This window comes from Lagopus leucura, unplaced genomic scaffold, assembly GCF_019238085.1.
Source record: "Lagopus leucura isolate 7727_CA_CO unplaced genomic scaffold, USGS_WTPT01 Super-Scaffold_100018, whole genome shotgun sequence".
Taxonomy (NCBI): Eukaryota; Metazoa; Chordata; class Aves; order Galliformes; family Phasianidae; genus Lagopus; species Lagopus leucura.
Genome location: NW_024962272.1, coordinates 9,689,935 through 9,760,461, shown reverse-complemented (window position 1 = coordinate 9,760,461; position 70,527 = coordinate 9,689,935). Strand labels below are relative to the sequence as shown.

Sequence of the window (70,527 nt, the reverse complement as noted above, 5' to 3'; positions counted from 1 at the left end):
AAGAAAGAAAGAAAGAAAGAAAGAAAGAAAGAAAGAAAGAAAGAAAGAAAGAAAGAAAGAAAAAGAGGGAACTAGAAGAAACACAGGGCTTCAGTGGTTGCTGGAAATTAATAAAAAATCAAAACAGAAAAGCTTAGAATATAACGAAAGCACCAGATCTGAATCTTCCACAAATGATTCTTTTGAATTTATTATCACCTGATCATTTTCAAAGTAGTTTTTAATGGAAAAGTAGTTTTTAATGGAGAGAGGTTTGTGTCCAAATCTGAATGTTTGGATGGACTTAAATCAGTAATATCTTGCTAATTTATTTGCCTTTCTATGTAAATAATTGTTACTGCTGTTTCACTCTAAGTAACTGTGCTTTACTCATATAGTTAGACTGTGAAATACTTACATAAATTAGCAAAGTAAATGTGATGAAATAAATAAAAAAAATCAGTAACTTGGCATTTAACATTGCCTTTTAATCTCAGAACAATTTAAAAAAGATTTAAGGTCCATTTGCATGGAAGGACTCCATCTGTATTACTTCACTGCTGTGTAATAAACACTCAAATAGAAAGAAAGAATTTTCTAGCAGATTTTTTTTTTAAATACAGACAACCTAATCATATTACTTCAGATAACAGTCCATTTTAGAAGAAGTTAATGCTGAGAGATAATATTATATCCGAAAGTTTCTTAAGTTTCTTCTCTTGGCAGCAAGTTTTTTAGTCTCATCTGAAAGATTTTTGTTGTTTTCACAGTCAACTCTAGATTAAAAAACAGTGGTGTTAAGTGCAAGTAACACAAAGTGATTTGTTTAGATTGCCATACTGGAGGAAAAGCTGCAGGTTTCCTTCTACTTCCTGTCAACAAATGAGCTTTTTTATTTCCCCTAGCAGAGTAGACTTACGGAGGAAGGAATATGGCAGAGGTATAGTGAACTAGAATTCTGTGGGGCACCCTGAGAATGTCATGTTGAGGCACTGGCTGGCTGCTCTGTCTGGATTGCAGTTGGAAGTCTCACAGCCCTTTTCTCCCCTTTAGCAAGAAGGTGTTGGGTTCCACTGTATCAAAACAAGCACCTAATGTGTTCAGGACCAGCTATGATACATTATTTCTAAATATGCTCTTGGCTGGAGAGCAGATGATTTATTAACTTGAGTGAAAGTAATTTTCAGTGATTAGAAGGAAGTTACTTTCAGTTACGGCCACAAACAGTATGTAGAGCAGATAAAATATAAATTATATATGTATAATTTTTCAGGCTGTGATAGCATCCATTTAAATATTACTTCCTTCTTGCAACTGGAAAATTTTTGCATTATGTCTTGTTCTCCTGTCTCCAAGCAAAAAAGATGAAAGGACTTTCTCTTTCACCCCTCTGTAGTAGCCAGAACAAAGGGATACAGTGCTTTTTGTCAGACAAAACTGTACGTTTATGGGAAAATGGCAATAAAATACTGTTATCGTTATGATGAAACAAGTCTCCATATAAAACTGAAGCTGTAAGTATTAAAAGCACCCATTAGAACAGTTCAGGATTTTTAAACTATCTCGCCTTGGCATTTTTTTTCCCCTCTTGATTATATCTTTAGGAAGAATTAACATTTTGATACAACCATATACATGGTTATTACACACAATACAATCATGGATTTGCAGTGGTTAAATCAATAGTTAATGAGGTTCATCGTATAATTTGAGCTTCCAGTTTGTTTATGCTAGACCAACTTTATCCATACTCCAAACAAATTATCTCTTATAATCACCAGCCTGAAGATAAATCTCTAAATGTTTTTCTGATGATAGTGCTGTGGTTGGCAGGTGTTAGAAGTGCCTCCCAGGGACAAAGATTGAAGATGGGCTTGTTCTCACAAATCCTTCAGGCGAGGTTGTTTAGCTTTCTATCCTGTCATCTGCAGAGGAGCCTTGTATGGTGCCCTGCTAATGAAATCTAATAGGCAAAGGTCATATATCTTTATGAAGAAAAATTCAAAGCTGGTGAGTGATAAATGTGCTCCACGGGGTTCAATGGACGATGTTCAGCAATAAAATCCATGTTTAAACAGTGTTTCAAACTGCTTGTCATATCTCTTTTTTGTGCCTTAACTACTTTTATAACAGTTCTCATTACCAGTGGTGGAATTAGATAAATACAGAAATAGTTCAATATGAATGCAAAGTTGTCTATGTAATTAAATAAATAAATAGGTAGATACTTTTAACTGGGTAATTATAATTGAGTACACTAAGCATAATAAATAAGATCATTTACATAAACGTACATGGCAGTATTGTCTCCGAAAATTGAATTATTGTATGAAATATCAATCTTGTGATAGAACCATACTAGGTAGCATGAAAAATGTGAAGATGTTGGTGGTTCTAGAGTCAGACCATTGTAAATAAAAAATATCTCTGTCAAACGTCAAAATAGAATAAATAAATAAAAAGGAATGGAAACACAGGTATAAAATTGGAGATAGAAGTTTTAAAGAATTCAAGTCAGGCCCTTTAAGAAATTACTCCAGATCTGAAGTTAGAAGGAATTAAATAAACCAGATATTGTTTAATCACTGCTGTTTTTGGAGAAGTTACCAGTTCATTTGCTATAGTTATACTGCTGAGCTATGAGACAGTTCAATAAATCAACTCAGGCTTGATGGATTCTAAAAACCATTGCAATGAGTGAGTGGAAGAGGAAAGAAATCTCTTAGTATTCCCTCTTTGACAAAAGGGTATGCAAAGAGCCTGAATGGATGAATGGTTGATTAATTCTGCCAGAAATTTTCTTGACAGCCAGAAATGTGTTTTTGTTACCATGTTTGCATGGGAGCTTTTTGTAAGGTATGAATTATGGCATACAAATTTACACCTGAGGCTTGTCTGGGTAAAATGGACTGCTCATGGTCAGTATATAAATGCTTGTGATGTTTTTTCTTATGTTTTAATTCATCATGCTAGCAAGTCAGCCTTTTCCTTGTTACCACTTACTAATCAGTCAAAATTGAAATCAAATAAATATTGTATGTGATTAAATGAGCCTTGTCACTGAAGTAGTAGGTTGTGGGTTTTTTTCAGTATTTTTAATTGTTTTACAAGCTGTGGAAAAATCAGATGAGATTCCTAAGCTAGGATGACAAAGAACTATAAAACTAAGGAGAATGAGAAATATATGCTACAACCACATGGTCTGTTGATTAGTGAGACATAAAAATGCCATTTCGTTTTTTTATTTTTTATCATCTTATAAGTTTCTGAGGGGAGTAATGTATTACATTGCATATACAGTACTTTAGCATAGAGTTTTTTTCTTCATTTTGTGTGAATTTTTAAATATTTTGTATAGGTGATGTTTTATTATGCAGATCTCAGAATTCCTTTATCTTTACCCTGTGGGTACCTATACCTGTGCTTTCCAAATAGGAAGGTTCACTCTACATGCAGTTAGCATACGAAAAATATGTTCATACTTAGTTTATCCTTCAAAGTGGCCTGGAGAGAGTACATTTTAGCATAGTAAATTGCATTTACCAGTAGTTCCCTCCTTGCAGCAAAAGTTGTATTGCTATGATTGCAAGATCATCCCTTTTTTTTGTATTATACAGTCTGACTTTAGATGACATACTTGAAAAAAGTGGTAGCATTTAGGTATCTAAATTTGAAAATTAAATCTATGTGCTTTGCTGTGTTTTGCACTCCAAAATATTTAGTGCCCTTCAATTGAGGAAACAAAAAACAAACAACAAACAAACAAAAAAGCTTAAAAATGATAGTTTTATTTTTGTCAGTCACAATTTTCTGATTACAGAATATATTCATTAACAGTGAGAGAAATTATAAACTTTGAATTTGGGAATAAGCAAGGGTCTTCACTGTTAGCTCTCTAGACCAGATGATGAACATTCATTCTTTAATTCCTGTGCTATTTGTTTATTTTTTTTGCTTCTTGATTTAGCAGTTGCACGCACAACAATATGCGCTCTGTTACCTATGCTTGATTATATTAAGTACGTGATGTTTATATCAAGCAATAGAAGCAGCACTTTCTCTAAATATCTCGAGCACTTCTAATCTGTTTTGTTCTTTTAGTATATGTGCACATGCACAAGAAGGCACAACAAAACTAGTTTAGACTGCTGAGGTTGTGGGAGGTTGTTTTTCTTATGGTTAAGAACTGGCATTCCTTTTGCTGAGGGTAGAGTTCCAGTTCTTGCTTTTGTTAGTGATCCTTGCTGATCACTTCTGAGCACCATTTGCAGGTGCTCCAGTGGGAGGGTGAGTGTTCTAAACTGAACAGGACACTGTGATGTCCTTCTGATATATGCTATTGTAATTTCTCATGAGACCTACGGTGGTACCCTAATTCAAAACTGTTTCAGCTAGCTGAAAATGTATAATAAAGATTACACAATAATAAAGAATATAAAAGAAGGTTAGCTGATTACCTGAGCAGCTTTTTTAAAATTTAAAATATTTTTTTAAATTTTGTTTATTAGAGTGGTCGAGCCTGAATTTGAAAACACAGAATTTTAACTTGTTTAAAGCACGAGGAAAAGTTGTTTAGTTGCAATCTTCTTTCACAAAGATCGTTGCTAAGTAATACTAACTGAAAGTAGACCAAAGGCGTAGAAAAGGCAGTTGGGCATGGAAGTGGCTAAACGCAATTAAATGATCATGTTTTGTTCAGTGAATCTTATTACAGATGAATTCTTTCTTCTTTGCTTTATTTTTTGAGTTTTGACTAAGGTGATTGAAACTCTAGAAACAGAGCTCTTACCTACGGTATGGGGACTGAGATCAATGCTGAACGTCTTAATCACGTATTCTGTGGAGTGTTTCATAGTGCAGCACTTCCTGCTTACATTTCCTACGAAGTTCAGGGAGCTTAAAGGTTAACATCAGTTGTAATAGGGGACTCTGTAGGACATGGTTGCACAAGTTTGCAGGTAACTGTTCTCCCCTTCTTCAGTTTGGGACTGATATATTTTTCTCTCTGGAAACTTCAGGCAGCAGCCCTAAGAGGAAAGTGTTAGAAACTGACAGCAGAGTTGGTTGCTACTTTTGTTCTTTTCAGAAGATAGATAAATCCTGGTATGGCAGAACTGTCATTTCGTACATGTAGATGTATAGCAGATAAGTGGATTCTTTTCTTACAGGAAAGAGAAATTCTGTGTAGTTTTAACTGCGTTTAACCAGTTAACTGCATTTTAACCAGTGATGTTGATACAAAGAAGAAGTTAAACAGTAAATAATCTGGTGTAGTCTTATAGGTACTATTCTGTTTATACTGTTTTCTGCTTTTAGCAATCTTACCTGGAAACCTCTATGCAAAATTGAATTTATTTTGCTTTTTTTATTTTTTTTTCTTTAATTTTTATTTTATGTGGGGGCTTCTAGTAATTAGCTAGATTTACAACAAATGGCACACAGACTGTTAGCTCTGCATGTGTGCCATAACATTGGTGTTTACCCTATTATATTGCAATTTCAGTAAGTCATAAAGTTTTATCAGTGATCACACAGAAACAAACTGGGATACAACAGTACTGACCATGAAACTGTAAGAAAATACAGTGTTAAGCAGTGTATACTGACTTCTGGATAGTGATAATTGTTTTGGATGTGAAAACTGTAATGAGTTGCAGTGATATTTCTCATTTATATTTTGTGATGGCTGGGTATTTTTAGCAAATGAGTTGTCAGCAGAAAGGCTTCATTAGACCCATCAGGGTATCTGCCCATGAATAACGAATCCCAAACTGTACTGACAGTTTCCTTGAGCCAAAATGATGGAGCATCTCTGACAAAAGCCATATTGTGCTCTCCATGTGAGGAGTGTGAAGAACAAAAGAGACAGTTTGTTCTTAATTTGATCAGGTTAATATTGACACAGTTAGCTCAAAAGAATCAGAAGCGTGTGTAATGTACATTTACAGTGATGAATTGGGTAATTGACTGTTGGCTTCATATATCAGAAAGTGTAGAAAGGGGGAAATTATCAATTCTCTTTGAGTATTTTTTCAGAGACTTTGCTTCTTTTTGAGGTCTGCACACATTTTAGCTATTCAGTTAAGTTCCTATAAGAAAACTGAGTTTCAGAGAAATAAGTTCCAGCATACAGCCTGCATAAAATTTGTAATGCATTTCACAACAGGAGTGCATAATAACTGAATTGGTTGTGTTGCAAAATGCATCAAATTTCATTGATTTGTTGAGCTTTCATATTCTGTTTGCCTGAATGATTAAAAACCAAACCAAAACAAGTTGTTTTACAACAGTCCCCATGTTCTTAGCACAATGTAAACTTTTAAAGTGGATTAGACAAAGCAAATGCATGGTTTCATTATAATTGCTAAGATACTCAATTTCTCCAATATCCACAATGCTGTTCACTGATATATTTAATATCAGTTATTATCTATTTCATGTAAAGTACATTTTAAGTATACTTACATTCCTTTTTTTTTTTTTTTTTTTTTTTTTTGTAGTAGGGTATTTGGAGGGCATTACAACTAATAATGCTTATATATGCTGTTTACCTACTGCACACTGCAAATACGAATTAATATTTAAACCAAAACATACAAATAAAGAAAGGAAAAGTACTATAAAATGAATAATTTGACCTCTGTCATGCTTTGACCTATCTTGCAGTGCATTTCCTATGATACAAATTCATCAACACTGTATTTTACAGTGCTTGTAAATGATTTTGGGGTAAAAAGCAGCTTTTTCATTCATTTTTGAAGGAGATGTTTTATCTTCTGTTAGTGTTTATAATACATACAACATTCTGGTTGTTTACTTAGCAAATTTGTGGAAGATTCCATATGACTATTATGTCTTTCAATTTATAGTCTTTAGTAATTTTATGTAAGAATTTCTTGTTCATGAAAGTCTGTTTGAAGATTTGAGTGCTTGTGTTGGTAGCAATAGTTCAGAAGAGTAAAATTTATGGAAATGTTGAGGTGGAACTAAGATAAGTGCTAAAAATTGATCAGTAATATTTAATACTGCTAATAAAGTTACCTTTGCTTTGAAACAATGTTATTTAGATATTTTGATTCATAGTCAATCAGATAAATTGAGTCACGATGCTGTGAAATGTGTAATTCAATCTTGATTTTATTAATAGCTCAGGCAATGATATCTTCCAACAAATATACTTTTTCACCCATTATTTCAATGAGTTCTGTTCACCATTCTTTTCATTTGTGGACACACGTTAAATTAACAAATTCTGAGAAATATTTATTGTTGGTTACTAAAATGACTACGTTTGGGAAATCTTAGTAACTTATTTTCTCAGGTATTATCTGAATGTTAGTAAATGTTTATACAGTAGGGTGATAAGCTTACGTATTTGTCATGGTGCTGCAGAATGACAGCAGTCTTGGGTTTCATACCTCTGCTGAATAATGAAAATTTTGTCAGACAGTTGTCCGTGGTGTAAGATTCATCGTATAAAGTAACAAATTGGCTGTGATCACTTAATTCTGCTCAACTTGGCCTATGCTTTGATACACTTTAATTGCATCCTCCGTATTAATGCTGATTTTATGTCACTGTAAAACTTCTCTTTCCATCTTAGATTTAAAAATCTAATCCATATGTAATCTGCTTGTTTTGTTTAAAGACATGATGTTTAATGTTAGCTCAGCTAAACTCTTTCCTGTGCTGCTCTGAGTGTTTTACAGTAGGCAGTGCTGGTCCATTATTTAAAAGAGAAACAGACTTGGTAAGGTATCTTTGAAATACTGCTTTCTAGAGCTTATGTTTTAGCTCTAGTCTTAGCATATAGTCTTATGTCCCTTTATATTATGGGAACCCAGAAAGATGAAGCACTGAACTGGCAGTGGTCTTCATGCAGCACATTGGGCATATCCTGGCTGCAGAAGGGATTTCTCTCTTTTGGTCGCTAGACCTTTTGCAAGGGTGGCTCCCAAAGTAACGCCTCCTTTTTATGTCATTTTTATCATGTTGGCCCACAACATATGAGGCAGATGTTGGTGTTATGGCAGTAGAGGTTGAACCTTTCCCCCAGTATTCTACTATATTTTATTGCCATGTGACATATTACAGCAGAGGAACAGTCTGATAAAATGGTGTGTGACATGGAAGTGCATCTGAAACAAAGGTGTGTCATTAAATTCCTCCATGCATTAAAAACGGCACACATTCATTGACGCTTACTGAATGTTTGTGGATACCAACAATGGATGTGAGCACAGTCTGGCAGTGGGTGGACAAAAAATTATCCCAGGCAGTGTTTCTTTCATGAAGTTTCCTGTTCAATCAGTTGATTTTAGCAGAAAATGTTTAATCCCTTGCCTTTTCAATCAATTCAAGAATATAGAAATAATTTAGAAGCTGAAGAATAATGAGGCTAGAAGGCTGAATGTGTATTAAACCTGTCATTTATTTACCATGTCTACAGTAGTGAACACCTTGTACAATGAATCTGCAGTTGAACTATGAGCTTCCTGGGTGTGAGTGAGCAACTGGGTGTGACTGAACAGCTGAGACGTAGTTGGACATTCAAACCTTATTCACCATAATTCTTCATCTATCTTCCTATTCAGAATTTATATGTGAATGTCCACCAGTAAACTGTTAGCTGACTTCTGCATGGTTTTAATGTAGATCAAGTTATTGTTCTACGTATTACAAACATCAAAGCAGAATTTCATTTCTAATCTAGGAAGGAATCTACTTCCAAAATTCTTGAAAAAAGATTTTTTTTTTAAGTTCAACTTATAGGGGTGGGAGAGGCATTTTGTGGACACATTTGAGCAGATTAATAAATAGTATTTGTATTTATCTAACCAAAACAGTAATTTATCAGGTAGGAGACAGATGCAAGGGAATAATATGCCGATCTGCATATACAGTTGTTTTGTATTTATGATGAACTGCTGTTTATTCAGGGCCAGTGTAGCTTGGCAGCATCACAACTATTATAGCATATGACACTGTGTTTAACTTGAAGATAAAAAAACCCTCTCAAATACAAATAGGAACATAAGGGAGAAAATAAAGTTTCTGGTAATTTCTTCACTAGCAATTTTCAGAACTGATGACTGAAGTGGGACATTTGCTCTTCATGTGTTATGGCCCCAAGAAAAAGAATGGATAACTTACACTGCAAAATCTAGCTAATTCTACATTGCACTAGTCTTAGGGGAATGATGCTTGAGCTGGGGGTAAGGCAGATGATTCAGCTGAAGTGCATCTATGCCAATGCTCACAGCATGGGCAACAAGCAGGAGGAGGTGGACGTGATTGTGCAGCAGGCTATGACCTAGTTGCTATTACTGAAACATGGTGGAACCACTCATGATGGAGTGCTGAGATGATTGGCTACAAGCTCTTCAGAAAGGATAGACAAGGAAGGAAGTGTGGTGGTGTGGTTCTTTATATTACAGTGTTTTGATGTTGAAGAGTTGGGAATGATAAAGTTGAGTGTCTGTGGATAAGGACTGGGGGAAAGGCCTGTAGGGGTGACATCTTGGTGGGGTCTGTTACAGACCATCTAATCAGGATGCAGAGAAGGACGAGGCATCCTGTGAGCAGCTTGCAGAAGATGCACATTTGCCAGCACTGGTTCTCATGGCAGGCTTCAACTTCCCTGATATATATGGGAAGTATAATACAGTAGAGAGGAAGCAGTCCAAGAAGTTTCTAGAGTGCGTGGAAGACAGCTTCCTTACACAGCTGGTATAATAGCCTACTAGGGATGATGCCCTGCTAGACCTGCTCTTCAGTAACGAAACTGATGAGGGATCTGGAGAAAAGGTCTTATGAGAGCAGCTGAGGGAGCTGGGATTGTTCAGTCTGGAGAAGAGGATGCTCAGGGGAGACCTCACTGCACTCTACAACTTCCTCAAGGAAGGTTGTGGTGAAGAGGGATTTGGCCTCTTCTCCCAGGCAACAGACAGGACCCAAGGAAATGGTTGCAAGTTGCTCCAGGGGAGATTTAGATTAGACATAAGGAAGAACTTTTTCTCTCAGAGAGTGGTCAGGCACTGGAATGGCTGCCCAGGGGGGTGGTGGAGTCACTGTCCCTGGCAGTGTTCAAGAGGCGTCTGGATGAGGAGCTACGAGATGTGGTTTAGTGCTCGTGGCAGCAATGGTAATGAGAGGATGGCTGGACTAGATGATCTTGCAGGTCCTTTCCAACCTTGTGATTCTATGATTCTATAACTAGAGCCACTGTTGTGTATTAGTGTTTCTATTTTCACCACAGATATGGATGGAAAGAGTAAGAAAAATGCACTGACCTCTAAATTCCTTATCTTATTTCAGGACTGCCTGTTACACAGGAATCTTATTGGTGATCTGAAAGCATTCATATATAAATACAGGTTTGATGTACTTGTAATTTTGGCCAACTCTTTGTCAGATGAGGAGCAAACAAAACGGCAAATAGCAGTATACTCGGAAAACTTAGAGCTTGGCAATCAAGTAAGTACCTGGAAAAATAATTTAGAAGTATTTTGCTTTAAAAATAGTGATTTTTTTTAAAGTATATGCAAAAGTTTAAAAACTAGGTGGATACAAGAAGTAACTACAGTTGGCTGGCAATGGAGTAGCAATTTGAAATGACTGCATTATAAATGTGATGTGAAATGCAAGATTGTGTTACTCATGATTGCTTCAGAACAGCCTAATAGAAAGATTGGATAGTCACTGGAAGTACAGTAAGACTGTACAAAACAGAATTATTTATTTTTTTACTGGTTTTGGCTTGTTTTTCTATTTTAATGTGCAATACACAATGTCACATAGGACAGTGACTGTGATCTACTCTTTTACAATGGGTCATGAACAATCATATAAATGGAACTGACCAGATTTCATATCTGTGTATTTTATCACTAAATAATTTAAGCTCTGAAATTAAGCCAAATTATTTCTAGAACAAAAGTTTATCCAAAGTCAAATGTTGTCTTTTTCCCATGCATTTGTCCCCAAATTGAGGAAATTACCACAGGGCAACTCCTTGTACCTTTGTCTTTTTCTTAAAACTTCTCATTTTAGAAACAGGTACCTAAAGGACCCTATTGCTTCAGGATCAACATAAATGTTTTTATTTTATGAACTTGATTATTCTAGAAATTCTTCTCTTACATACCCTTTATATATTTTACTCAGATTTCTTAAGGCAATAATTAAGAATTTGGATTTTCTTTTACTAATGAAAAATAAATTTGGAAATCAAATTGAATCATTTCATGTAAACATTATGATCAATTGCATAATATATATTTTATACCAAGCTTTTAATATTTCATCGATTTAGTGTGTAAAATGTCTGTTGTAGATAAATTGGAATAGATAGCTATGACTGTGTTGCACTGTGGAATAGACTGTGACCTGCTCCCTATGATTGTAATTACTTTTTAAACGTCCTGTTTTTCAACAGATTTGCTGCGAATTAGAAGAATGTCAAAATCCTTGCTTGGAGCTGGATCCACTGGAGTGTGGATGTGACCAGATTCTTATTTATCATCAAGAAAATTCTTTGGTTACCTGTGATCAAATTTTTCTTCTCATTAAGGAAGTCATGAATAGAAGACAACCAGAAATGGTATCAAACAGTAGAACATCTTCTACTGAAGCTGTCGCTGGAAGTGCTCCTCTTTCACAAGGGTCTTCTGGTATTGTGGAGTTATATGGTTCTGATGTGGAACCACAGACCAGTTCTGTCAACTTTATAGAAAATCCTCAGGATTTAAATGGATCCATCCAAGCCCATGTTGATCTTAATGTAGACCTTGTGAGTCCAGACAGTGGCTTGGCTACCATTAGAAGCAGCAGGTCTTCCAAGGAGAGCTCTGTTTTCCTTAGTGATGACAGCCCTGTTGCAGAAGGTGCTGTTTCCCATCATAGTCTTCTGCCTGGCTTTGATTCCTACAGCCCTATTCCTGAAGGAGCGATAGCAGAAGAACAAAAACCTCAATCTAGAGACAGCAGTGGTAACTTTGACCTTTTCAATTTTGATCTAGCACCAATGGTTACAGCTCCATCTGAATCCTCTTCTCATTCTGTTGACTGTTCTCCAGCAGATGACTATTTCCTTAATAGTGATTCATCAGAAGGGCAACAACTTGCTATGCAGAAAGAACATGATGAAACAAACTTGCTAGAAAGCGATACGGCAAATTATTCAACTGACTTAGTTATGACAGCAAAAAAGGAAGATAGTTTAGCTGAATTTGATGTGAGTCCAGGAGAAATGTTTGAGAAAACTTCAAGTTTGATTAGTTTAGTTGAGGGTGATACTTCCTCACCAGAAATGTTGAAATCTGCTGATTCAAGAATTCCACCGACTCCAATGAACAGTCTTGTAGAAACTTCACCACTAGATAATGGGCAGCCTTTATTTTTCCCACAAGAAGTTATTAAAAAAATAAATGAAATAGAGGACACAAAGTGTTCTCATTCACGTGTCAGATATGGAAGCTGGTGGGATGGCTTTGACTTAGAGTCCCGAAATGCTGATACATGGAGTTCAAGTGAACAAGAATCTGTATTTCAAAGCCCTGTCTTGTGGAACAATTGTAAAGCAAGCCCACTGCTACAAGGACATATTGATAGAAGAGCATCAGATTCTGTTTTCCTCCAAAAACAGCCTGAGCAAATGGAATACACGACAACAGATCTGTGGGATAATCAGTTTAAACTAAATGATCAAAAACAAGAAAAAAAAGAGGAAAACAGTGAACATTTGTGTTTGCAAACTGCTTCTTCAGAGGGGACAGAACAAGAATCAGAGAGTTTTAATGGTGCATGGAAGATCAGTCAGCCAACACCTGTGATGTCAGATGCATGGTCCAGTGGAGAAGGAAAAGGAGACTCTTACGATGTCTGGATGAAGTTTGACGCAGAAAATATTGCTAGATCCTCAGAAGAACTATGGAATGTGTCCAGACTGGATAGACAAAAAAAATCAGTGAATGTTCCTGAGAAATGGACCATAACAAAACATAGTTTATCAGATTCTTCAGAAATTGTAGCAGACAATGAGACTGAAAACTCACCTACCCAGGTATCTCTACAAGCCTGGGATAAAAAAAGATGTTATTCCCTAGAAGAGAGTCAATCATCTGAAAATACAAATTCTGATATCAACAATATGCAGAATAACTCCACATTAGAAACAGAGAAAAAAACTCTATTTGGTGACCCTAAGAACAGGCCAACACATCTTGAAAATGTAGAGACCTGGAATAGATATGATAAAAACATCAGGAAAGAGGTAACGGAAATAGTGGTACCCTGGGATGATACCTTCTTGTATAAACACTCAGATCTTTGCTCATCAAATATAGGTGAAGACTTAGCTGTTTCTCCACCAGACACCAATTACTCAACATCTGATTCTAATATATCACCTACATACGTGGAAAATGGAAGAGAAAATGAGGGTGGAGATTTTGCCCAAGAAACAACTACTGATAAATTGATAAGCCCAAATTTGGCTGAACCGAAAGAACTTGAGAAAGCAAATAATGAACTATTGTCTCCTATAAACATGCCCTTTTCAAGATCCAAAGACACAGACATTTGGAGCACGCTCTTAAATAATGTTGATGCCCAATTACAAGAAAGAAATTCGAACAGTACTGCTCTTTCTACCTCTGCTAAACTGTTACTTAATTCAGAACAAGCAACAGATCAGTATTTTTCAACTGAGGTGCATACCAATGAAAATACCTTTTCTGCATTCGAAAACAAAAGAGTTACAGCACTATACAATCAAACAGTGAATGACTTATCACTACCACAGAATGAAGGAAATACTGCACAAAGTTTAGCTGCAAATATAGAAGCATTGAGCAGTGCTCCTGTAGAAGACACAGGCACATCTACACCAACTTCAGATGCTGGAAATAGTTTGGATCTGAAAATATGTGATTTAGAAAGTGAGACACCGAGTAAGGAGCCAGCACAAAACACTCCAGATGTTGATGAAAAATTGAGTAGTCAGCATTTAGAGCAACATCTTAACTCATGGAATTTACAAACTGAGCAGGATTGTGAGAAAGGCTGGGACAATGCCATTGTCATCTCTCAGGAAGGAGAAGAGGAATATAAGATAACAGATGAGACAGATGGAAAACAAACTATTACTGACATTTGCAGCAAACCAGCAGAAGACAGCAGTGAGCCTTCATGTAACACAGATTCAGAAGACAAAAGGTCAAAATCTGAGTTTTCTAGATCGCTAGAAAAAATAAGGACTAGTTGTAGTTTGGAAGACTTTGTCACAGATAATGACTCATTTTCCAATCAGAGTAATCTAATCTGTCAAGAGGAGAGGAAGGAATTGTCACAGAATGATGCAGAGTCTTCTTCAAGTGCTTCTGAGGAAGACAGAAATTATGAATCTCTTGGTGACTCCAGACCACAAAGTTACAGTTACAGTGAAATATTACAGCCTCTTACTGAGAAAGATGAAAAGGAGACTGTAGTGATAGAGGATGCAACAAGTCCTGAGACGGAAAGTATCTTTGAAAATAATTCTTCTAAAATGCCTGCAAAGTCAGATAGCTGGAATGACTCTGGAAAGAATGACTCTGGTTGCCACTTACCTATGTCAATTCCTTTGATGAATGAACCATCAGAAACACTGGGAGATATAATAGAGGGCTCACATAAAGTGTTGAACCACCCACACATAAGCAATTCTAAGGTAGTGTCTTTTGAAAATAGCTCAGAACTAAGCAGCACTCATGAAAATATTTTCATAGATGAGTCTCCATCTACTAAATTTAAGAAGAGTCCTTCTGCTGGTTATGTCAGTGTTCCTGACATCACAGGCATATCTATGATGGATAATTCATTTTCACATGATATAGCTTTGGGGAAAAACGAAAATTCTGAAAATTTAGAATCTGCTGATAAGCTTTGCAGGGAACTGTGTGTAACGCTTAATAACAGTTTTCCTGAAACTGCTTGGAATTTACAGCAACATGAGGATTTTAAATCTCCTGGAACAAGTCCTGAAGCAAGTGAAGTCCATGAAATGGCAACCACCACAAGCAGCCTTTCAAAGGATATACAGATCAGAAGTTATTTGGAGGAAGACAATGTATGGAGTGATTCAATAGATGATTATACACACTCAAGTGGAACGAGCCCTGATTTAAGTGATGCATCAGTGAATGTGTGGGGAGAACTTCCAGTTGACAGTAATCACAAAGAAAAAAAAGATATGTGGGATAGTAAAAATGATAAAAATCTTAAGGAGGCTTGCAAAATCAAAGACTTTGGGAATAAAGATCAGGAACAATTTGAAGAAAGCACAGCACAGAATAAGGTTCCCAAAAGCTTAGATTTTTGGAATGCTCATGTAGATGATGATACTGTATCTTCTTTATCAAGTCCGGAACTAAATGAGGATTCAGAAAATTCAGAGGCATGTCCGGAAGAACTGAATGAAGATTCCACATATGAAAACAAGGAGCACAAATTATCTGAAATTGGTGCAGATTATGCAAAATCAAATGCAACAAGTCCTGAAGCAAATGAAGACAATTTGGATGCAAAAAATGAAGTGGCAGAAGACATCTTTGTAGATATCTTAAATAAAAACCCTGAAACTATTGAAGTTCAGAATGTATCACAGGAGGACTTTAACGTAATAGAGCATAATGAGACTTCTGAATATTTAGATCAGCGTGAAACACTTCAGAATAAGGCTCAAGTGAGTCCTTGCAGCGAAAAAGTGGGTAGCACAGAAGGTTCACATTTGTATCAGATGAATGCAGATAAAACAATGACTTCTGTTGGTGGTAAAAAAGAATACTTTGCAGAAAGTGGTATGTGGAGTTTGTCGTTGGAAGCTGATTTAGGAACTGATCAGAAATTCAGTGTAGGAACATTTGATTTTCCGTATGACAGTTCAGGATGGTGGAATTCACCAACTTGTGGAGAAAACCTGGTGGAAGACCAGAATTCAATTTCAAGTCACTCTGCAACATATCAAGTAACAAACAATAAGGAGGAGTCTTGTAGATCACCTGCACAAAATGAAGAGCTAACAGAAACGCATTCCACTGAACCAAATGATGGAAATCAGCCTGTTCACCTGTACTGTGATGTGGAAGAAAATGAAAGGCTGTTATATCCTATGAATCTTTCTGATAGCCAAGTAAATGAAGACACTGAGGAGTTCAAACAATATGATCCTTTTATACTAGATGATACAGAAGAAAGGGACTTGAAAGAGCAGTTTTTTCCCACAAATGAGAGTAATCAACTGTCTTCACAGAATACTTTTTCATATGATCAACAAGATATGTCAAATACAGCGGATCAAAAAACCATAGTACATGATCAACCAGAAGGCCATGAGGGAAATGCAAATCTCATCCTTCTAGAACAACAGCTAGACACTTGTGAAACAGTAGAACACAACCATCTGACAGCTTTCACTATAGAAGACTTGTCTTTTGAAATGACAGAGAAGTCAAGTCCAGTGTGGAATGTATTGGGTTCCCAAACTGCACTTATCCCAGATATTTTACAAGATAACACAAAAGAAGGTAATCAGTCATTTTCAATGGAACCTGACCTGTGGACTAGTGCAGAACAGCCTGTCACTTTGAAATCAGTTAGTGAAAATCCTGATATATTAAATCATTGTGAACAAGACAGTAGTTCTGAGGCGTCAAACAGTCCAGATGTGTGCCAAGAATATGAAGTTAAGCATGCCTCTATCCCATCTTCCCAGATTAGTGTAAAACCTGAAAGACAAGATAGTCAGATGACTCACATGCAGTCAAATAAGAGTGAAGAGATAGATTCTGACACAAAGAGTCAGTTTGTAATGCAGAAGACAGAGGCTGAATCTAAAAGTAATAGTCCCCAAGACTGTGATCAGGGAAAGACTGATGAATCATATCGGCTTATGTCTTCTAATTCTCAAGAGCCTCTCGAATTTGCAGTTTTGGAACATGATCTAGAAAATAAACCTGCTCTTAAGACAACTGAATCAGTCAACATCCCCAGTGAAGTTTTAGGAATGACATCATTAGATCTGAAAGATGCATTCCATGAAAGTTGTATTCCTGTAAGTTATCAAGGAACACCAACAGATTTGTCTCAAATGGCGACCTTCCAGACAAACTTGGTTCCCATGAATTTAACTCTACCTGCTAAAGCAGAGCAGAACTTGAAAGAAATTAGTGCCTTGGATGAAGCTGGAAAATATTCTGATATTGAGAAGGTAGCAATAACTGGTGATGACATACCAGCAGAGTTCTTGGATGAATCTGAGAAGGGTTTGGAACATAACATCTGTAACACGTCAGTCACTAGTATGACAGTGAGCACATGTGGTGAAATTAATATATTAGAAGTAGCAGGTAGTGAAGCCACAGAAGGAGAATCAAAGAATACACAAACATTCTTTCCCAAATCCTTTCTTCTTGGTGATAATGAGGGCTTTGAATCTAATTCAAATGATCAATTGAACATAACAAAAGGATGTGAAGACGTAATTGAGAAAGATGTTCCTATGTTTAAGGAAATGCTCAGCGACCAGTCACTAGTGGTGTACACTCCACCATTCCATGTGTCTTTTGATGCTGAACCCTCTAGCAGCAGATGTACAAAGGATGAGCTCTTGTTAAAGCAGCCATTTTGTAACAATGTTTCTTATGAAAAGCCTTTACCACTAACTCCGTTGGAAGGTGAAGAAGGCATCCTAATGACCAAAGAAAATAGCATCGAAGATCAGGTGTCTTTACCAGAGATCCTTCAGAAGAATCACATGTCAGAACCTTCATTCTTAGAGTCCCAAGAAGCTCTCGGAATTTCTGTGGTTTTGAAAGAAGCAACTGATCTCGACTCACCGCCAGGTGGAGATAAAAGATCACCTGCTGGTAAGAAAACAAGAAAGAAATGTCTGGAGTATTACTGCTGAATGTTCACATGTGTGTCCCCTTGATGTACAGAACTCTGCTGTTGGGAGTAGTTCTAGCATTCTTCTTCTAAGCATGTTTAAACCTTTTGAACTTTCAAGTTGGGATGTTGTTTCTGTTGTTTGTGCAGGATCTATGGGACACTGAATCATTTTTCCCTTAGGAGTGATTATGGTGTTAATGTACAATCTTTAATAATGATTATGATATTGTAAAATTCAAGTACTCATTAACAGAGTCTGTCAAAGAAAACTGAAAGGAACTTTATCTTACAGTACTGATTTAGCCATGGTGACTAAAATAGTAATTCAAAAACTAAAAAGAATTTCTGTTTGTCTGTTTTTTTAGAAGCTGATGCTACTTCCGTGCTTAGAAGGGAGAATAAGCCAAGAAATTCTTCTGAGAGCCCTGAACTGGAAAGTACAGAGAGTAAGGAGGATATGAGAATGCAGGTTCACAGAGATCCAGCTTCAGTAGAGATGGATTACATCCTTGTTACTGAGGAAGAAAATATGCCTTCAGCAAGGGAAAGTGATTTTGTGTTTCAAGAGGCTGTTGTACCTGGACAAACAGAATCTAATGAAGGCTTTTCACGAAGCCCATTGGATACCTTTCAGTCAATCTCCATAATAAATGAAAGGGAAGACCAATCTGCTTGTGGGGCTGAATGGGACTTAGATGAGAAAAGCTCTTCTGTTGTTGTGCCTCAAAAACTCGAGGATGGAAGGGAATCAGGAGAAAGATTTGGGCAAGATGAGGGTTGGATTATATTGGGCCAAAATGAAGTCTGTGATATATCATCTGGGGAAATTTCTGCTGAGTCAGAGATGCCAAAATTTGAGTCTGGACATTGTGGCAAAGTAGCAGAAACTGCTGGAGGGCAGGAATCAACTCCTGAAACTCAAGTAGAATTTCAGGTAGAAACTTCTTTTACAAAATCATTTGAACACAAAAGCTGTGCTTCCTTCGATGCGCTGTCTATGACAGTTTGGCTATCACAAGAACACATGCTTTTGTATTGCAGGAGGATGATGGTAATGGTGCGTGGGAAACAAATAATCAGCAGGAGCTTGGGAATAACACATTCACAGAACAAGAACTGAAAGAAGAGTCTGTGCTTCTCAACAGTGAAAGAAAACTGAGTGAGAAATCAGGGTAAGAAAAAAAAAACTATCTGTTTCTTTTCAGAAGTCTTCTGTTCTTTAGTTATCAAAACTATCTGTTTCTTTTCAGAAGTCTTCTGTTCTTTAGTTATCAGAGTTATTAAATTCTGTGAGATCATTAAGAGACGTCAAGACTTTCAAATCTGAAAGTTTTATTTATGTCATTTAAGTATCACTGTATTCCTCACTGTATCAAAACAGAATCTTGATTCTTGGTTGCTTGAGTCTGAATCGAATTAGGATTCTTTTGTAATGCTGGAAGATCGTAAATCCACTTCCTTGCAGAAAAAATCTGCCTTTGACCAGGTCCAGTAGACTTCATAACCTACATTGAAGTCTGAAACAGATGTGGCCGGGATATCTCCTGGGCTAGGTACTGGTGGTAATTCCTGTATAAATGCAGCGCAATGCCAGTGATGAGATTATGAAGGCACTGAAGTGAAATATTATTTCTGCCTTGTGGAAAAATGTTTGGAATGAAGACAGGAAGCAGTAGACATGTAGGGTCAGAAGAAGATACGACTTTTAGAAGAAAATAAAGGATGATGGAAAATTGCTATCCTTGTAGTTATTTTCAAGCTCTAATCAGATCTGAGCAACATTTTTCTCTGTGCAGGCTGGCTTGGTTGTTGAGACAGTTTTAGTGTATTTGCATCTCCCTTCAGGTGAATGTGCAACCTCTGTGTCTATAGCTTTAGTGACTTCCACCAGACGGATAGAGGGGTGACTGGACTCCATTTACTGGACCGTTTTAGTGCTTCTGTTGTTGTCTTGTCTTTTACAAGCAGAGATTGTAACTGATCTAGTGATGCAAGTATGGAAGTCTGGCTTCATTTCTCCTAGACTGCAAGGTCTGCAAGTGCTAAGGCTTGCAATTTTACATGATGGAAACTGGCTTGGTGTTTATATAGTGAAATTCTTGTAAGCAACAAAAGAAAATTCCCAGTAGAAAAGAGAGATGTCACTTCTTCACACTTCTTTCTCCTTTTCAGTTGCACTTACCCAAAACAGTGTGTTTGGTATGAAATGTGGAAAAATGCTGTTTTTCTGAAATACGTGACTGATTTTCTATTCCAAATTTTCCTAAGCACTTCAGAGTAGACACATGACATCCACAATTTCTGTTATCAAGTTCTGACTTACAATTTATTTTAAACATTTTTCTTCTTGTATTTTCACTAACAATTTGGCAGTTTTAGAAATAAGCTCTTTTTCTCTCAAAGGTGTCATGGGTGTCTGTGATATTGTGATATTGCTAATAGCAAATACAAATAGTCTCTGACAGAAAAGTGCAGCTTTTTATTAACCCAAACATAGCACTTCACGGCCTATTAACATTTCCAAAATGAGGAGTTCAGTAGCTGTGATTTTATCTTCCCCCAGATTTGTTAAAATACCTCCCCTCTACATATATTTGTACATTTATCAGTGTGTGTTAATAGCACAAGATCACACACTGTAATAGCTGAGCTGTTTTTAATATGGAATAAGTGCTTTGTTCATTCTAAACATAATTTCAGTCTTAGTGAAAAGTAACAATATTTCTTGCAAGTTTAAACTTTATCATCTTAGGTTGTTTTAACACACAGTATTTTGAGTTTTATTCCTTACAGCCTAGCACTGTCCCTGGCTGAAATTTCCTCATTTTCTAAGCACAAGACTGGAAGAATATATATGATTAGAAGGGCAATGCTTCTGTGGAGCAATGACAACTTTAGATGGTGTAGGTTAGCATTTACTGTCTTCAAGAAAAGGGCAAAGGAGAAAGAGTGGTGGGAGATACGTGCCACTGAATTCTGTGTTGTCTGAAGTAAACGAAATGCTGAGTGCTTGACCTTGAAATCATCAAAGTAAAACTAGTTAGCATAAAACATTTTTGTTGCAAGCAGTACACCAAATTTCTAACTTATATTCTAGAAGGAAAAGCTGAAATATTGCAATTTTATACAAAAGAGAAATCTGGGAAAAGCAAAACAACCCAAGTCTCTAAGCAGCAGTTTTGAATCCACATTATTGTGTGGAAAAGTGTCTTGGGATTTCTTTATCTAGAAACACGAAACATTCCTTGGCTCTAACATGATCTGCTTGTTAGGAATAGCCCTGGAAACTTTCCTCACCACTGTCTTTGCTGGATTTCACTGGGAATTTATCTTTTCTTTTTTGAAACAGGCAAGTAATTTCTAGTGAAAAGCTTTAAAATGAAAAAATGCTTATCACCTCTGCTCACAAAAAAAAACAAAGAAAAACTAGGTAGGAAAGGAAAGAGCGGGAGTTGTTTGGAGGCTTGCATGTAGGCTCACAAATCTCATATGAACAAATTGGCTGTTAAATCCTTTGTCTTCCACAAAAAAAAAAATTTAAATTAAAAGCAGCCAGATGCTGACCCTGCTTAAGTCACACTGACTAATTGCATGTAGGCAGCATCCTGGGGTTTGAGTTGCCATGCTTACATGCTGGTGATGCTAGTGTTCCAGAGAGGAAAAAAGAACTGTTCCAGGTGTCTGCTTTTAAATTACTTTTTAAATCAGCTGAATAGAGTTGAGATTTTGAAACATGAAGATACCTCGTGAGATCACTCAAAAAAGCCTGTGGTTTTCACATTTATAGTGACACAAGAGAAATAATCTTTATGGCCATGGATAAATAGGTATTTTGCACTTCTTTTTGCTATGGTTTATTGAATCCATTCTATGAAGTAATCTACCATTATTTAGGAATTTCTGTAAAAAAAGTAAAAACTTGAATCTTTTATACAATACCGGTTTTTATTCATCCAGATTTCAGATGTAGAATATCAATTATTCTTATGGAGTAGTATACTCTTTTCAACTCCTTCCTCAATTAAAGTCAAAACCATAAAATACCATAATATTTTCTCTAAACCACTAGGAGTATTTTCACTTAAATGTGTGGTGGAATGCAGTGCATCCTGTAAGGAAAGGAGACAGTGATCCTTGTTGTAGAAACTTTGGAAATTTCCATTACAGGATCTTTTTTATCTGAACCAACAATGGCTGTTGTGCATAACAAATGTATTTTCAGGTGTAGCAGTGGTTGTTTCTGCACCTCTATTCCCCAGGGGTCAGTACTGGTGCCTGTCCTGTTTAATATCTGTATTGATGACCTGGATGAAGGGATTGAGCACACCCTCAGTAAACTGGCAGATGACGCCAAGTTAGCAGGAGGTGTCAATTTCCTAAAGGAAAGGCCCTACAGAGGGATGTGGTCAGGCAAGATAGCTGGGCTGAGACCAGTGGGATGAAGTTCAACAAGACCAAGTACCAGGTCCAATACTTTGGCCACAACAACCCCAGGCAATTCTTCAGGATTGGGGCAGGGTGGCTGGAGACTTTGTGGAAGAAACAGACCTGGGAATGTTGGTCAATGCTCGGCTGAACGTAAGCCAACAGTGCAACCAGGTGGCCAAGAAGGCCAGTGGCATGCTGGCTTGTATCAGAAATAGTGTTGCCAGCAGGAGCAGGGAAGCAATTGTCCCTCTGTATTCAATTTGGTGAGGCCACGCCTCAAGTATTGTGTTCAGTTTTGGGCCCCTTACTACAAGAAAGACATTGAGACCCTGGAATGTGTCTGGAAAAGGGCTGTAAAGCTGGTGAGAATCTGGAGCACAAGTCTTGCAATTGGTGGCTGAGGGAGCTGGGGCTGTGTTGTCTGGAGAAAAGGAGGCCCAGAGGAGACCTTATAGCTCTCAACTACACTCTGAAGGAGGTTGTGGCAAGGTGGGGTGGGCCTCTTCTCCCACACAACTTGTGATAGAACTGGAGGGAACGTCCTGAACTTGCACCAGGGGAGATTCAGGATGGACATTGGGAAATACATTTTCTCTGAGAGAATGGTAAGGCATTGGAACAGGCTGCCCAGGGAGGTAGAATCTTTGTCCCTAGAGGTGTTCAAGAAACAGTTTAGGTCTTGTATTGAGAAACATGGGTTAATGGGGAAATATGGTCTTGGAGGTCTTTTCCAACTTTGATGATTCTATGATTCTACTTAAGAGTAACGCAGCTGAAGCCCAGAGAAGTAAAGAAGAGCAAATAAGTCATTCAGCATCTGCATTAACAAATATTTATGGAGGCATAGAACCTTTGGTTTTGCGTTTTGCTGTTTGTTAGCAGCGTTGCTAGCTGTTATGTGCTGATAAGGTACAAACTCTAATGATAATACTTTTCACCGTTACTATTATTCCTTTTTTATGAGAATTTCTTACAGATAGAGATTGCTTTACAGTGCAGTTACCTCCTCGTGTTCTCGTGTAATTTATAGCTGATTTTCACTGAACTTATGTCAATCTTTGGTCAGTTAGATAATGGCTTCAGACTTTTTAGAGGATTGAACAGATACACACAGGTGACCCTACAGGTACCCAGCAGTGTGGCTGTAGAGGCTTTGATTTGCCCAGCTACAGTGTGATGTTGGAGGGCTACAAGCTTTTCAAGAAGAGATTGTCAGGGAAAGAGGGATGAGATTTCCCTCTACGTTAAGAAGAGGATACATTGCAGAGAGCTGCCTCTGAGAACAGCCATGACCAGGTTGTGAGTTTGTAGATAAAAATCAGGGAGCAAATCAATTAAAGATATGTAGTGGTCAGGGTCTACAACAGGTCACCTGAACAGAGAGATTGTGTGAATGAGGCCTTTTTGCTTCAACTGCAAGATTTTTTATGCTTGCAGGCTATAATTTTGGTGAGAGTTTTCAACCAGCAGAATGTCTTCTAGAAAGGCAATGCCATGGGCTCCAAGCAATCCAGAAGACACCTGAGTTCACTGGATAGCTTCCTGGTCCAGCTGTTACACAAACCAACCAGAGTTGAAGTGTCACTGAACCTGGTGCTCAATAATGCAGAGGAGCTCATTAAAGAGGTTAAGATTGGAAACAATTTGAGCTGTAGCAATGTCTTGGTTGAGTTTCTGATATGAGGAATACGGCCGTGGCAAAGAGCAAAGGGAATTATTGGGTGAGACTCTGTTGGGGGCTTTTGTCAGGGATGAACGATTGGAGCAGAGAAGCAGAGAAGGAAATAAGGAAAATTAAGAGACAGATTGAAGTCTTTGCGTCTACAGATCACTGCTCCCTTTGTTCTAATGTCAAACAGAATAGTGTTTGTTATATATGTGCTGTATATGTGTGCTATATATGTGCTGGGTGTGCACATGTCTTGTCCATAGGGCTTGTATGGCAGTGTTGATAGCACAACAGTGTTCTAGTTGTTGCTGAGCAGTGCTGCACAGACCCAAGGAGATCTCAGCTTCTCACACTGCCCTGATAGTGAGGAGCATGGAAGTATGCAGGAGTGAACATGGAGCTGGGTGGGTTCAGAACCAGGACAGCTGACCCAAACTGGCAAAAGGGATATCCCATACAATATGACAATGTGTAGAAGTGTAGAAATGGGAGGAATTGGTTGAGGGCAGCTGCCGCTAGGTATTAGCTTGGCATTGATCAGTTAACAGTGAGCAATTACTTTAAGCATCTATTGTTTTGTGTATTCTATTATTATTATTATTACATTTTCCCTTTCTCTTCTATCTTAGAAAATAGTCTTAATTTCAACACATGAATTTTACTTTTTTATTTTGCTTTCTCTCCCATCCCTCTGGTGAGCAAGGGGGTGAGGAGTGGGCAAGTAACTATGAGATATTTAGCTGTCTGCCAAGTTAAACACAGCAGCAGGATAACATACTTCACTGCTGCTGCTACTGGAGGTAGGAATAAAATTTATGAACACTGAAGGTCATTTTGTTCCTAATAGAAAGCTAGCATGTCTTACATAACTCTATAAAGCTAGATGATGACGCAGTACTGGAGCGCCAGAGGGAGAATGCTAGCTTTTACATATCAGCACACTTCTCACACTGTGTTTGTGGTTGTGTATAACCGATCATTCTTGCTCTTATCTTTGCTATAGGAAAGGATTATTGTTTTGATTTGTTTTCAGTTGGAAAAGTTAGAAAGAACTGAGGGAAATGCTGTGAACTAGAGCAGTAAGAAATAGTGAGAGTGCTAGAGATAAGGGCTCTACAGTTTGGAAGGTTTAGGGGAGATTTTGGAAAGCTGGTGGCAAAACTGAGCAACAGGACAAAAAATTTCTTTTTAACAACTGTCAACATCCATTTAATCTACTAGAATAAATCTTCCACATAAAAATATGGTTAAAAAAAAAAAAAAAAAAAGAATTTATCTTTCAGGTAGCATGTTTTCAAAGAAGCAGGAATCAATCTCTTCTGCTCACTTATGTAGTAACAATTTGTTTGCAGACTTTAGCCAAAAGGGCATCAACAGACATTAATGATTCAAGTCCAGGATCAACATCCAATACTGCACTGAAACAATGGCAAAATGGAACCTGTTAAAAGAAAAAAAATATCGACTCCAGATGAGCAGGGATTTTTGTTAGTATTTTTCATTATTTTCTCAAAATGTCTATATTATCACCCCCAAACCAGGATGAGGTAATGAAGTAGAGAGCCCAGGTTTGCTCCTAGCTTTAATAATCAAATCATGCTGTTATTTTTAAGGAATCTGAAGGACTGAAAATCTGCAGTAAATTTAAGAGGCCACATCTGTCACTTCTCTGTGGTTCCTTTTTTTCTCCCTGTATACCAGTAGATCTGTAATCTTTCATTTCCACCATTGGTTTATTAATTGGCCAAATTCACTAGAAAATGATTCCAGGCACTCTGGGAACTAAGCATGCGGCTTCAAGGATGCTTCCAACTCCTTCTGACCTACGAGATGATGGGCTTGAAATTTCTTGCTTGGCAGTACAATGTGTGACAGTTCACTAAGCACAAAGAGCAAAACCTGTGAAGGAAAGTCCATGCAAATAAGAATTTAATGCCCTGCAAAAAAAAAAAAAAAAGAAAATTAAAGATTCAAAACTGAGCTAAAGTTTTGATTGGGATGAGGCCAGTCTCTTAGGATTTCAGGCTCAGAGCTTGCTGCTTTGGATGGGAGCTGTACTATTAGTGTATGTTACACTATTATGTCTTGGGTCATTATCATCACTGTAATAATATACATTGTGGATTTGAAACTATGTGTCATGCATTATCCTTTGTGAAAGTGTTGCTTCTGTGTAAATAAAATAGTCACTAGGACACATTCAAAGCAGAGAAATTTCTGACAACATAGCAGTAAATTGAAACACTTTCTTTTTTAACAAAATTAATTACAATCTATTGTAATATCAGTGAATCTCACCACTAACCTTATATTTTAAGTGATGGAAGTAATAACATATGTTGTTCATTCATGCATTTTTGTAGCACCATTTCTTTCCCTGTACTTGATTTGGTCTATGAAGTCATGACAACCATCTTTTTTGTTATCAGTGTTGGGGTGGTACAGTATTTTCCATCACCATCTGGAGGTTGAAAATTAATTAAAACTAAAAACCCAGTTTTCCATTGCAGAGCCAGCTGTTAAACAATAGCAGCAGCCAATATGGTGATGATCTCATTTTTGTAAAAATAGCGTTAATATTTACATGCAAAATACCACGTACATTAAAAACTTTTTAACCTTTTAGAAGGACAACAGTGCAGTGATAGAAAAAGAAAGGTCTACTTACTATTATCCACTTGAGATCCTGAGAGTTTATTAAATTGTGAGGTACAGCTGATAGATCCAATTTTTAAACCGGAAAGACCTGGACTGTGTTTGTATGGTTTTGTGGTCAAATAAAAAAATACCTGCTATTCAAAACTCTACCTTTTTCTGAGTTAATTCACTCTGTATTTTTTTAACCTATGCAATCAATGACAGAATTCAGCATTAGTGAGCTTTCAAGCTTAATGCTGTTGACATAGACTTGTCTTTGACAGTGAGCTGCAGTGAATTTTGTGGGTCCCAGCAGAGACTCAAAATCTCAAAGACAATCTGTGCCATTCTGAGCACACAGGTCAAAGCTGCAGCTTCCACTACTTTTCCAATTTCATTCTGCTAATGACTTATATAGTATAGAAATACTTCATAGTTCTATTTCCTGTGCAGTTTCTGAGTGCCTACACTTGGGACTTAAAATAAATTAAAAATCGTCCAATTGAAAAAGTGCTAAAAATTATCCCCATATTTGATAATTTTACTTATTTAGGTGGCAGTAACATCAAAGATCACATTTCTGCAGCAGTGTCCTCTTTAGAAAGTGTATTTTAATTTTAGTGATTATTTTTGTAGTTCTCGATGTTGGTCTGCTATTCTTTAAAATGTTGTGTGAGGACTGATTTACTAGAAGATCTGCAATAGATGTTTTCCAGTAGAATTACTAACATAATGAAGAGCAGGGTGGAAACCACTGAATTTTTATTTATGGTGTTCTGTAGATGTTCATGGAGATGTAATGATAAAATAAGGTTGGAATTCTGTTTGTTTTTGAATGCTTATGGTTTAGAAATTTGATGTGGAAACATCTCCAGTTCTCATCTTCAAGTAGGGAACAAACTAGCTGAAAGTTAGGCAGCCCTAGGGCCTGCTGCCTTTCTGTTTTCCTCTGCAGGACTATAAATAAACAGGATTTAAAGTTTGTTTTAATTTGGCTTGTCTACATCCAGAAGGCTTTCATGAAGGAGACTGTGGGACTATGCTGTGTGGGAAGCAGACCCCTAAAAAGCGCAGTTAACAGCCCAGGCTATGAGCATTGCTTCTTGGTTTGGATGTGGTTTTACGTTGCCAGTATTCACCCAGGTTTGTGAGTTGTGCTTAAAAAAAAAAAGAAGAAAAAAAAGATTTGTATATGCATTTCCATAGCTGAATTTCAAACTAACAAATTATGTAAAGCATGTTTGAATATGCATGTGCTCTATAACCATCGATGCAAACAGAAATGAGGGCTGAGACGGGTTGAATCCTTAAGAACTTTTGTCACGCAATCTCTCATCTGAGGCTTTCCTCAGGCTCTGAAATGAAGCAGCAGGGAGCTTTTCACTGCAGCCAGCTGACTTGCCGCGTAAAGTTTGGAGATGCTATGACACAGCTCCGCAGGGAACGTGAAAAAGCTGTTCCTGCAGCGAAAGCGCTGTTCTGTGTTCATTTCAGTGCTCCCTTACCCAAAGCCCCATGGTAGCTGGTTCATACAGCAGGCTATTTGAAGGCAGGTAATCACCCTTATTTAACAGAGCCACTAGTCACGTGACAAGAAAATGGTGGAGGATCTGTATTCCTAGTAAACTGCTACAGAAAGAGGGATGCTGAAGTACAGCAATAAAGCATCTGTGCTATTTTCCCTGTAGAAAGGCCTCTTCAAGTCTTTAGAAGGTAAGCGTTTCTTTATACCGAGAGGCTGATACGCAGGTGTTCTGATTAATGTCTCTATTGTTCCAGTTTCTTTAGACAGAAAAGGGGAAATGTTTGTTAGCAGGATGCAAAGCAACCCGGACCTCATTACTGAAAATCAGGCAGCTGCACTTTAATTCTACTGCAGCTCTTCATGAGAGAAGCTTGCATCAGTTCAGTGGGATTTCTTTTGTCTGGGAGCAGGCACGGTATTTGTAATTAGGAAACAAAACTTCACTGTGCAATCACCTAGCACTTTTGATTATTTTTTGAACAGCTTGTTTGTCTGGCTCTGAGGATGTGGTGGGAAAAAAATGAATGTTGGGCTTTGTCTCTGGATAACTTGCTTTTTAGACTGCTTAATTACTGGCATAGTAATTATTTGTAAAGCTCACATGTAGACTACTTTATAGTGGTATTGATTTCATTTATTTTTATTGCTATCAGCTGAAATGCGACTTTTAAATTTTTTTTGCAAAGTCCTAATATTTTTGCAAGGAGCAGTCTGTATCTTTGAAGGTTACATGATAAAGGATCCAGTAATAATCTCATTGGTAAAAGGACTGAAACATTTCTGTTGATTTGTACAGGCATTGTTTTTGTTTAAATTCAATTTAAACAATTTTGATTTAGCTCCATTCAGTCATTTCCATCTCTGTCTGCAGTGGAGGAATGAAAATAATGTTCATTTTTAAGTGTGATAAGCAAACAAACGGTAATGATTTAGAGCGCGCATTGAAAATTTACAGATGTCTGAATATTAGCTACTTGGTGCAACACTGAAGGAAATGTTAGCAGGTGTATTTAGCTAGAATCATTCTAAGAGAGCAAGGGGCAGGCAGAGATGTCATTTTTATTAATATCTTCGGGAAGCAAAGCTATACTGAGAAAGAGAATGCCCCGAGCTCTAGCAGCACTGTCAGGAGGCATTAAAGCAGCTGCAGGGGGCAGGAGGAAAGAACATGCACAAATCTTTGTCCTTCCAAAACACTTTTTTCCAAGACTGCTGTGTTCCCCTCCTGCTCTCTCTTGGGTGACAGTGGAGTGCTGGGCTCAAAAATAACTTATGCCTACCTTTGATGAGTTTGTACATTATTTGGTCTTGTGTATCTGGACATTAATAAAATTTGCATAATCACAGATGAGTCTGGCATTGGCATATATTCAGTGCTAAAAAAGCACAGATCCTTCTACAAGCAGTTTGTTTTGTTTTTATGGCATCATCATGATATTTCGCAGTAACAAGTAACAATGTTATTTGTTGTCTTGTACTGCACATATGGACAGATTAGAGGGGAAAAAAAAAAAGTGATCTTTAAGTCACAATTCTTTTGTTCACTTAAAAGACACATCAATCAGAATTATGAAGAAATGCTGTGTATGTCAGAATATGAATCCATCAGCAATTGTAAGCTATTTCACTGTAGTGTCCTTGATATTGGAGACACTTCCTATGAGGCCCTGCACAAATGTCCAGGAAAACATGGTGGTACTGTAATAAAATACAAGATTGACTTAGAGAACAGCTGTGAGAGGCCAGCTGCTTGACAGATTTCTTAGTGTACCTGCTTTTTTTCCTTTGGATGTTGACAAAGGTGGCTTGAATGCTATGGAGTTTTATGAATTAACTCAGATATTACTGACTAGTTCTTAGCATGTCCTGTAGACTCTGTGGTGACTGCAGCAGTGAAAACTAGACAGCATAAGATTGATTTCATGCTACCAGATGAAAATTGACTTCCTACAAGAACAAGAGTCTTCTTAGCAGAAAACACTGGCAGCAAACTCTGGAAAGCTGTCCTGTTGGACAGTAGCCTTTGCCGGATTGTCCGAAAAGGCATAGCATGCAGCTAGCCTTGGCCTTGTACGTCCCAATCTATAGTGTTTGAGGAGTGCTTTTTGAGGAAAGGAGAAACCCCATTTTCTCATGTCGTTCTACACAATACTTCTTCTATCTGGCATTTCTTGTTGCTCTTTCTTTTGGATATGTCTAACAATTACATATCTCCCAAACTTAAATTGATTTTTGTCTTTCTGGTGTTTCTGTGGCTCTTTCAACACAATGGAAGCAGAGTTTTGCTTCTGATGAGAACTGATGCCTTTCTGCTTATTCCGTCTCCATTTGCACATGCTCTTTTGGTTTCACTTGCTGCAAAGCCTGACAGTATCCCTGCTGTAAGCACCTTCTGCTAGTGCAAGGCTCCAGAACTGGGGTCTTTGGCAGTGCTTTCACTGCTTTAACAGAGCTTATGCGCCCTGATTAGGTACCTTCTGTTGCTCATGGCTGGACTTCTCCTCTCTTTTCCCAAGTGGCAAATCATATAATTATAGAATGGCTTGGATTAAAGTTCCCTAAAGTTCCAAGCTCCCTGCTGTGAGCAATGTTCCCACCCACCAGTTCAGTCTGCAGGGTCCCATTTAGCCTGGCCTTGTATGCCTCCTGGGATGAGGCATCCACTTCTATGGACAATCTGTTCCCAGTGCCTCACCACCCTCTCAGTGAAAGATTTCCCCCGGCTATCAAATCTAAATCTCCCTCATTTTAGTTTAAAACCATTCCTCCTTGTTCTGCCATTTCTGATGGATAATAACATTTTAGTTACTCCCCTTAAGATGTTTCAGTTTTAATCTGACTGGTTAAAATTCCCACTCTGTAAGTGGCTGGAAAGCTGCCTGACAGAAAGGGACCTTGGTGTACTGATGCACAGTTGGCTGAATATGAGCCAGCAGTGTGCCCAGGTGGCCAAAAAGGCCGATAGCATTCTGGCTTGTATCAGGAATGGTGTGGTGAGCAGGACTAGGGAAATAATCCTGCCCCTGTACTTGGCACTGGTGAGGCCTCACTTCGAGTCTTGTGTTCAGTTTTGGGTAACTCAGTACAGAAAGGACATTGAGGTGTTGGAGTAGGTCCAAAGAAGAGCAGCAAGGCTTGTGAAGGGCTTGGAGAACATGCCCTGTGAGGAGTGACTGAAGGATCTGGGGCTGTTTACCTGAAAGGTATTTGCAAAGGGAGCAGTGTTTCTCTCTTCTCACTGGTGACAGGTGACAGGACGAGGGGAAATGGCCTTAAGTTGCACCAGGGTAAGTTTAGGTTGGATATCAGGAAAAACTTTACATAAAGGATTGTCAAGGACTGGAATAGGTTCCCCAGGGAGGTGGTTGAGCCACCATCCCCGAGTGTGGTGCTCAGGAGCATGATTTAGTGGAGAGTTGTTAGAATTAGGGTAGTATGGTTAGGTCATAGTTGGACTTGATGATCTTTACGGACTTTTCCAACCGAACAATTCTATGATTCTGTGATTCTATGTCATTGACCATTGCAGCTTTAAGGGGGACTGTAATTTAACATCACCCTCCTTAGTGCCTTTAGTGCCTTTTTTTTAGATTAGTCAGGTGTTTATAAGTTAGTTATCTGCTACCACAGACAAGGTGGTTCTAAGTTACAGTAATACGGGTCATAAGTTGTGAAATCACGGTTGCATTAGGAAGGAAGAATGGGAACGTGGGTGTTCTATGACATAGAAATAAAAAAAAAAAAAAGAGGAAATGAACAAATTAAAAAAGTTTAAGGTACTGAAGGAGTATAAATTTACTAAGTGAAAATAGGACAAGGATAAAGTAATAAAGTAATAAATAATAAAGTAAAAAACAGGACCTGAGGAAAAAAAGAAATTGAGGGAAAAAAAAAAATCATGGTGCAAAAAGTGTTGTCATGTATCTTTTTGTATATATCTGCATGTTGTCAATTGTGCATGGGCTAAACATGAAGTCAAAGAAATGCTATCAAAATCTGAATGCTTTAATAAACAGACTGATAAAAGTGACATGAATCTGTAGATACTGTTGTTAAGTGAGTTTTTAGGGCTGACAGCTCTGAAAATTGCCCCCAAATGTATGCAATTAGGAGGGCAAGACAAGATTAATCTCTTCTAGGACCCTTCATTCTAACATTTGATTCCAGTTATTCAAATTTGATAAAAAGTATCATAATCACTGTACATATTGTTGTTCATAAGTTCATGGAAATAAGTGCATAATGCAAAAGTTGATAGTACTACAGAAAATCAAAGAAGAAAAGAGTAGTTGCTTCTATTATGGAACTAGTGGTTATTACTAATGGTTAGAGGCATCCAAACATGTCTTCATTTGAGAACAAATGTGTTTAATAAGGTGTAGACTGTAGTAATCGTTGAAGGGTTGTTCCCACAACTCCACTGATGAGTCTCAGTGGGGCATAAAATGTACAGCTTCCTAAAGATTTTCAGATTCTGACCCTGCAACATCTGCCTACTCTAAAAGAATTAGCATACTTCCTGGAAGTGCAGATGGCTGCACTGGGTGTAGAGTGCATGCTGTTTTTTAAGTGCTGTTCATGTGCCAGTTACATCATTTGGAATTGCAAGAGTTCTGAGGAATGCTCTTGACAGCACAATTTGCCAGGGAAATGGTCCCCATGAGCTGCACACTGCAAGGAAAACTGATTTCAGAGTGAGAAATGAATAACCTAAAACTGATTTTATTTTTTTTTAAGGAAGAATAATTATTCAATGCTAGTGAATGTCAGGAAACTGGTCCTACTTCACATGCTTCTGCAAACAAAATACTGAGTGAAGAGAATATTATTAAAACAACTAAATTAGGAAATGCCTAGCAGGCTCTGCTGTCCACAGTAAGAAGTATTGCTGGAGGTAGTGCTATTTCATGTATATAAGCAGATAACTCTTCCCTGAAGAATTAATTGTTTTCTCTTCCTGACTGTGCTCCTGGGTTCTTACGTTGTGCAGAGGAGGCCACTAGCAGTCAGCAGCTGCTTGAATGGCACATATCGTTCTCCTCTGACCCCTGTCTGATCTGTTATTTTTATGGATGCCATAGCAAAGACACTGGGTCTTGAGTGTATTGATCTTTTTCAGAGGCAGTTTGTCAATGAAAATCTTCAGTGGCACATAGAAGATGTTGTAAAATGCTACATATTTAGAAAAAGAATCTCCAAGGTTATTAGACATCATATACTTGGAGCTGCCAATAAATGACAATTTCAAAGTTTCTCTTCTCAAAGTTTTCCTTCTACTGTAACTGAATAATTTCTTGCCCTTAACTCATAAATTTGTTGTTCAAGGAATGTTAGTGTTTGGAAATGCCCAGTACTTGAGTGATTAGCACCTTTGAAAAGCAGTAGGAAGGACCGATCATCGTGTCTTTAGAGCAGTATTTTCACAGTGTGCAGTAAATGTTTAGGAATGTATAAAGGACAAGATAAGGTGTTCATGCCTTGTACTATTTCCTGGAGCATCCTGTAACCTGCTGATGGCAGACTCCTAGAAAGGGACTCTGGGGTGGTTCTGGGCAATGCTGCAGACAATGTCGGCCTGGCTTCCATTCCTAAGATCTTATTTCAGTAAGCCATCCAGGTTTGGAATTTAGATCCAGTTTTTATCATTCTGTAGATGCTTTTTATTTTCTGTGTCTGGAAGTCACAGAAAATTAAGGAAGCCTGAAGCCCTGGATTCCTTCCATGAGCCTTCCTGACCCACAGACATGTTTATAAGGTTGTTAAAATAGCCAAGTTAGATAATAGCCAAGTCAGTCACTTTCTCACTCACTTATTTCGATTTGTTCCTCCATGGCTCCCTGCATCCATCCCTAGCTTTGGCTTCCTCTCTTGTACTGTGAACAGAGGGAGAGAGCTGGCAAGGAATCAGAACAGACAGCCTGTGGCTGCATAGCAGCAGTGAAGGCAGTTGCATGTGCTTAAGAACAGCAGCTTTTATTTTTACCCGACAAATTGATATGAGCCTGTTAATGTCAATGGCTACCTGGAATAAATTGAGGCTTGCAATCCAGAGCTAGGATGAGGAATAAGGAACAAAACAGATAGGTAAAGAGACATTAAAACCTGAATTTCTTTGGAGACCATAAAACATTTTCATGAAAATGGCTAAAAAAATTAATTGGCCTAGAGTCAGAAGTTTAACATAATTCAGTCAACATATAGAAATGAAAACAATTTAAGGCTTTTGGCTAACACACAGGATTTATCTGCAGAAAAGACAGTAATTCTTACAGACAAGTTTGGCTTTTTATCCAACTTTGATGCTGAGAATGAATTTAAAAAAATGGGATGTGGAAAACATCAGCCAACAGCACAGTCAGTATAAGAAGCATTATAATTGAAAAGTAAAGCGTGAAGAACTAGCAAGTTACAGGTTTTTAGCAATCGTTTATTCCATGGCTATTGAGAAAGTGAGTGACTTGTTTTTCTATATGGTGGGAATATTAGCATGTTTTTATCTACTGTGCACCAGCATGAAAATGATTAGTTGACATTTGCACAGATGCTTGATAAAAAAAACTTTTATCTCAAACAAGACAGCGCAATTTTTTGGGTTTTGGTTTGCATCCCAGAAATGGTAATAAATGTCTCATGCTAGGCATAGATTCCATCATTCAGATTAAAGACTTTTCCTGAACAAATTTGTGATTAAGAGGTACCAAATAAATAGCAATAGAAACTGTTAATTTAGTGTACTAACATATGGTTGCTAAATGCAACTTTCAGGAGGTTATGAAATCAATCAGTTTTTACAAGTAACCTGTATGCAGTGATTATTTTTACACAGCTGTGATTAAAAGTAATGACTTGTTTTCTGGTTTTAGATATCCTGGAGTTAATTCCTTCCAATATGTTCGTTCTTTTGGCATGTAGATGTAGCTAACGATATCTGTGACTGATACTTACTGAATCCTGCACAGTGTATGACAGTTTGATTTGTTGGATACTCTGCTATAGTTTAAGTATCATTAATTTTGCTGAAAAACAATCATGCTGCAGTCTCCTCTACATTTGAATAGTCACCTGCTGAAATTTCTGTTTATTGTCTGGAAAATTTGTAGCTAATGTCTAGTTTCAGGGTGAAGTTTTAAGATTTGCTTTTAATGAATGCAAGCGTTAATAGCTTTCTTCCTCTTTTCTTTCTTCTCTTACTGCATTGTCCAGTTAGTTACTTTGTGGCTAATGTTTATGGCATCTTTGTGCATTTCTTTCTGTATATTTTTGTAAAACTTTTCTTAGACTACAGCCTGTATTTTATCATTTTTTATTTTTCAACTTACATAATTGCACTTTTTTTCCTATAGTATCTTCTTTATGATGTAGGCACAGCTGTTAAAGAATTATGTCCAAGAGTTATCTAAAATTACTCACAGAATGTTTCTATCCATTCTCAGTGGATGATAAGAACGAAAATGCAAACGCATGCACATTAGGTTAGGATTTGGTATTAATCCATTAGCAATAAAGAGTCTCTGAAATAGCAGTTATATGCACTTTTCAGAGTTGTTTCCGTAAGCTGAAGATCCATCCTGTTTAAAATGGAGGGCAGAATAACTACATTTTATCTCTTCTGTTCCATTTTTGAGCATTCCAAGATAGAGAAACAATTTCAGAAAAGGTATTATTTTAAAAGACAGTATGTGGCATATGAGAAATGTTTTATTTGTATATAAATTCAAAATTGTTAAGGAAATAGTGCCAGGTGTTTAATTGTAGGAGTTGGAATAGAATGGATTTTGCTGTTATTTTGAGTGGTGGGAGTATGATGGGTTATCTACAAAAATGAGTGACAGCAAAACACTCTTTATAAGTCAGCTATCTGGTAAAATACATTGGATGCCTATAAATGCAAAAGTATTCTGTTCAGTAGTGCAGAATTGTAAATACAGCAGTTAAAACACACTTTTTCTCAATATATCCTTGATATAAATTCCCATTTCTAAAATGCTTAAAGATTTCCTGTAGGCTCTATCTCAGAGTCTTTCTATTCTGAGCTGGGGAAGAGCAGCATTGCTAACTAGTCCAGAAGAAGCTACACATCATGCTGTTGGAGCAGCCTGGATGCTGCCGTAGCCTCTCTGAGACTGATCAAAACAATGCACTGTGTGCTCTGGCCATGTCTGCAAGGCACTGATTCCTGCTTACCTTCAATCCTGAGTGCATTTCTCTGTTGAGAGCCAGTTGACAGGCGTTGCTGGATAAAAGCAAAACTGGTAGGGTTTTTTTTTTATATTTCATGGAAAATACTGGACTGTCATGTCCAGTCTCTCACATTCTCATTTCTCACGATCTGATTCCCATGTCTGTGTACCAGCAGAGCTCCAGTGAGAATTGCTTTGTGCTGGGTATCATCTGCAAAAGCAAGTTAGGGAGGAATGGAGTTCTCTACCCTTGTTTTTTGTACCTAAAATTTCACAGTTAGTACATTGTTCTTCCAAATAGCTCAATTTTCTATTGCAAACCAGTGAGACAATGGACTGTAAGCAAGACTTTTATTTCATCTGAGACTGGGCTATATCTGAATGATGTGTGGAACTTGAGAAGGCAAAAAACAAAACAAAACAAAACAAAATAGATGTCTGTTGTCTGAATAACCTTTTTACTGTACTTTGTCTCCCTTCCTTCCATTTACTTTCCTAAGCAAGCATGTAGTAATATGAGTTAAGGTGATTGTCATTCCTTTTACTAAGCCTTCAGTGTCTTTTGAAAATCTTAAAGTCTTGCTGAGTATAGAGGGAATGGCAGGGATGAAACATGATTAACTCAAATAGGAATTGTTTTGAGCAGTCAGTTCCACATCAGATAAAAAAATTTGTTTTGTTTTGTTTTAAATTGGTAAGTCCAAGATGTCTATAAGGTGTATAAAATGTAAAGTTTGAGTAGCACACAATTTATAGTGGATTGGAGTGGAGGGATTCACTATAAATAAAAAGGCTGCACTACTGTTTTCTCTTGTAAATCACAGGTGTTCAGAGCAACAAGTTGGAGAGATAATTCATTTTAGACTAAAGAATTCAACTTCTTGATATGTAATAGCCACAGAACATCTTGGGAACTGGTGATATATCACATATGACAAAGGATGATGCAGCACAGCCCGTAGGGATTATGACATATTGCTGTGAATATTCAGAGCTGCTCTTTCCAAAATAGCCAAATGCTGTTCTGTCTAGAGAAGTCTGCACTTCTTAATGCCCTCTCAGTATTCCTCAGAATAAAAGAGAAATGCTAACTTGAGAGGGCGCTAAGAAGTATTTACAGATTCTTAGTTTATTGAGCTATAAGAATGACAGATTCAAGAGCAGGGAAAGGATTTCAGCTTCCACTCTCTGTCTGCTCCCTCCTTAAGAATCTGGTATCTTGCTCTGGAGTACCTATGAGAAATAAGGTTTTTCTGGCTACTTCTGAACAGTGATGCAGACCTGAGTTATCAACAAAATATGCAGTAACTTAATTCCCAGTGCAGCTGATCCTTAAATGGCTGGCCTGTGTGTGACATAAAAGAAGTCATTTATGACACAAAAAGCTTATTTTACTTCGACCTCTGTTCTGAGGTTCTGAAAGATCTATTTATTTTTTTTTTAAATCAATCTGGTAAATCATACCTGATTAGAATGGAGATTTCTAAAGTGCTTAATTTACTTTTTCAACAAGGAACATTCTCAAAAAGAAAAACAAATTCATTTTCTAGCACTTTTAGCCATACTGTCTGTACCATCAACTGCACTTGTATGAGGGGCAGGGAATTTGGAAACTGTAATTTTGGGAATATGTAAAGTATTCTTTGGGTAAAGAAAAAGGAGGTTGCTGTTTAACTGAATTTCTGCATTCTATCCCTCGTTACCTGAGATCTATTGAGGCCTGGTGCTCTCCCAGCTTATGCACACCCAAAAATTCCTCTGCGAATTATTGCTTTGTGTTGATTTACTCAGAACAGCGAAGTGTTGATTTACCAGAACAGCATGCTCACAAAACCTGTCATAAAATAGGCAGCTTTATCTCTAGAACAAACTTCATGCTTATTGTGCTTGTTTTCACCATGATGGGCAGTCTGAAGAGTCAGACCAGCGGTACGCACTGAGATAACATTGTGCCCGCTGTTGACTAAACCTATCAGATTAACCCACTACTAATTTTTGACTTAACAAATACTAATTACAAATTAATTTTTAAAACATGAAATTTCACTGAACGTGGACTATGCATATCTGGCAAGGAATCTTTAAACTGCTTTGGTAATACATAAGGGGGCTAGAAAAATGGGGATGGAGCTTGTTCCACAGCAGCTTTTCTCTTACCCTCTCTGAAAAGCCTGTTGACTGTTCATTTGGTGGTAAACAGGTTCTTGCTTTCCTAATCAAATATCCCAATAAGAATGGTACAGACTATTGACACTATGTTGATGACATGGCATTTTCACAGAGATTTTCAGGGAGGTTCTCATGCTGTTGGCTTGTAATATTCAATTATTTCAGTAGCATTAGCTGTATTTCAGCAGAAATTCAAGCCAAAAGACATGAAACACATTTATATTTTGATTGACCAGAAATGTAACATTCTTGTAAAGATGTTCATAATAAAAATTATCTGTTTTAGACTCCATTGTAGCGGTTCAAGTGAAAGCAGAAAAACATTTGAAATTAATTCTGTGAAAGTGTAAGATATTTTATAGAAAACAGCAATGCCTATTCCAAGTATGTACACTTAAAAAAAAAGATAAATCAAGATGCCACAAGGAGAAAAGTAGTCTTGAGGCAATCCTAGAAATGTCATGAATTATAATAATTTTCTCCCAGACATTAATGCATTTCTAGGCAAGTCATAAAATTTTGAATGAATTGTAGGAAATTGTTATATCAAATGATATAACCATTTTCTGTAAGGGTGGCATATTCAAACTGCAGTCATGCCCTTATTGTACAGAGGAGAAGATAATCTTAATTCCACTTAAACATTTTTATAGGCTTTTTGCATAGAACACCATCTGATTTTAATACAGAAAGTAAAAAATAATCACTGTCTTCCTGTAGCTTGCTCTTCACAGAACTTGCAATAAGTACATTTCCTTTCAAATTAGTTCCTGCAGTGATTTCTGAAGCTTGCTCAGTTAGGCGTTATATTTTGGTGCGGTGAGGATATAAGACAAAACTCCGTACAGGTCAGTCAGTATACACACCCTTATGGACCCACGAGTCATCATCTGAGAATTCCCAAACTGAAGCATTATAGGAAATTCACATAGTTTTTACAGTTAGTAGGCTTAAAAATGGATTAGAAGTATTCATCCTTCCCCCACTTTGTTTCCACCTCTATGATTTCTCACCTTACTCTTCTGGTACAACATACTTGTCATTAGAATTCAGATTTGTCTCTGCTGAGTTTAGGAGAATAAAATAGACTTCATTATTCATATTTTACTGCAAATTGAAGACAACGAAAGAAGCCAAATAGTCTAATAATTTATTTACATTTTCTAAGTAAATTGTGATGCTGTTCTGTATATCGGTTTTCCATACTGCCTGTGAACACAGAAGATATTAAAAAGCAGAAAGAAAAAGGAAATGATACTTTGCAGTCAGTTTATGCAGTTCATTTTATCATGAGCAGATACTTGCTACTTTTCTATTTCTTTGCTGTTCCAAAATGTATTTAAAGAGAATATTGCAAGCCTTATTTGACAGTAATTCTACATCTTTCAGAACTGCTGTTATATGGCGATCATTAAGTGTTTAATCTGTATTTCTGAGCAGATCTATTCTACAGTAGCTGAGGATAAATTAGAAGAATTATCTATTTGTCCATTTTAATTGTGAGACAACTCCTGGTCATGCTCTGAGCAGCATAAACATAGCCCTAACCTTGTATTGTCTATAATCTGTGTAAGCACTTATGGGAAGAATGTGAGTTCACTAGTTTTCCTATCTGTATTGGGAATTGATGATACAGGGCTTGGGGTAAAGATCTTTTACAGTTTTGAGCACAGTGAAGACTTCACCTTACTTTCAGCCTATTGGTACACATTTATATATAAACTTACACGAAATTAAGAAGAAGGGATGGAAACTATATTCTTATGCTGATGCAATGATTGGCCAGAAGAATCTTGTCCGCACACAGTGAAAAAGTAAGAGTAGTGCTAATAGGGAAAGTGAGTAACTGCAAGGGAGACAAGGCAAGGCTATTTAGACCCATTCAGCTGAATCAAGCAGAACAGAGATAGCTGTACCAACTACTGTTGTTAAAAAATAGGAATATATAGAAAACTGCTATAATTATTTAGGTGAAGTTTTTTTATAGTCACATATTTTTAGAGTAAAAAATTTGAAAACTCTTTAAGACTTGTTTCATATCAGATCACCCTCTCAGTAAGCATTTTGTAAAAAGACTGAACAGAAAGTGAATATGAAAATAGATCGTGAAAGATTACTTTAAAAACTGAAAGACCTTTGGTATAATTTTCATCTCTCAATGCCTTTTACTTGTTGTATGTAAGTATATCAAAGATAATTTCTCAGTGTTTTCCCTAAATATAGTCAAAATAGTATATTTTGCTACATTTTAGTCTCTGAAAATCAATAATGGAGTTTTGGTTGTCAATTTTTGTGCTTCCTCTAGTCTTTCAATGAAGGACGTCAATTTTCACATGATTATAAAATGACTGATTTGGGTCAGAATTGCTTTCAAGTACAAATTATGTCTGAAGGATGAAAAAGCCCTTATGTTCTGATTTTTGCTATATAGTAACTACAGGTACAGAAAAGAAAACATTGTTGTGAAACACTTGCTGTGATGTGCAGTTTGCATATAGTAGTGGAATCTTCCCAAAATCCTGCATTCTATTTGGCAGATGACAAAAGACCAATTTCATTTTTATAAAATGAGAAACATTGCTGTTTGCCAGCTTGTTATTGTTCACTGCTATGTCTTGATCTAAATAAAAGTTGGTCTGTGGGTCCTACAGTCTCTGAAGGCTCTACATACACACGTAAATAAGTGGTAAGGACTGCATAGTAGAATTACAGCATTTGTGTTTGGTTCTCATATTAATATGGTATTAGACTTCTAAAATGAATAGGTAGAAAATTGTATGTGTTATCATGAGAACATGATCAACCTATGCATCTCTTTAAGATTTTGATTTTTTTCACTTCTCAGGTTGATACAAGATAATGTAGGAATGGATATCTCCTTTGCTGAGGGTGTATTGAGCCCCAGTTCTACAGAGATGAGGCCTGGTAAGAGAAGCCATTGCTCATTTTCTTAATTATAGCTTAGTCCCTTTAATTATGTCATAAGAAAGATGTTTCTGTACTGCTAAAAAAATAACAAAATAAAAAATGTTAAATTTGTTATATCTAGTCAGTTTTTTTCTTCTTTACAATTATAATTGTACTATGCACTTTCCTCTTGTACGTCATTGCCATTGCTTGTTTAGTCCTTGCAGTGTTTAAGTAGCTGCTGTTATTTATCTTGTATGTGAATACTATAACTGAAATAAGTTATTATATAATTGAACTAGGAATATTTCAAGTACACCTTGAAATGTGGCACATTATGCAGTGGTAAGGGGCAAAGCTATACCTAACTTCTATTTTATTGAAGACTACTTCTGTTTAAGACTAGACTTGAAAGTCAGGGTTTTATTTGCTTGTTTGTTTGTTTGTATTGTTTGGTTATTTTATATTTAGTTATGTCTAAAGACATAGCTCCAAGACATAACTAAAGACATATATTTAGTTATGTGATAAAGGCATACTTACAAATCTTTACCTCTTGCATAGCAGAAGAGGCATAACAAAACAGGCAGGAGATTTTAGCTTATATCATTTTCATTAGGATTCAGCCCTGTGTTTGTGATTTATATATTTTTCTTTTAAATTTTAAACCCTGTGGATCAGACTGTGTGCAGAGCTTCAGTTTTGGTTGGTAACTCTAAAATAGTGTACCTGGGTTTCACATAATTTAAATGCTTCCAGCTACATCTGCAATCCCTGTACACGCTTGTTGTATTTTTTTAAATATTAATGTGTAATTTTTCTGTGTAGTAGTAGTAGTGATAGTAAGTGGTCTTTAAGTGGGTTGTTGTTTCTAAAATTATCTTTCCCAGTGTGCTTGATAGTGATTCGTAAGTGTGCGGGAGACAAATTTCATGTGGGAGAAATAAAGTTCTCTTTTTTATCTCTTTTTTCAGAACCTCCCAATTCTCTCGATCTTAATGGTACCCATCCCAGAAGGATAAAGCTCACGGCTCCAAATATCAACCTTTCTTTGGATGAGAGTGAAGGTTCTATACTTTCTGATGATAATTTGGATACTCCAGATGAAATTGATATCAATGTGGATGACCTTGACACTCCTGATGAAGCAGACTCTTTTGAATACACTGGACAAGGTAGTTTTCTTGAATGTAGATGTAGAATACATCTCTGTTTCTTCATTTACTGCACTCTTGTCCATTGGGCTATCAATATGTTTAGTGTATTTTAAATAGAGTTTGAGGTTTCCAGATATTTTTTTCTGCTATTTTGTTCTCCTGTGTAAAATAATACATTTGACCAATGCAGAGTGTGGAAAGAAATAGTACAGCTAATCAAGTGACAGAATAAAATAAGAGCTGTTTTCAGAGTACCAGAAGAACCATATAGGAACTAAGTTCCTATAAAAATGTAAAAAATCATAACTTTTTTACAATCTACAACAGAAAGAAACTTCAAAAAGAAATACATTTAGATTTTCCCTTGCATTTAAATTCTTTGTTGCTAGTTAGGTCACTATTATTTGAAAACTGTAGTTGCATTAGTTTAAGTTGTGTTGCTGAACAGGCTTTACAATGTAGTCAGTCATGCAGAAGCATCTCTAATGTCATTTCTCATTAGAAGACAAATTTCCTCATGGGTAGATGCAGAGGATCTGATGAATTGTTAGATGTTTGGAATATTCTGCACCAAAGAATTGATCTAACACACGCACAGAGTTTCATAGTGTTGTGACCAATGTGAGAGCCAAAATCTGTCTGCTGTGTGGCACATTTTGCCTTTTTGCAAGGCCTGAAGTAAGCAAATTCAACTACAGTGATTTTGGTGGCATTTATATTTATTGAAAGGATTTATCCCCAAATTTTTTTTTGTATTTTCTAATTGTGATTATTGGTAATATTTTTACAGTTGTGCAGTTTGACTTTAGATATTCTTTGTTGGCAAAGCATCCTTCAATTACTTGAGTCACAAGGTAATAGAAAAGGAGAAAAACCACATATTTTATTAAAATAAGCTCTTGATAAAATGAGGAGGTTATGCATTATGGATCAGATAGCTAACAGTAGCCATAAGAGCTAGAGCAGAATGGTTTAAATGCATGGTAGCTAACCTCTGTTAAAATCGTTTTCCATTCTGTCACTCTAGTGTAACCAGTACATGCTGTGCTGTTACAGCTTTCATAATCTCCCCCACATCATTGTTTCTGGAATACTATGACAAATCCATGTGAATACTAAGAAGACATTGCTGTTGAAACTGTAAAGAACAGTGACTTTCTAGCTTGTTACCCTCAAACTGCTAAGTGCCTGTTTGAAATGTAAAAGGCAACTGAGAAAAGCAAGACTCGTTGCTAGAAAACTGACAGTTCTATAGAACAAGAAATGCTGAAACCCCCTAGTGTAAAAGAATGATGAAAAAGAGTCAGTACATGCAAGAAGCTAGATGAAAGTGGAAACACTGAAGTCTTAAACTAAGTCTTAAAATTGACTTACTTAGGGATTGGTAAACATCAGTTTCACAGTTTTGTGACATCTGAATCAAGAAGAAACTGTGCTCGACATGTATCTTTTGTTCTGGGGAGCATCGTATTTCTATCAAATTTTGCAGAATTGCTGAGAAGTTTTATTGCAGAAACTGGTTTTACAAATTAATAATCATTGAATATGTATGTGTATTTATGGGTAAGCTTCATGTGTGTTGACATATGGTTTGCACACACAGTCCTTTTATTTCTGGCTTCATAAAGATTATTTAATTCATATGACAAACTTGTGTGGTTTAAGGACCACGTACTTCTATTTGTGTATTTATATGAGCAGCATTAATCAAAGAGGAATCCAAAGATAAAGCAGTTTGTAGAAAGATTTGAGGGCTTTTGTTAAGAACTGTGTTCTTAACATCTCATCAAATAACATATCTTCCTCTAATTAACTACCAAATCTTCTTGTGAATCTCTTTCAAATAATACGTCACATGTGTCACAGTGCATTTCACTATATCTTTACTGCTACCTTATTTCTTTACTTATGTCTTTCGAACCAAAATGATGCTTCATAGATAAGAGTTCATTTCACTGGTTTATTTGAAACGTATATGAAGGATAAAACATGCAGGATTTTTACTATCTTTACTGCTAGAATAAATTATTAATAAACCAATAGACTGACTAATACATGTTCTTCAACAGGAGTAAGAGAACAAAGGAATATATATATAAAATGTTTGGGTTTTTTTTTTCCTCACAAGAAGGCACTATGTTATAATAATTAAAGGATTACATGAATTTTTTTCTACCTGTAGACAGAACCAGCTTGTAACTAGCTATTAAGACTGAAAAACTGGAATGAGGTTAAATTTATTGTGAGAGCCACCTTGTCAGCGTGCTATGGGAGTATAGGTTTTGTTCATAAGCTTCAGGGTTTTTCTGAAGATAAGAGTGTCCAGCAGAGAGGCTATGCTATGAGACTATAATCTCCAGTCAACCACACAGTTTATTTCTTGTGATTTTTGTGCTTGTGGACACTATGCACTTTCATATGTCCTGGTATGAACATGCCAGATTTCCTGGCTGCTTCTTCTCTGGAACAGAACTGAGAGGGAATTTCTGTTCAGTCTTTCACATTCTGGAAGGGAATTCAACCTTGGAGAAAAGATCCTGAGGGACATGAATGCTGCATTTGAGGCATGCAGGTAGTCATTACCTTATGACAAAAGCAGAGGAACTCAGATGTACTTATGGCTATTGGATGCAAAGAGATTGGAGGAAAGCTGGGATGGGATGGAGGAACAAGTTCAAAAGCTGTAGCTCTGTAGTAATTCCTCTCTAGAGAGGAGACATCACTGTGTTCGTTTTTAGTTCCAAAATTTTGCATTTTAGCATAGTTCTCATGCCAGCAACACAAAGAATTTTTAAGATCTGCAGGTCAATACCTACAGTAAGCAGCTGGTGACTTGTATGTACTTACTGAATGTTACTGGATGTACTTACCAGGTGTATGATCAATGAATATACAGATGTTATAATTATGAAATATACAAGAGAGTTTGGCTAAGCAGGTTATTACACCAAAAAAGAATAGTGCTTACCCTTGTCCTAGGCTCACTGTAAAACTCCAAAGGAGGCATCTCCAGAAAGAGATCCTTCCCCACTTGTGGTCAGCTCTTAATTGTGCCTAGGAGGAGTGGAGCCAGCTCCATCTCTTCCAGCAGCACAGGTGAGTTGCCTTCACTTGTGCTCTGAGGGCTGACTCATTGCTCACCTCAGGTGATGAATCAGAGGTTCAGGCTGTGATTTAGCAGTTCCCATACACCAGGCAAACACAAAAATTCACTGCTGGTATTGTGCACAGTGATTATTGCTGTTATTCTTTCTACTATCATAATGATAAAAAGTTAAATAAAAGCAGAAACGTCATTTACTGACTGGTGAAATTCTGCTTTTCTTACAAAAGCACAGATCCAGGCTATAAAAATCCAGTTGATACCAATTATCTACTTCAAATGAATATAAAAGGTAAAATATTTAGAGCCTGTACATGAATATGTAATACATAAAATGTTATTTTTCAGAAGAGCGGAATGCTGCTAAGGATGCTTCCCAGGAGGAGTCTGAATCAATTCCAGAATACACTGCTGAAGAGGAGCGAGAAGACAACAGGTTATGGAGAACAGTGGTTATAGGGGAACAAGAGCAAAGAATTGATATGAAAGTCATTGAACCTTACAAAAAGGTTATTTCACATGGAGGTAGGAAAAGTTGGAATGTATTTTTTAGATTGATGTGAAAAATCATACTTTGATAATCATGATTTATTTCTATTTTATTTAGGCTATTCTACTGGCAATGAGATTTTATTTTTCAGCCATGGCTATTAGCAATTAATTGGCAAACTCTGTCAAATTACAGAAGCGTTATTGTGTCTTACAACCCATAATGTTATGAATAACAAATTTCAAGCTTTGATTGGAGTAGTAAATGAACTACTGACATAGCATCAAAGTGAGCCGTCCTATTTTCTGGTCATTCGATGCTGATTCAAAAAATAGTTTGAGTAGATATTATCAGCTGGAGACCCCAAAAGGCCTTCAAAAGATCTGAAGTCTATTACAACTTTTGGAAGCCTAGTGGGAGAGTATTTTCAGAAAAATAATATTTATCCTTGCAAGTCTTTCCTACTCAATTAGAAGATCAGCCAGTGTTTATTTTACACTTTCCTGCAGTTGGCTCTGTACCTATAAAAGTGGTGGCTGACACAGGAAAACTGTAACCTTTACAGATAGACCTGGTCTATATGTGTAGCACGGAGCTAAATTTTTCTTGGAAGAGATAGAGAGCCTAATTTTGATCTGCTTTACATTTCTATTGGCAGTGACTACATAAGTGAAACAAGTAACAAAGTCAGATAACCAACATAAACCAGACTTTTCAATCTGGCAATTGATACTTCAAATGCAAAGCACTTTCATATGCAACAAATAAACTGAGATACATGTGCCAGTAACAGTTTAGTCATTGTCCTACAGAATTATTTTTTTTTTTAAACTTCATTTTCTTGGTTGTAGCATACTTACTATATCAGAGAATCACAAAATAGCCCGGGTTGGAAGGGACCTCAAGGATCATGAATCTCCAACCCCCCTGCCACATGCAGGGCCACCAACCTCCCCATTTAATACTAGACCAGGCTGCCCAGGGCTCCATCCAACCTGGCCTTGAACACCTCCAGGGATGGGGCATCCACAACCTCTCTGGGCAGCCTGTTCCAGCATCTTACCACTCCATAGTAAAGAACTTCGCTCTGACATCCAATCTAAATCTTCCCTCCCTTAACTTAAAACCATTTTCTCTTGTCCTGCTGTTATTTACCCTTTCAAAGAGTTGATTCCCCTCCTGTTTATAGACACCCTTTAGGTACTGAAAGGCTGCTTTTAGGTCACTCCGCAGCCCAGCTCCCTCAGCCTGTCTTCATAGGGGAGGTGCTCCAGCCCCCTGATCATCTTTGTGGCTTCCTCTGGATCCTCTCCAACAGCTCTCTGTCTTTCTTGTAGTGGGGGTTCCAGACTTGGACCTAGTACTCCAGAATGTATGAATGTATGAAGAAGTATGGTGCTCTATGATTGTAGATACATAGGTCTAAATAATTGAAGTGGCAAAAGAAGAAAAATAGTTTTCCTTTGGATTTCTATTGCCATGGTAAAGATCCTTGTGTTATTTTTCTGCCATTTATAGTTGAAGCACAATATAAATTGTCTTGAAAGTCTTCTAAGGATTTTTAATCTATGTAATGGTAATCTCCTCTGTGTTTGTAAGGCATAGGAAAAAAATACTGCCTTATTCCATAATATTTTACCAAAGGATAGATAGCTTAACTCAGTGCTTTCTCTTTGAAACTGCGTGGGACTATGTCAGAAAAAGAAGACATAACAGAGACTTGAATTAAGGGGTGAGTGTGTGAGGTGAAATCTAGTTTTCCTCTTTTTATTTCTTTTAAGAAAGTTTTGAAATTCCTACATGTCAAGCTCTTAAAAGATGAAAGAGCTGAAAAGTGGAATGGAGCTTCCTCCCCTTCCCTGCATACGTCTGTGCTAAGAATGTGATGTTACTCTCCATATTTGACCTTAAGATCTTTGCTGTTACACAAGTTCAGTTAGCCGTATCTATGTCTAATGCAGTACTACTTGTTAGTACTGCTGGATCCTAACATCAGTTGGAGCTGTGCCACCTCATGCCATGTCACATGCCTTAACGTGGTTTTACCTGCATTCTTCTTTGGCTTGAACTCATTTGCTAATTCTCAAGCTTTTTTCCCTGTCTGTGTTTTCCAAAAAGATGGGGAACAAGGCAGTAGTGTGGAACTGCAGAAAACAGTGGACTTGCTGGGTTGCTGTTGTGTGGTGGCTTCTGTAGCTGCAGAAGCATATCTATAGATTAAGTAACCTCTGAGACCAGTGAGATATTACTGCACAGAATTAGGACATCCCTTCCATCTCAGAATTATGGAAGGAATGGAGTTTAGGCTAATGATAGGAAGCTGTCTTCAGTGTGCAGACTGTTCTGAAGTGGATGAAGTCTTGGTTTGCATTCTCAGCTTGATGTTAACAAAATAAATAAGTACTACTAGCTTGTCTAATACATTATATTTACTCAAACCTACCAAATCAAATCCAGAAGGAAAGAAGTCTAACATCATCCTTTAGCAAGCTGCTTTACCAAATCTTCTAATGAAGTAAAATGGCCAAAGGCTTATTTCTGACATGCAGGTTTTTGCCTCAGGGGCTTATCCTTTCTTCCTCCTCTTTGTAAGTGTTGAGGCAGTGGTGGTTTTCAGTCCTTTGAGAAACAGCTGAGGGTTCTGAATGAAGAGTGCCTTTGTGCTTCTTTATGGGTGGGATGGTGTCAAAACTAAACAGCTGTAATTCTCTTTGACATGCTCAAGGAAAGACCTCATGGGCATATGCCTTGAGACACTCCTTTGGTCTGGGATTATGCATTTTCCAAAGTCATAAAAAAGTGACTTCCTTGTCATCAATGTCATCTGGTTTTCCTACTTTCAGCTACTTGAGACTCAAGTGCTGAGTGATAAAGGAGAAAAAACAGTCTCTCAGTGCTTTCCCAGTTAGTGCACACAGACAGTGTGCCTTTCCATGAAGTATTCTGTTTTGTTCTGCTGCTGCATACATTGAATCATAGAATCACAAGGTTGGAAAGGACCTGCAAGATCATCTAGTCCAACCATCTCCTCATCACCGTTGCTAGCACAAGCTACTAAACCATATCTCACAGCTCCTCATCCAGACACCTCTTGAACACTGCCAGGGACAGTGACTCCACCACCTCCCTGGGCGGCCATTCCAGTACCTGACCACTCTCTGAGAGAAAAAGTTCTTCCTTATATCCAATGTAAATTCCTCTGGTACAACTTGCAACCATTTCCTTGGGTCCTGTTTGTTGCCTGGGAGAAGAGGCCAAATCCCTCTTCACCACAGCCTTCCTTGAGGAAGTTGTAGAGTGCAGTGAGGTCTCCCCTGAGCATCCTCTTCTCCACACTGAACAATCCCAGCTCCCTCAGCCGTCCTCATAAGGTTTGTGCTCCAGACCCCTCACCAGTTTCGTTGCCCTTCTCTGGACACGTTTCAGGGTCTCAATGTCTTTCTTGAAGTGAGAGGCCCAAAACTGAACACAGTACTCGAGGTGCGGCCTCACCAGTGCTGAGTAGAGGGGGATGATCACCTCCCTGCTCCTGCTGGCCACACTATTTCTAATGCAGGCCAGGATGCCGTTGGCCCTCTTGGCCACCTGGGCACACTGTCAGCTCATGTTCAGCTGAGCATCAACCATCACCTCCAGGTCCCTTTCCTCTTCACACTCATCCAGCCATTCATCTCCAAGCCTATAGTGCTGCATGGGGTTGTTGTGGCCAAAGTGCAGGACCCGGCACTTGGCCTTGTTGAACCTCATCCCATTCACCTCAGCCCAGCAATCCAGCTTATCTGGATCCCTCTGAAGGGCCTCCCTACCCTCAGGCAGATCAACACTACCTCCCAATTTGGTGTTGTCTGCAAACTTACTGAAGGTACACTTAGTCCCCTCATCTAGGTCATCAGTAAAGATATTAAGCAAGATGGGCCCCAGTACTGACCCCTGGGGGACAGGGACACCACTTGTAATGGGCCACCAGCTGGATTTAACTTCATTAACTACTATCCATTGGGCACAGCCCAAAGAACTGCCTGTCCAGGCCATGGACGGCCAGTTTCCCAAGGAGAATACTGTGAGAGACCATGCCAGAGGCTTTGCTGAAGTCTGGTTAGATTGCATCAACAGGCTTTTCCTAGTCTACCAGTCTGGTCACCCAGTCTTAGGCGGAGATGACGTTGGTCAAGCACAACCTGCCTTTCATGAACCTGGGCTGGCTGGGCCTGATCCCCTGGATGCCACCCACGTGCCATGTGATCTCACCCAAGATGATTTGCTCCATAACCTTCCCTGGTACAGGCTGACAGACCTGTAGTTCCCTGTATCCTCCTTACGGCTCTTCTTGTAGATGGGAGTCACATCGGCAAGCCTCCAATCCTCTGTGAGCTCTCCAGATATCCAGGAGCACTGGTAGATGGCTGACAGCGGCTCAGCAATCACCCCCGCCAGTTCCCTCCTCACTCTAGGATGGAGCCTGTCCGGTGCCATGGACTTGTGACAGTCCAGATGGAGGAGGGGCTCTCTAACTGTCTCCACCTGAATCACCAGGGTGGTATTCTGTGTAGCATCCCAGACTTCCAGAGCAGAGTGTAAAGTGTCCTGAGGATAACTGATCTGCCTATTACAGGCAGATAGATGTAAAGAAGGCATTGAGGACCTTAGCCTTCTCCTTATCCTCAGTGGTCACGTTCCCCGCTGCATCAAGTAAAGGATGGAAATTCTCCTTGGTTCTTCTCTTAGTATTGATATATTTGTAAAAGGATTTCTTATTTTCTTTGACAGCAATGGCCAATCTGAGTTCAAGTTGGGCTTTTGCCTTCCTGACTTCTTCCCTACCTACCTTAGCAACTTCCTTGTAATCTTCCCAAGTAGCTTGTTCCTTCTTCCGGACTCTCTTTTTCTTCCGAGTCTCAACAATAGTTCCCAGTTCATCCACACTGATCTTTTTTCTCTACAGCTCACCTTACAGCATTCAGGGACAGCCTGTTCTTGTGCCTTTAAGACTTCCATCTTGAGGAGTATCCAGGCTTCCTGGACCTCCTTACCCTTAAGGAGCAACTCGTCATGGACCTGTGCTACAAGCATCCTGCACAGGTCAAAGTCTGCCCTCTTGAAGTTCAAGATAGCGGTTTTGCTAGTCACCCTTCTGACATCTCCAAGTATACAGAATTCTACAATTTCATGGTCACTCATTCAAGGTACAACGTGTTTTGTGAGTATTTCACTGAGTCTTGAGTACTATTCACTAGTGTCCAGAAAACACTGTAAAAGTTTTTAGCGTCTTATGAAAGTGGTGCAAGGGTATTATCCTGGAACTTTCCTGGGAACGTGTTTGTATCTCCAAGGGAGGTGCAGAATTTCCTCCACAAACATTGTCTCCTTTGTTTGGTTAGTTTTTCCTAGCCTGTTCTGAAAACCTTTCAAATCTTCTTTCTTAATATATCCAGCCTTTATTTCTGTATTTCTTTAGTGGTATCTACACGCAATATTTCTTCCAAATCTTCATAGATTACTTTTTCTTTTCTCTTATCTTTTAAATAAATCCCAGACTTTCAGCTGAAGTGCAGAAGTATTTTATGTCTGTTTTGCAACAGTATAGCAACTGAAAAGAACTGTGAAGGAGATTGACCGGTATTAATATATCATGAAAAATAGCATTTTTTTTTTCAGGTAGCAAGTAATCACCCAGGAGCACAGAAATGTAGCTGTAGTTGTAGCTTTGAGAGGTTATCATTAGGCAGTGGTGGAGACAGGAGAACACAAGTACAGGGCAATTGGAGTATCCAAGATAAAGAAATACTTTATACAAAACTTGCAGCAAGGTATTTAACTGATCCTCAAGAGTTCTTAAAACACAGTGTCATGCAGACATACCTATAATATCCCAAGGCCTTTGAAGCTGCACAAGCCAGCTGAAATTGGATTTCAACTCCTTAGTAGTCATTATCGTAAAGATGCAGGATGACAAATGGAGGATATTTTCTTTGCTGCTTTATTCCTAAGGCTAAGGTGAGCATTCAGCACACAATTGCAATTGAGATGTAATGAGCCAGGAGTGCAGGTAACATTGTATTACTTACAAAGTAGAATGATTTTTTTTTTCTGGCTCTGTTCTATAAAAAAGTTTGCTTGTAGTTGTGTTAAGCCTGTGTTCCAGGAATTAAATGTTACTGATTATCCTTCATTATCACTTGATAATCATTCATTTATTTTGCATCTTCTTCAGCAGTAGATATAATCACTCTATTCCAAGACTTAGAGATTTCTTTTTAAATCTATCTTGTTAGGAGCCTTTGACAAAGATAAAAATGCCTTTTTGTTTGTTCCACAGGCTACTATGGTGATGGTCTGAATGCTATCATTGTGTTTGCTGCGTGCTTCTTGCCAGACAGCAGCCGAACTGATTACAACTATGTCATGGAAAATCTTTTCCTGTGAGTGTTATGTGTACAGTATGACAGAGTCGTCTCAAAATTCTGTAGTGAGAGATAACCTGTCTTTAATGAAGAGGTAATGTGGGTCATTAGAAGGGATGTGATTGGAATGACAAGGAGAGTAGCAGTTTTAGATAAACTGTTACACTGTGTATTATTTTGCTACTTTTTATCTACTCACCCTCCCAAATTTGGGCATATTTGTCAGAAGTAAATCTGACTGTAGTGTCTTCCTAAATGTTAATGAATACAGAATCTCCATCTTCTTGGAAGAGTTTCTTGGACATTGCACTGTTTTACCAACAATTTCCAGTCCTTGTAGAGAACTGCAGGACCTGCAGGGCCTGAGAACTCCAAATTGGCTTTCATTGTTTGTTTTTATTATGCATTGTCATGATACATCATTGTTATCATATTTTTAATACATACTGTGGCTGTGTTTAGGAGTCACAGGCACATTTTCTGATACTTGTTTAAAAAGTATGTGGTGAATAACAGTTGCTGACATAAACAGCATAAACTTTGTTTTTCTTACTCTAGCTGTTTCTGATTCAGCTACAGGTGGTTTCTGTTGGACAGAGCATGAATATGACCAAATAAACCCACATTTATCACAGTAGATTACTCTTAATAGCAACGTAGCTTGGTAGGCAAAAAATGTGACGGTGACAACTTTCCTAAGTGCCACCAGCTAGTTCCACTTACAGTTGCTGAAAAAATAAATCATTCTATATTATAAAACCCAATCTGTCAGTTCCACAGCCAGCAAAAGCCTGGCTTTCACCATCTGCAGCTTACAAGGCACAAAACCTTGCACAAGAGCATAAACCCAAGCTCTGAGTTCCAGTCCTTGAAGATGCACATGGTGACAGCCAAAGCCTTCAAACTTGGTCAACTTGTGAAAAATGAGACTGAGTGCTTTTGTTCTAGGTCAGACAAATTTTCAGCATTTGCCAGGTCAAACTTCTCATAATCTACCATAACTGATTTACGCTGCGCCCATTGGTTTAGATGGAAAGAATGACTGCGTTTTGATAACTAGTGCACAAAGCTGACAGTAACTGTGGCTGACATTAAACAGTTGCCCTCTGATGTCACCCAAAACTCTTGTCATAGGTAGAATTAGTAGAAACAGAGTTCAGATTGGCTTCAGCTAACTTTAAAGTTTAGAGATTTTTATTCTTTCTCACACAGTCAGAACAGGAAAATAGAAAGTCAAATCATCCTTGTTTTTCCTTTCTTTATTGGCCCATTAGTTGCATTTACCTAAAGGATACTTGACAGTTTACAAAATATCCAGTAACTGATAAGTTTAAGTATTTGGGAACTTTTCACTGTTAAGTCATAGGGGCATCTGGATATACAGGCAAATTATTATTAATTTTGTGTGTGTGTGTGTGTGTGTGTGTGTGTGTCATGATTCTGATAGATGATTCTGCAACTGCGGTATATAAGCCACCTCTAGTTTGTGATTAACAACTTTCAAATGTTTATGGTTTTCCAACTCCTTTCTAGTCTGTACTCACTACATATTTCTGGTTACTTTTCCTCTTATATATTACCTTAACTTTTCAAGCTGTCTTCGAAGAGTAGAGTTTGTGCCAAATTCTGAACTTTGAGATTGAATCTTCTCTTTTGAAGCTGACTGATATATTCTAGATATTAAATTTTATAACAGAATCACAACTTGTAAAACTACACTTTGAAAGTCAAAATAAACACTTTTTGTTTTCAGGCAGAGTGAATTGTTTTATTCTGTGAGGAAAATTCTGCCCATCTTTTCAAACAGTGAAGAAATTGCCATTATCATTAAATAGTAAGAAGCCAAGTTTCCAAGACACCATGGCATGCCTAAAACAGCAATGGGTCTATCTCAACCCACAGTGAATAAGAGCTGTTGTGGAAAAGTACTTGAGATAAATGAGATCTGACTAAAATATCACAAAAGCTTCCTTCTTGTTGCAATATTTCTCTTTATTCCTTATTATGAATGTTCATTATTGTAATTGATTGTTCATAATATTCATAATTTCCTTGTGGCTGAGTAAATAGGGGCATAAACATTTGTCAGATTTTTTACTTCAACTTTTGTCTCTTTTACTTCAACTAGAAGGGTGGTAGTATTTTTCCAAAGTACTTTCTTTCTCAGTACACTTTTCTGCATGTTTCACTGCCTAGATTTATTTACAGCCCAAGAAGTTGCCTTTTATGAAAAGGGCTGACTTCGTAACCTGTCAAGTGGTCAGTGGATTCATTTAAATTTAGTGTTTTTTTATGAATGTATTGTGCCCTGGGCAGTGGAGAGCTGTGCTGCACAGTGAATCCAGATTTAACCCTGCACATGCTGGACCAGCTGCATATTGCTGCTTGTTGGTAGGCCTTGTTTTTCTCTGCATCAGCTATGGCCTTGTTTGAACAATCCCACTCTTTCGTACTTCAGTGTACTTCAGGCAGAAGCAGCAAATGCACTAATGGCAGGTAGGAAAGAGCAATGAAAAGCATTTAGTGAGAAGTAGTCTAGATGGATTTATCAAATGCATGACACTATTCAGTCAGTTACTGCTTACTTCCTGTCCAGTTAAAATATTATCTCTCTGATGAGAACCAGATTTTCTATTCTTGTTTTGAAGAATCTGAATTGTGAGGAGTTAAAGGGTCAGATTAGATCATGAGTCACGCACATATACCTGATAAAAGGGTATTGTGGTCAGCGATACAGCTGCCTCTTACAGTGAGAACTCTCAGGCATTCAATTTTCTAAGGTGTGTCTCAGTATTTTTTCACTGTAGCTTTTACACAAACATACCTTGAGACTGGCGGGCAGAGAGTTCAGTTTGAGCACACAAGTGAGGCTGGCACTTCTGAAACTGATCAGAATATTTGCATGTGGACAAGAATTTAATGCTACCTTTTCATGTAACTCAATAGTCTGCTCTTCTGGTGGGGTGTATTTTGTCCTGAGAGTAATGGTCAGTCTAAATACTCTTTGCAGACCTGATAAATTTGGTATTCAGAGTGCTTTGCTCACAAAATGCAAGAGCTTGAACTGTGCTGTCCCATCTGAAGACAGATTGACAGTCAAGTTCCATTAGCTCTGAGAATCCGAAGACTTGTAGCTGACAGTCACAAAGATTCAGCAGTGGTAATCTGAAGATCATAAGAATTATAGACAGGTATTATCCCAACCCTTTTAATTTTGCATTTAACAAATGTGGTGATTAGTATTGAAGAGATATTTCTCAACAGTTGATCTTACAATGGCCTGAAATTTCAGTCAGTCCATCCATGCTCTCCCTCACAAACTCTCTTAATTTCAACATGTATTAAAAATAAATAAATAAATAAATAATTTCTACTCATAGTTATAGTGGTAGCATTGCGACCAGTTCTAAATTTCTGCTTTAGGTTTAAAAGAAAATAAAACTCTGTCTATAAATTACTGGTCTGTCTTAATGTATTCCTAATAGATGTTTTTTTACTGTATTTAAATAGATAAATATGTGCTCACTTACTTCTATTCTTTTACCAGGTATGTAATCAGTACCTTAGAGCTGATGGTAGCTGAAGACTATATGATTGTATACTTGAATGGAGCTACACCAAGAAGGAGGATGCCTGGGCTGGGTTGGATGAAAAAGTGTTACCAGATGATTGATCGTCGGTGAATAGTATTTTTCTTTCTCATCCACAGTTATTGTTTTAAGCACTGTTCATTTCTGTTGTTCCTCAGTATGATAGTGTTCATTATATATTATTTTTGTGAATGGTTTTCTTTTTTATTAACCTTTTAAATAAACTATTTTTTTTCTTAGTTTAAGGAAGAATTTGAAATCGTTCATAATTGTCCATCCGTCATGGTTCATCAGGACAATTCTGGCTGTGACACGACCTTTTATAAGGTAGGTAGTGAACACTAGTTATTTGTTATGTCCCAGGAATTCAGAATACAGAAAGAATACAGAAACAGCCTAAGTAATCCGAAATGGTTGTTGATCTCTCACTGATACAGTTCAGTTGAAGATGACTTCCCTACAAAGAGTGGGAAAAAAGTTTATTTATTTGACTTTTCTGTTGTTTAACTATATATGCACATGGAATTCTGAATTTTTTTTTTTCTTTTGTTTTGTTTTGTTTTGTTTTGTCTGAGCCCATCAGAAAGGCTTGAAGGAAAGGTTCTGTGGACCCTTTTCACTTTGTGGAAAAAAAACTTGACTGGAGGAAAGATTAAACTATTGTTCTGGATTTAAAAAAAAAAAAAAAAAATAGTAGGTGCTTATTCAAGAAGACTGCCCTGAGATGTTTGAGAATGTAGGAGAGTTGTTTCCAAAAAAAGTTCTCTACCACCCAAAAAACTCAAAAGAATTGTTAGACACTGAAGACCTTAAAAATGGGCAATTGTATGTCTGGAACCTGGAGATCAGGAGCATACACGGTCAGACATGAGAAAGCATTGCTCCATGCAAAAGAAGAGGCATCTTGTCTACAGAAGCCACACAGGGAGTATGTCATGACAAACTGGCCCTAGACTACAGAGGTGAATGCTGAAGATGTCTGTCCTATCAGAGTGTTCTATCCTGACAGAGTAACCTTGAAACGATGAAGGAAATTACTTCTCCCATTGCTGCCAAAGTGTGATAGATTGAGCACCATAGCAGAGCTTCTTCCTTCAGATGTGATGATTTTAGTAGAAAGTGATAACTGAAATTACCAGTGTGACATGGAAACAGTGCTTGGAATTGTCAGCAGTAATAATAGGGGATTCACTAAGTGAAGTACCAATGGGAACTGAAAAAAATATGGGCAAGACGTAATGTTGGTGCAACTTTGTAGAATCACAAAATGGTTGAGGTTGGAAGGATCTGTAGATCTCATCTTGTCCAACTGGTCTTATTCAACCTGGCAACCCAAAATATGTTGCCCAGGCCCATGTCCAGGCAGCTTATGAAGATCTCTGAGAAGGGAAACTCCAGAATATCCAGGCAACCTGTGTCAGTGCTCCATCACTCACATATTAAAAAAACTTCCCAATTTGTAGATAGAACCTCTTGTGTTCCCGTTTATCTCGTTGCCTCTTACACTGTCTCTCAATACCACCGCAAGGAGCGTGGGTATATATACATATACATGGTGTCACATTGATGATGTCTCTCTCTGAGCCTTCCCTTCTTCAGACTGAACATTCTCAGCTCATTCAGCCTCTTCTGCCTCCATCATCTTGATTGCCATCTTTTGGACTCTTTCCAGCATGGCAGTTTTCTTCTGTAGTAGGCAGCCATGAACAGGACTCAACACGCCAAGTGTGGCATCACTAATGCTGATAAGAGATGAAGCATCATATCTCTATCTCCTAGTGATGCTTTGCACAATCAAGCCAAGAATACCATTAGCCTTCTTAGCAGGAAGGACACATTGCTGGCTGATGTTCAGCTTGTTGTCCAAACTCGTTAACTTAGAAGATGAGTTGAAGATAGGAGAAAAATGAAGCCGTTTGGTGGACACAGGAGCACTGTGAGAAAGTTGGGTAAAAAAATTCTGGGAGGAATAAAAAGAGACAATCAGTTCAGTAAAAAGCAATGTAAGGAGAAATAAACTTGATAAACTTGATAAGGCTGGTGGATGTAGCTCAGTTTTCTAGCCTAAAACAGTTCACTGAATGACTGGCAAGTGCTTTGAGAAGTTCGGATGGAGAAGTGAATTGGTCCCAAGGCAAGGAGAAAATGTCCCAAGGCAAGGAGTAAATGTCCTAAGACAATGAGATAGCTAAACCATTTAATTTTGATTCCAAATTCCATTCCAAACCTGATCTGTACTCATCTAAACAAACGTGAACATTCAGTTGTATTATGTTTGAGAGTCATAGTCGAATATAAATGCCAGTTTGTTGTGATTACAAGGGTAGATAGTGATGGGACAAAGGGGAATGACTTCAAACTGAGACTGGGGAGGTTTAGGTTAGATATTAGGAGGAAGTTTTTCACACAGAGGGTGGTGACACACTGGAACAGGTTGCCCAAGGAAGCTGTGGATGCCCCATCCCTGGAGGCATTCCAGGCCAGGCTGGATGTGGCTCCGCGCAGCCTGGTCTGGTGGTTGGTGACCCTGCACATAGCAGGGGGGTTCAAACTAGATGATCACTGTTGTCCTTTTCAACCCAGGCCATTCTGTGATTCTATGATTCTATGATCACATGATGTTAATTTATTATGATAACTTTAATGAATTCTTTCCATATTTTTATATGTATTTATGCTTTAAAAAGTTTGGTTCTCTTTAGAATTTTTATACATCTCCTTGAAACTGTAGAACTAATCACATTGCTTTACAGTTTTACACAGCATTACAGTTTATGATACAGTCTTAAATCCTATTGTGCTTAGCCAGAGGACAGCAAAATGTTTAATCTTGATTTCAGCCTCATTAGAATTAAGGTATGCTCATGGCCAACCAAACTCTGTAACTGAAATATAAATAACCAAATGATATATAGTTATTTAATACATTAAACAAATGCCTTCTCTCCCTCTCTCTTTAAAGTATTGTAAAAAATATTGTGAAAAAAGTCAATTAACAGATGTTTCTGTGTCTCAGCTCTAAGTTCAGCAGTAAGATACAGTATGTCAACACATTGGCAGAGCTTCGTGAGATGATTCCAATGGAATATGTGCACATACCAGAGAGCATTGTCAAGTAAGTGATGTGCATAAAATGTGTATTTGGTCTAATAGAAGTAATTTTACAAACTAGGAACAGTGTTTCAATGTCTGTAAGAAGAATAGAATACCTCTACCCTATACTATTTAAGATGTTTATGTGTTGTTCCATAAGAACTCCACTATCAAACTCTGAGGTAGGAAACAGTGTGTTTTTGAAACACAAAACACAGTAAGTATGTAATCCTAGGGGAAGCAAAGCTTATAGGAAGAAGATTTTGTATTGGACCAAATGATGCAATTTGTAAAATAAAGACGATCTTTCCATCTCAGTTCCTTCATCATCATTTTTTGCTGAACAAAAAATCAAATGATTATAAGTGTGCCCATTGGAGGCAAGTATTTTTAAGATGTCACAGTATGAAGCAGACATGTACTCAAATCAGTGGAAAAAGAGCAGATATGTTCAGCTTCATGTTGAGAAAGATTATTGTAGCAAAAGAATACCAAATGCCACTTTAAGCAGTCCAATGTCTCCACTAGCAAGAACAGAAATACCACTATGATCATGAGATGTCCCACCTGCAGCAAGCGTATAGATTTGTGCCAGGATTTGGATTATGTGATTGTTTGGTAGTTTTTACTGAAGTGAGATACAGTGTGCCAGCTGTATCATATGAATCTGTATGTCTTTTCTCTTCCTTCACCCACTCTTGTAAGGTATGATGAAGAGAAGTGTATTAAGAGAAGAATGAGGTAAAATTTGCTTTCTAGCCCATGCTGCAGCTTATTGCGGAGTAAACCTGTGTGACAGCCAGTCACCAAAAGGTGACCTCAACAGCAGAATGGGAGAGGCCTTGCAATGGTTTGATATCCTGCTTTCCCCTTCAAGCTGTTGAGATCAGCCTTCTTTGCCAGCGAAACTTACCTATCTATAAATGTCCTTGATTTGGCCCAAGCTGCAGACAGTTTAATTCTTCTAAGCAGTTGTATGCTTTCAGCTCTATCTACTGGGCATGCCTCAGATCTCTGCTGCTTTTATGTTTCTGCCTCCAAATAATATAAAAAATGAGCTAGATATTAAAGGTGAGTTGAGAACAGGCATAAGTATTACCATAATGACTTGAAGAGCTTTAGGGCCAGTGCACAATACTGTGTGCCTATTTTAAAAGCATGTATTATATTTCTTCTTTGCTCTGCTATTGCTCTGCTTCTCTCTTACGCTCTGCTTGCTTCTTTGTTTCTTTGTATCAATAACTTTTACTCATGCAGACTGGATGAAGAACTGAGGGAAGCTTCAGAAACAGCTAAGTAAGATAGCTTTCTGCTGGTTGCTGGCATTGTATTTATTTGGTTCACAGAGATGGATTGAATGCTGTAGCATGTTACATGTTTGGTACAGCAGTCTGTTCATAATTTCAAGTACTGCGGAAGTTGCCACATTTGTGAATTGACTTCCCCTCTCACTATAGGCAACCTGCTATATCTTACAGTCTAAGAAGTGATACTCTTAGACTATAAAAAAACCCACGTTTTTTGCTACTTTTGTAATTGTTTCCATAGTCATGGGGAAGACTAAAGTTACTTTTTTACACTGTCAAAGATTTTTATTACATATTTTCTCTCCTTTGTATGTTGGATGATTAATATAAACTTGGGAAGATAAATCTTCTTTAAAACTTGTTTTACAATTTATGAAGGTAATAATAGCTATTGTACTTATTTCTCAGCTTTTTCTATGTCTTTTCCTGTCTTCCTGCTATTGTTTGGAAGGGCTGGTGGATTAATGCTTGATAATGTTATATCACTATAAGGTACCTTAAAAAGTCAGTGACAGATGATGATCAGCTATTTTAAACATGGAATTGTACTCCGAGTTCGAGATGCTAAGGCAGTGCCTTGTAAAATATCTTAGAAATCTTTTATCTGGAAGGACACAGTCTTTGATTCGTTAAGCTGAACTTACAATTTGTGCATTGTACTTCTTCTCGTTGTACACGAGATACCAGAGAAGGGAGCTCTGCCAATCAGTTCAAATATGACATTTTTCCTATAATTTTATAACAACCTTTTGGAGGTTTAATTTCAACCTCCTTCTTTTAAATTATGGACTTGAGAATTTTCATCTTACAACTTCTTCATTGTGTTTTCTCTCCTTTTGTGTGGTACGTATTTTCCTCAACTTCTCCTCAACAATGTACTCAACTTAGCTTTTAAAATGACCCTCAAGAAATGCTACAAACTCTTGCAAATACTTTTTGATTCTAGCAATTCAGCTGCCTCAGAAGCAGTACATTTATGTAGCTAGTTATCTGATATCTGATATCACCTGGATATTTTATTAAACAAAAAAGCATGCAACTGCTTTCTATTCAGTCATTTTCAAGTACACTGAACTGTGATAACTGTGGTGAAAAGCTTATTTCTTGTTAAGCTTCTGATTTAAAACAGTGCAGGCTGCAGCATAACAAGTGAAAGGGGAACTGAATACTCACACGAGGCAACACTTGCTATTATTACGGTTGGATGTACGAGGTAACTGTAGTGCTTTTCCCTTCCCCAGCTTTAATGGCTTAAAAACTTAATACACAAACTGATTGGTGTTACTAAGCTCTCTAAATTTCTATCCGTAATGTTTTTGTGTTTGTGCAGTCAAAGTTGCTTGCTACAGTTAAGTCATTACATCCCCTAAATTTGTTTTTTGTACTTAAATAAAGAAATAAACACAGAAGAAATGTTTACTGCTTCCTCTTTTTCCTTGTGCCCAGAACTAGCTGCCTCTCAAATGATCCAGAAATGACTTCAGTGGAGCAGGAGTAAGAATTTATGTCTAATACCATCATTTCATTACAGCATTATTTCACAACCATGCTTCTAGGAATAGAGACTGGGTAGACTCCATAAAGTTTTCTGGAGAACTAAATCATTTTACATTTATTTTCAGGAACTTGATTCAATATATCCAAGTAAAAAAAGCACCACAATTGAGATTTTTTTGTTTGCATTACAGATGTCTTTGAAGTATTCTTGGCCATTATCAAACAGAGATAGATGTAGTCGTTATCCTGAGGATATTCAGGTTGTGTGAAAGACTGAAATAAGAAGTTCAACATGATCAGGGTGAAGTTGATGTCATGCATTCTTCTCAGTTAAAGGGTGATAAAATTGCCTTTCTTACTAGGAAGTTTGAAAAGTGTTAGTTTTCTCTTTAATTTCTGGATTATATCCTCAATACGTTTCTTGTCTTTTCTTTATGTGCTTAAAAGCTTGCTCTCCCCCCCTCCCCTTGCTCCCCCCAAAAAGTTATTTCCCTAATGACATCTCCATTATCTTCATTTTATTAGTTTTCAAAGCCAAAATGATTCCTTTGGAAATAGGAATGTGTCTGTCTGTCCTCTTGCAAACTGTTCTTCTGTCTGATGTCATGACTAAACATGCAAGTGAAAAACCCTGTACTGTTTTACTGTGCACTGGTGGGACTGTTTTAGCCATAGCTGGTCACAACGCACGAAAAGTTTGTTTGATTGGACAGCAGGAGGACTCATCACTGCAGTAGTCTGTACATTGGTGATGAGTGTCTCCACAGAAGTGACTTGACTTTGCTGTCCCTACCCCTGTGTCCTGAATTGAAATACTGTTCAGAAAATAGCAGGCACCTAACTCTTCAGTAAAAGATCCCATCAGGAAGTGAATTTGAAGGAACCAAGCAATTGACTAGAAAGCAGACACATAAATAACATGGAGTTTCTTTTGTCTCTTTTTTTTCAAATAAAGTTGTGTGTCAATCAATCAACCACCACAGGTCAGAACTATAAATTAACATTCTGATTCCTAGAGCAGTTGACATAAGATCTCTAAAGATCTTTTTCCTTTTCCCCTCAGACACAGTTTATTCTGTAATGAGTCAATATGAGAAGCATTTTTTGTAAAGAGAATGGAGAATAAATAACATATTGAAGACTGTATTTATGACTTAAGCTTTTTGATGGCTTGAAAAAATTTTCTTCTTCTGAGACTAGAATTTTTACCTAGCTCAAATAAATACAGTTGAGACTGAATTAATGCTAGTTGTTTTCTCTCTCTAAATATGTATCCATTTTCAGAAGTGGCAATGATTTCTTCTGCAGTCGTATCACTCATTTGTGGAGTAGTTTCTGTGGGAAATAATATTATCTTCACAGTGATCATGGCAGTTTTACACAGCTTTTTTGTCTGTATGCTTTCTGCTGAAATCTCTCTGGAGTCTGCCCAACTATTAGTTTTCTTCTGCAGCCTTTTTTTTATGTTTCTTGTCATCCTGTGTGCTATTTTGTTTTAACATCGTGCACTGCCTCATGACATTTTTTAAAATGTGCATTATGAAATATTCCACAGGAAAGAATTACACGTGTTCTCTTCCCAGGTGGTGAATATTCAGAATGTTGTTTAAATAGTTACACATTCTAAGAGGGAAATGGTGTTTGCAATATTTGTGATGACAACTTTTTATTGTATAGAAAACTTCAAAAGAATTTGATGACGTTGTTTTTACTACATGGCAAAAACATAGTTCTGGAGATGTGTTTACAGGCATCCACTTCTTACCATACAGTTCTGTCATTCCATCAGCGTGTATTTCCACATTACATGTCCAGTGCTACTCAGATTGAAATTGCTGGAATGTAGTTACTGACAGCAAGCTAGCAGTAGCAGTTCCTGATGTACTTTCTACATGAGGTAGATAGGATCTGTGTAAATTGACACTGACGCATTTAATGTAAATGAGAGATGAGGATGCCCAACGTTTTATGGGAGCTTACAATTGCAGAAATGACCAACCATGTTTTCTATCCTACTGATTTATTTTCTTTTTCATTTCTTGTTGTTTTTTAACATATAGGCTTGACATGACCCTGAAATAAAAAGCATCACTGCCAGATCTTTGAAGAAGAGGACTTTCATCGCTCAGACACCCATGATCATGGTGTACAATAGGAAATTTAATTCATTTTGCTTGTGATATAATTTTTTGGTGCCATTTAGCAATCCAAGAAGATGAAACAGCCCCATCATGTTGCCTTGGAAACAAGAAATTTGGAGCTGGCTATTTTTTTATTTTCAGAAATAGAGTTTTTGTTAGAAAAGCTATAACATCTAGTATTGGTTTCTGTAAGTGTATGCAAATTCTGTTTCAGATTATAGAATTTTGCAAACGTTATGCCTCATGAATGAGTCAATGAGGACATAGATTTTTATTTAATTTTTGTCTTCAGCATAGTACTGTTTCTGCATAAAGAGCAAAATAGTTATTATTACAATAAATATTAGCATAGTTGTTTCACACAGCAGCAGCAACCTTATTGTTCCAGAATGATTCTAAAAATGAAGCAGGATTTCAGTGAGTGTGTTTTTCTCTTGGTGTATGAAAAGTTCTTCCATATTCTTTTAAACCTAATGACTTTTTATTTGGCCACAGGAAAGCCTGTGTACTAAAAATCGTAAGTGTTTAAAATGTTTCCCAGATCAAAAGTTGCTGACAAAAATTAGTTTCATTTTAATAATTTTGTTCAGTGTCTTTATCTTAAGGACAGGTTTTACAGAAGCAGCTAGTCCTTTAAAAGTTTATCAAATGATCTAAGATCCTTGAAAGATTGTTTTATTATTGTTGTTTTTTAAAGCCTGTTTTTCCAGAACATTTTTAAGTAATGAATCTCCAAATGGCATCCTATCTGGAATCACAGCAGTTGCAAATGCTATGAATACAGAACAATTACTTAGTACTTCTCACAATTATTTGTTAAGAGGAGATGTCAAAATATTATTTGGAGTCTATTTAATATCAAAAATACTTATTGCAATGCCATTTGTTGTCTGTAACACCAGTATAAACATGAAAAGGAAAAAGACCCAAGCATTTCATCTTTTGCTGCTGTCCTGCATACTGAAATGCACCGCATTAAGTTCTGACATTCAAATGCAAAGCAACTTCAGTGTCTCAGACTATTCCCCTGCAGAAGAGTACAGATCAATACTTGAGCAAATACCGCTTGTCTGCTTTTGAAAGTCAAGGGTCAAAAGTATAACTGATGCTTTCTTGTTCCCAAATGGACATATGCATGCACTTGCCAAACCTCCTGACTCAGTTTCCTTTTGAGATTAAAAGTAGTTTATCATCAGACTTTCTATATGAGTGGATAGTGATAGGATATAGGGGAATAGTTCTAAACTAAAAGAGTGGAGAGATAGGCTAGATGTTAGGAGGAAATTTTTTCCTCAAGTAGTGGTGAGGCGCTGGCACAGACTGCCCAGAGAAGATGTGGCTGCCCATCCCTGGAGGTGTTCAAAGCCAGAGTGGGGGGGCCCTGGGCTGGGTGATCTTGAAGAACCCTTCCTTAAGATCCCTTCCTTTCTTTGATTATATGTGCTAATGGAAGTAGCAGAATTATGTACTCCTGAGCTACTGTTCTCATCTTTGAGATTTTCATGCACCCGAGAATTGTGTCTTGCATTTGCAGAAAAGTGGTCTGCAGGGAAGGGAGCAGATGTATTCATCACAACATGCAGAGTTGTTCAGCTATTGTAACAAAGAGAGACTAAATTGTCAGAAAGACAGGAAGTTGCCAAATGCTTACTTATCTGCCAGCAACTAAACTGAATTATCTGTAAAGCTACAGTCCTTCTCAGTACTGACAGGCTGGGCATCATGTCTGTCATTCTGGGTACCCTGTTTTATCACATCTTTCTGTCAGTTCCTTCTTTCACATTTAAGCAAGGGACAGATCCTGCTGACTGTTGTTGCTGCTCTATATCCTGATCTTACATCATTAGGATCTGATAGGTTTCACAGTTTCTCAGATATTTGAATCTTGGCTTGTGTCTGCCTTATAAGTGCTGTCACTTAGAATATTGGGGATAATGCTTTATGTACAAATAAATATTTGTATTACCTTCCAGATGCTATTTAAGCTTGATCTAGATCTGAAGAGCATTTTATAGCATGAAGCCACATCTTCTGTAAACTTGTAGTTCAAGCAGTTGACATGTATAAGGCTTAGATGAGAGAAATGCATCTCTTTGCCAGAAGAGACATTCACTGCAAAGCAGAGTTCAGCAGAAATCTTCATGTCTTTGACATGTCTTTGATATGTCAAAGATATGAAAGATATTATGCCCCATTTTATGGTAGATGTCAGCTTGGAGGTGAATTTCAATCTAAAGACTTTATATAAAATCATTAAACAGCAAAATTACATGTGAACTAATTTGATTAATGGTGGTAGACTAATAATGACAACCTGAGACGGTAGAAGTTTGTTTAAGCCAAATGTCAAATTACCAGTGTGATATTGCGTAAATGATTGCAAGAACAAGATGTGGTTATCTCTGCTTATTAATGTATTTTAAAAAGTTTTTTTAATGTTATGATATGGCAATTATATATTATTTAACAATAATAAACCAATATTAATAAACGAGTAGTTTGTTGAGAAGGAAACATAGTACATGTAATTGCACAGATATAGTCTTTTATATACAGATCTTTTCTACTGTATGCGAGAGTGCTCACATAAAATATAAATTAATAGTTGCAACTTTTTTTTTTTTGTTAAAAGACCTATACTGTCTTCAATTATAGATTAAGCAATACAAAGATATCTGATATCATTGTATGCATATATTTATGTGAATCAAAAATAAAGAACTGCAATCTCCCACTGGAAGTATGTATTTTCAGCTTGAATTTTTTTTCTTTATTCCTTGGGCACATGGAAACATTTGACAGTTTCAATTCACAGTTCTTTGCATAGTAATAACTATAACTATAACTATATATATATATATATAAATGTGCTGCTTTTACTTGTTCTTTCATAGCTTAAATTAAGGCAATCCTATTTCTCCTGACTTTGCTCTCTACCTTCATGCATAATGTCTTTGCTTTGCTGATAATAGTAACACAGTTCTTGAAAACATCTATGAGGACCTCCTCAAGTTGCTGTCTAGTTTGTGTCTGCACTATTATCTAAAAATCAAATGCATGAATAATCTCATTCCATCCTATATGATAGACAGAAACCAAAACTATGTCAGAAATGTGTAAACTGTAGCACTTCAATAAACTTTTTTACTTCACAGTGGAGGGGGCAAGTCAGGTAGAGCTGATGACTGTTCAGTCCTCCTACCTAGCTGGTCTCATACAACCATTCCTCTCCCAGTCTATTTAAATCTCAAACTGGTCAGGTTACACTGTCAGTACTTTAGAGCCTGGTGACTATTTTTACAATCGGATCAGAGCACTGAGTGATAATTTGCACCAGGTAGGAGCTAAAAGATGATAACCTATGGCTTCTTAATTGCCACCCACCTGCAAGCAACTCTATAAATGCTCCTATAGACTAGGCTATTTCACTGTGAAGTCTTTGGTAAGTTTGAAGAATTGCTAAGTCTGAGGATTGATCATTTAGTGCTTAAATTGGACATCAGAAGCAGGCTTAAGTACTGCCATGTCATACACAAGAGTTGCTAGATTTCAAGAATGTTTGCTTGTGTTTCGGTTTCTATGATCTTTCTGCAGGTACTTCCAGTATAATTCAAATGCACCTTAAATGTTTTGTTCTGGTTATCCCCTTGTCATTTGGAATGTATTTATACCCTAAACTGTGCAGATTTAAATGGTTGCTCTTAGTTCTGCTGTGGCACTGTAGCTGGGAGAGCTGTGGGTCATCCTAATACCATCAGTCATTGTTGTCAGAGCAGTCTGCAGCTGAATGGAAAATACATTGCTGAATGGTAAATTAACATCGCTATTTTCCTGAATTTTTCACTTTCTGCTTCCCTGCCTCTGAAAGATTTATATTCCTGTTAGCTCAAGCCATCAGAGCTAAAACAGAAATTGATGTTGTGGATTGTTTTCTGTATTAGAGAACTAGTTTAATAAGTTTGTGAAACTGTGTGTAAGAAGAGAGCAATGGCTATTGTCTGCCTGGCCTTCAGAAGGAGTGATGATTAGAGAGCATCCAAAAGATGGCAATGAAGATGGTGAAGGGTCTGGAGGACAAGATGTGTGAGGAGTAGAAGAGGTCCCTGGGTGCGTTCAGCCCATAGCAGGGCAGGCTGAGGGGAGGCCTGATGGCGGCTGCAGCTCCTCACAGGGAGCGGAGGGGCAGCGCTGAGCTCTGCTCTGTGTGACAGCGGCATGGAGCTGTGTGAGGGGAGGGCAGCTGGGGGTTGGGGACGGGTTGTGCACCACAGGGCAGTGGGCATGGAACAGCCTGCCCGGGGCAGTGGGCACGGCCCTAAGTGCAGTAGATTAAGGAGTGTTTGTATAACGCTCTCAGGTTTTGAATTTTGGGTGATCCAGTGCGGAGTTGAACACCATGATCCTTGTGGTTCTCTTTCAATTTGGGATGTTCTGTGAATTACCAGAGGATCATGCTGCTATTCTGAGAGACCTGGAAAGGTTGGAGGCATGATATGACGATAACTTGGGAATATTAACAAGGACAGTGCATTGTCCCACACCTAAGGGGAAGAAGTCCCAAGCAAATGTAGATGCTGAGCCTGCCCAGAATGGAAAGCAGTTTGGTAAAAAAGGCCCTGGGATATCCAGGTGGATGCCAAATTGAACACTGGCTGGCAGTATACCCCTCTCACAAAGAAGTTTTACAATATCCTGAGACGTATCAAGCAAGGTATCACTAGTAGGTGGAGGGATGTGATCCTTCCCCTCTGCTCAGCACAGGTGAGGCCACCTGGAGTCCAGTTCTGGGGTCTACAGTACAAGAGAGACATGTACATATTGCATAGGACCCAATGAAGAGTCACAAGAAGGTTTAAGGGACTGTAGTATTTCCAGGAGATGTGGATAAGCTGGCTGAACTGTTCAGCCTGGAGGAACCTAGAGGAGTATTATCAGTGTTTAATACCTGAAGGGAGGGTGTGAAAAGAATGGTGCCAGAATCTTTTCAGTGGTTCCCAATGGAACAGAGGCAATGGGTGTAATCTGAAACACATGAGGCTCTGCCTCAGCATTAGAAAACACTTATTTAGTGTTCAGATGACAGGGTACAAGCACAGGTTGCCCAGAGAGATTGTGGAGTTTCCCTCTTTGGAGATCTTTAAAAGGCCGGTCTTCAAAAACGTGATCCTGGGCAACCTGCTCTGGGAGCTGTGCGTGAGCAGAGAGCTGGAGCCACATGATCTCCAGAAGTTCATTCCACCTTCAATCGTTCTGTGATTCTGTAAAGCTCAATTAAGGTATAATGAAAGATGATTCTTTTTTTTCCCCACAATCTCAATTAAGTTGTGCTCACCTGCTCACACTCCTTTTCTCTTAGCTTTCATTCACCCAAACTATCATACCCATATACACAAAAGTACCAGGATTTATGTACTGAGGTGTTCTAATCATGAACAGTTGTTTAAGACAAGTCATTAAGGCTACCAACTCCTCATTATGCTCCATTTTTATTATAATTTACTTTTTATTACTTTATTTATTTTATGTTTACTTCAGAGGGCAAACTAATTTCTGAATGTGGTGATTTTGACTCATCTGTACAATTTTGGAGTCAATAGCCATTAGTGTGTGCTCAGTCTGCCCTGTGAAAAATTTGGGATGTTAAAATTGCACCTCTGAGACTTAAACATGTTAGTACTGAGGGCTTGTGGCCTTGCTAGCTGCGTATTTTGTGAGAAATAAAAAGTACAATTGTGGATTGACAGGTTTGTAGTTTCTGACTGTTAGAAGTCCTCCTCAATTTCCTATTAGTACCACTATTAGGAATACAAGACAGGTCCCACATTCTGATAGCTGTATCATCATATGTAGTTATTTCTTTAAAAAAGTGTGCTGCCACTGTTGAAACCAATAAAGCAAGAGTCAGAAATTCTGTGGTTGCAGTCCTTGTTCATACAGCCCTTTGGTGACAGTGTTTGCATTGCAAAATTAATCTACCCTGCAGACAGATGCTGATAATTAGCTAAATTTACAGACCTTTAAAATAAGGCTCTAAGTTCACCAGGAAGCTCATAAATCCCTCTAATATCTGAAGAACTTACAGAGGACTTCAGACCACTGCAACATTACTGAAAGCATTTAATATTTTTTAATCCTTTCTTTGATGCAGGCTTGCCCTTTACTGCATCTTCTCACTCGTTGGGCTTGCTTTCTGTGAACAAACACTTTGAAGTTGGTAAAGACAAACATTTATGACTTTGGTGTTCTGTTCAAGCTTGTTTTAATTTCTAAACAACAGCTAGTGATTTCCTATCCAGCTGGTTATCTTGGTTATTGTAATGCTTTCA

The 70,527-nt window shown here is 37.6% G+C and overlaps 1 protein-coding gene across 2 annotated transcripts; it reads left to right on the top strand.

Moving 5' to 3' along the window:
• The first annotated feature begins 11,542 nt into the window (after positions 1 to 11,542).
• PRUNE2 (prune homolog 2 with BCH domain) lies at positions 11,543 to 65,545 on the top strand. 2 transcript variants are annotated; one of them, XM_042877499.1, is made up of 11 exons: positions 11,543 to 17,885; positions 18,273 to 18,841; positions 18,949 to 19,079; positions 41,361 to 41,440; positions 42,397 to 42,597; positions 46,031 to 46,207; positions 52,489 to 52,591; positions 56,121 to 56,252; positions 56,404 to 56,490; positions 59,180 to 59,278; positions 59,962 to 60,071. In XM_042877499.1, the coding sequence occupies exons 1-11, from the start codon at positions 11,558 to 11,560 to the stop codon at positions 59,999 to 60,001; spliced, it is 7,947 nt and encodes a 2,648-aa protein (XP_042733433.1). In that variant the 5' UTR covers positions 11,543 to 11,557; the 3' UTR covers positions 60,002 to 60,071. The 2 variants fall into 2 exon arrangements, with proteins under 2 accessions (XP_042733433.1, XP_042733434.1); XM_042877500.1 differs by lacking the exon at positions 59,962 to 60,071 and adding an exon at positions 64,121 to 65,545 and having other exon boundaries at positions 15,672 to 17,885.
• The last annotated feature ends 4,982 nt before the right edge of the window (positions 65,546 to 70,527 follow it).

Excerpts from the sequence above, each read along its gene's own strand:
- PRUNE2 (XM_042877499.1), top strand. The coding sequence starts at position 11,558 with ATGAATAGAAGACAACCAGAAATGGTATCAAACAGTAGAACATCTTCT. Across the intron at positions 18,842-18,948 it reads AAACTCAAGTAGAATTTCAG|GAGGATGATGGTAATGGTGC; the intron begins GTAGAAACTTCT and ends TTTGTATTGCAG. Across the intron at positions 46,208-52,488 it reads AAAGGTTATTTCACATGGAG|GCTACTATGGTGATGGTCTG; the intron begins GTAGGAAAAGTT and ends TTTGTTCCACAG.